The 72,089-nt window shown below is 42.5% G+C and overlaps 3 protein-coding genes across 3 annotated transcripts; 1 reads left to right on the forward strand and 2 right to left on the reverse strand.

Annotated features, from left to right (window-relative positions):
• Nucleotides 1–21,573: 21,573 nt before the first annotated feature.
• Nucleotides 21,574–26,011, reverse strand: LOC105902261 (NXPE family member 3-like). Its single transcript, XM_042709571.1, has 6 exons — nucleotides 25,495–26,011; nucleotides 24,367–24,782; nucleotides 23,898–23,968; nucleotides 23,557–23,760; nucleotides 22,817–23,154; nucleotides 21,574–22,063 (listed from the first exon to the last, which is right to left on the reverse strand). Exons 1-6 carry the CDS (start codon nucleotides 25,912–25,914, stop codon nucleotides 21,869–21,871), a joined length of 1,644 nt encoding a protein of 547 aa, XP_042565505.1. The 5' UTR covers nucleotides 25,915–26,011; the 3' UTR covers nucleotides 21,574–21,868.
• Nucleotides 26,012–41,468: 15,457 nt separating this feature from the next.
• Nucleotides 41,469–50,425, reverse strand: LOC116223241 (NXPE family member 3-like). Its single transcript, XM_042709572.1, has 10 exons — nucleotides 50,252–50,425; nucleotides 50,054–50,140; nucleotides 49,821–49,928; nucleotides 49,614–49,679; nucleotides 49,252–49,413; nucleotides 48,997–49,101; nucleotides 43,886–44,304; nucleotides 43,314–43,384; nucleotides 42,898–43,094; nucleotides 41,469–41,827 (listed from the first exon to the last, which is right to left on the reverse strand). Exons 1-10 carry the CDS (start codon nucleotides 50,423–50,425, stop codon nucleotides 41,471–41,473), a joined length of 1,746 nt encoding a protein of 581 aa, XP_042565506.1. The 3' UTR covers nucleotides 41,469–41,470.
• Nucleotides 50,426–52,230: 1,805 nt separating this feature from the next.
• LOC116223242 (zinc finger MYM-type protein 1-like) lies at nucleotides 52,231–55,834 on the forward strand. The gene is made up of 5 exons (XM_031579272.2): nucleotides 52,231–52,433; nucleotides 52,721–52,792; nucleotides 52,994–53,068; nucleotides 53,362–55,011; nucleotides 55,824–55,834. The coding sequence occupies exons 1-5, from the start codon at nucleotides 52,283–52,285 to the stop codon at nucleotides 55,832–55,834; spliced, it is 1,959 nt and encodes a 652-aa protein (XP_031435132.2). The 5' UTR covers nucleotides 52,231–52,282.
• Nucleotides 55,835–72,089: the final 16,255 nt, after the last annotated feature.

The following is a 72,089-nucleotide window of genomic DNA, read 5'->3' on the forward strand; positions in this document are numbered from 1 at the left end:
AAGGAATGCAGTATATGTTGTACTATGTATGTACTTTCACCATTGTATACCAACTATATTCTCTTTTATTATTATTCTCTGCACCTGCGGCCTCCCTCCAGCCATCCACCTCCTCATCACCTGCGGCCTCCCTCCAGCCATCCACCTCCTCGTCACCTGAGGCCTCCCTCCAGCCATCCACCTCCTCGTCACCCGAGGCCTCCCTCCAGCCATCAATCCCCTCACCTGAGGCCTTCTTTGAGGCAACCATGCCCTCACCCGAGGCCTTCGGCGAGGCAACCTGGACAGCTTCTCCCCGGCGCAGTTTACCGGCTGCATTCAACCCGTCCACCCCTCCAGCCTCTAGGATTCCACCATCTCCTCTGTCCCACACAGGGAAAAAGAGGAAACGGAAGGGGGAGCAGGATGACCTCAATGGGAAGATTGCTGAATTGCAGGAGCGCAGACAGGCTCTGCTGTCCCCTGAGGGCCAAGATAAATATTATAGATTTGGCCAGATGATGGAGGAGCTGGCGAGGACCGCTGTGGCAGAAAAGCAGCATTCAGCCATGGTCAAGGCCATGAGCTTTCTGCTTTCTGTCCAGGGTGTAGACGACTTGTACGATCATTAAACGGTTCTTGGACTTTTGCACTGTTATTGCACTGTTATTCCTTATTCGTTTTTTCACTTATTTTGCACATTGTTTGTTTCACTTATTTTGCACATTGTTTGTTTCACTTATTTTGCACATTATTTGTTCACTTATTTTGCACCTTTTCTTTCTTTTATTCCTTATAACTTTACTTACTTGTATTTAAATAAAACAGCAAATAAGTATTGAAACAGTTGGAATTTTTTATTCACATCCCTGAACGTTATGGTCAGTTCAATGAGGTCGTTGTCAGGCCATCTAGGTTCAATTGTGCCTGTGACCACTCGCTCGGTGGTCATAGAATTGCATCAATTCATGTCTCACACCTCTATAGCGCGTACATTCTTTGCCCTTTGTCACTAGTATTATTTAAATAGTCTAGGTTCTGCACCTCGCATCAGGTCATGAGACAAGTACATGAGGTCGTTGTCAGGCCATCTAGGTTCAATTGTGCCTGTGACCACTCGCTCGGTGGTCATAGAATTGAATCAATTCATGTCTGGACGCATGATGTTGTTATGCAAGGGGAAAGCAGCATCAGCGACAATCAGGTGTGGGGCTATGGTCGTGGTCCCTGGAAGGCGCGCTGGTGGCGGCAGGTTGATCCTATGCTCAAACAGCATTTTGCCAAAACTGCTCTCTTTGAAAACGCCGCTGTCGCTTTCCCGCCCGTATGCTCCGACGTCCACCATCGTAAAACGATATCTGGCATCGCATATTGCCATCAGCACGAAGGAGTGATTACCTTTATAGTTAAAATAATCACTCCCGGCATGAGGTGGTGCCTTAATATTTACGTGTTTCCCGTCGAGGCTTCCAACGCAGTTCGGGAAGTTCCATAGTTCCCAAAAATCCGCTGCTATGGATGCCCACTGGCTGGTCGAAGGACAGGGCAGGTAGTCTGGTTGCAGCGCTTTCCACAAAGCCTGGCAGACCTCGGAAAGAATGCCGGACACTGTGCTGGATCCCAGTTTATAGCTGGCAGCTACAGCCTGTTGGGTTCCACCCGAGGCTAAAATCCGTATTGCCACCGCCAGTCTCTGAGCGACATCGATTGGCGTGCTGTGTGTGCCCTGATGCCGTATGTGCGGTTGCACACGACGAACAAGCTCATCGAATCGGCCAGCCGACATGCGAAAGTACTTAAAGTGCATCTCTTCGTCCATATCCCTCATAGGTTGGACAAGAGATGAATATTCGCCCGTCCTCGTCCTTGGCTGATTTAGCGGCCGTACATACCACCTCCGCCTCCGTCTCCTCTTCTGTTCATGCCTCAAGATCAGAAGTTCCTCCTCAATGTCCAGCAGCTCCAACGCCCTCAACTGTCTTGCGGATAGGATTCTCCTCTCTGCCATAGTTCACTGTGTGTGAGAAAACATGACGGGGAGGAGGTATATAACCAGCCGACGACGACGTTCATGAGGTCGTTATCAGGCCATCTAGGTTCAATTGTGCCTGTGACCACTCGCTCGGTGGTCATAGAATTGCATCAATTCATGTCTCACACCTATAGTAGAGAGATACTTTATGAATCGGAGATTTAAAGATGAGACGTGAAGGGTGCCACTTATATATCTGCAAAGAAATCCACATGAATTGCAACATACTACGTTGACTGCGACTGTCTGGAGAGAACGCGCTAACGTGCTAATTCACCGAACAAATAGCCTACTTTCATATTCATTTTCCACCACTTGTTTAGTCATGTCATCCATTCATATCGATGTGAATCAATCAATACTAATACAACTTAAACTGTGATGCGTTTTTGTTTCATTTCGCAATTTATTTAGTGTATAATCCATAGCAGCTGCCTTAAAACACAACGTTTTTTTTTCCATTGTCCCGCTGCAATTAATACCCCGACGTCCGAGCCCGACCTGAGCCCTAGTATGATTTCTAAATATTTTGTCGGAGACGGCCTGGCTGGTCGGGTCCAGTTGGAAGAGGTGAGGAGATATGAACATTTATACAACCCCAATGATCTCGGTTGCCATCCTTCACTGTGTGTGTGGACAACAAGACCTGGTAAATAAATAAACCAACGACTTCCACACACAAAGACGTCATTCTCTAGAAATCCACGTGAATTGCAACATACTAGTTGACTGCGACTGTCTGGAGAGAACGCGCTAATTCACCGAACAAATACTTTCATATTCATTTTCCACCACTTGTTAGTCATGTCAACCATTCATATCGATGTGAATCAATCAATACTAATACAACTTAAACTGTGATGCGTTTTTGTTTCATTTCGCAATTTATTTAGTGTATAATCCATAGCAGCTGCCTTAAAACACAACTTTTTTTTTTCCATTGTCCCACTGCAATTAATACCCCGACCTGAGCCCTTGTATGATTTCTAAATATTTGTCGAACATGGCCCGGCTGGTCGTTGGGAGAGGTGAGGAGATATGGACATTTAAGGCTATACAACCCCAATGATCAACAACTCCATCATCTGTCAGTTGCCATTCTTCACTGTGTGTGTGGACAACAAGACCTGGTACATAAACAAACCAACGACTTCCACACACAAAGACGTCATTCTCTATGTCGTCTTCGACAAAAAACGTTACTCCACCTATTGTTCTGGCGGTGAATTGCTTTGCAACACGCGCAACCCTTTTAGGAACTATGAATTGAAACGAGCAATTTACACAAACAATTACACAACGATTTACGCTGTTGTAGAAGTATGTGGCGCGCTTTAGAAGCATGATAGTGTGTTGTGTACAACATGAGTCACAGGCTCATTCATGTGTTTTAGCCCATGAAGATGGAGCCATGTCTGGCCAAGTGGAGTGTGCAGAGAGTCCCGGGGGCAGTGAAATGTCCACTCCTAGTGAGTAATTGATTTTCACCTCGCACCAACCATCATTGTCATTGTCCATTCAAGACGAGTAGTTTCTCACTGCTTGTGAATGAAGCGTAGTTATGACTCAAGTATTTCATTATTAATTTAGTATATGCGAGATGACCGTACTTACAGGCTGACTCATGTGTTTCAGACTCCGTAAGTCAAACCTTGTATGGCCTTGTGGAAGCCTTCTCTGGCCCAGAGAAATGTGCTGCCAGATCTCAGCGCAAGGAAATGTCAAGTGAGTATTCACTTAATCCATTGCACCAACCAAAGGTCTATTCAGGACAAAGTGTTACTCACTGCTTGAGAATCAAATTTGGTAATTATTTATTTTACAGGCTTAATGAAATGTTTCAGACTTGTCTAGCTTAGAAGAGCGGAGGGCCAATTATTTTTGTTTCATTTCAATAATTGTAAATCTTTGAATATTCTTTGTTTTCTTTGCTCTCAAGATGCAAGCACAGCACCTCGGAGCAGGGACCTGTCGACACCCAGTGAGTATTCATTGCATCAGACTTGAAACAGTCACTTTTGTATTTTGTCAGGCGTTGTGAAATGTAAAAATATTCTGTGTTTTTCAGGATCTCGTCATGCAGCAAGAGGTCATGCGAGGGATGGCTATCGCTCCAGGTAAAGTAGCAGGACAGGGCATCGCATCAGTAGTGGCTGGCTTCTATTGGTTGGACTCCAGCCCTTATTTTTGGTCAACCAGTAGGGTTAGACTGTTTCAGTGTTAAAATATGGCATGTTATGGCCAAGTGGCCAAGTGAATCTATTTAAATGTTAGTAGGTTCAGCAGTGGATCCAGTATCAGGTCCTGGCACAGTGAATTTTCGAGGCACAGCTTCAGGTCCAGACATGATGCCCGATCCCGGGAGGCCCCCAGTCCCCAGGCCAGGTCCAGACATGAGGCTCCCAGTCCCCAGGCCAGGTCCAGACATGAGGCTCCCAGTCCCCAGGCCAGGTCCAGACATGAGGCCCGATCCCAGGAGGCCCCCAGTCCCCAGGCCAGGTACAGACATGAGGCCCCCAGTCCCCAGGCCAGGTACAGACATGAGGCCCCCAGTCCCCAGGCCAGGTACAGACATGATGCCCGATCCCGGGAGGCTCCCATCACCATCTGCCCGATCACGGCACAGTGATCTCAGCAGCCCCCCTTATCACAGGCATGGTGAGTTGTTGGCTGTGTTCACACTACGCTTAATTTGGATTATTTTGCTATTCAGGTGGTGATCCTATCACCATGGCTGCCTGTTCACATTACACAGTGCACACATTGCTTTGAACAAGAAACCAAGTAATTTAAAATACCTTATTGCAGCAGGTGGTTCACACATTATAACTTCCAAAACATATTTTTTGTGATGCAGAGACTGGGAGATGGGCCTTCCCATTGCCTTGTGGTGGTAAGTATTGATCTATTGGCAGTGGAGATTTTTTTTTTAATAGTACCACCTTCTCTCTTCCTGTACTTTTCTCTCTGTCTGCAGAAACTGCTTTTCAATTATAGCGTTGGCATGTCAGATGATGACATTTCTTTGGACTTTTGTTTCTTTCTCCAACACTGCTGTACTAATAACAAACACTGAAGCTGATTACAAAACCAATTGTAAGCTAGCTAACCTTGCTATTCTAATTGGAGCATTGTAATCATCAACAAATGTGTTTATTTCAGTGTTCCAGAAAAAGATCCTGAGCTTACTGGTCGACATCCGCCATCGCCTGAAGGAAACGCAGCCTGCCTCTTCAGCTGTCCATATAGAGAGGATTGAGACTATGGAGGACTTTGAGTTAAAGGAGCAACACCTCTCTGATGCACAGGCCTTTGATACTCTGGTAGGTTTTACAAGTCTGGAAGTAATGGATAGCACGGGGCAACACCACCAACCTAATTCGGCCCTGAAAGCCATGTACGATGCATAGCTAAAAAGCTGAACACCGGTGTGTCAAATAAGCCCCGACAGGATCACTGATCGAAATGTTTCAAAGCCTAACTAAATAATCATGTACGAAATTACTCAAACAGTATTACTGTGCACCGTGCAGGCTACTGACACTGGATCAGAAATCCGCCCATGCATCCTAGGTACCAAATACATCCCATAGGGGGCGACACACACAATGTATGTCAATGCAAACCAAACAATGTATGGTTTCAACCTAAAACAAATGAAACGAAGGAAGGCAGCATAGAAGGCAAGATTATATATATATATTCATAACAAATCATATAATAATCGCATATTAAATCGCAATTGCAATATTAGTCAAAATAATTGAAATTATATTATTTTCCAATAATCGTTCAGCCCTAGTGTCAGTCAACTTTATTATGGACTTATTCCAACAGGTGCTGCAAATTTCAAGAGTTGGTGGGCGGAACATCAAGGACTGTGTCCACAAAGTGTTGGACAGGTATCTACAACATTTTCAGCATGTTCTCGTTAGCATGTCAGAATAGGTTGGAATTCAATTAAAATACAAGTTCACAACCAAATGCATTGTGAGATTATAGACCAGCAGGAGATAAGTAAAGAGATGAAAGGAGGACCACCCTAGGGGACACTGAACAACTAGTGTAAAGGGTTTATTGCATGTGTAATGTTGTTCCTACATATATCCTTCACATTAATTTATTGTAATTTATTTTTCGTTAGGCTCTTCACCAACAGCCTCATGTCCAAATTTAATTTGAAGGGCAAGGGGAAAAGGGGGAAACGCCCTTTAGAGGGAACAAAGTTTTATAGAGCAATACAAGGTAAGCAGAATACTTAACTTTTTTGTTGTTGTTGCAAAACTCTTCTCAATAGTAATTTTTATGTAATAGTCCTGTGTGTCTCCAAGCACAGAGCCAGCTTTTGTAAATAGCACTAAGCACAACAGGCTGATAAAACACAACATTCTAATGCACACATTAAAGGATCTAAGGTTTCTCAAAAAGGACTGCTCATTATTAGGTCTCGAGAGATTTTGCGAGATTTCTTGTGTTAACAGTCGGGACACTGGTTGGAAATCTGTTTGTGTGTGGTGTGCTGTCTTTGTCAAATCATGGCACACCACACACTGTAGGAGCAAAACGGCTAAATCTAGGATTTTTTGTCCTCATGTTTGTGGTCTATCACAGTTTGAAAATCTTACAAGATTAAAAAAATCGTTTTGTGTCCCCAGCATGCTTAGTCCCTTTTTGTAGACAGCCTAAGTGTTACAGTTAACAACTGCTGAGATGGCTTTGTATTAATCCAGTATTATTCTAAATAATTTCTCTTTTTGTGCTTGTGTAGAAGGGCTCATGAAATTCAATTCTGCGGCCACTGAGGAATACGTAAAAGTGCATGTATCCGAGCACCTAAAGCACGCGCCGCAAAGACGTGGAGGTGGAGGATTTGCCTAGATGAGCCCTACAAGAATTTGTGAATTTGTAATATATTGTATTTTTGAATAAAAATCGATACGGTGGTATTGAATTGTGATTTATTGGTATGTGAATAACTTGAATGTTTCCAGAGGGTGGAGGACATGTTTTCTGTACCATGTGTTAATTTTCTGTAGCTTTGTTTGAGCTCAGCAGCTAGTTTGAACTAGAAATTCATTACACATTTTAAAGCGTCTCTATCTGCTACTGAGACTATCAAATTGAGTTTATGGAAAATGATCTAGTTCCATTTCAGAAGGTGGCCTACTGTTCCAGATAATTTCCCTAAAACTCCATTTGATTGGCAGCAGCTGATAACTTTAACAGCATACAAAGGTGAAATTGAAAGTGAAACATGAGATTACATTTATAGAAGTAGTATAAAAATGACGTCTGAAATTAGTCTAAATTCGATGTTGAAAAGACGTCCAAATAGACGTCCTATAAATAGCCTTTATACTGAGGTCCCAATGGCGTCAACATTAGACGTGCGGTAGACGTCCAAAAAATCACGTCGCCTGGCGTTACAAAACAACCCCTTCAGTGGACCAAAATTAGACGTCCAAAAATTACATAGAAAAGACGTCACTCCGACGTCACATTGCGCAGTGGGAAGGGGGCAGGCTTCTCACCACCCATTTGCCAAAATTATTTTGATATCAGCCCATGCTCCGTTGATTTTAGATTATTTCTCCGAGGATTGTTTAATGTCCATGTGAAGCCATTTAACATCATACAAGAGGTTGTGATCACTTTGAACCCAACACTGCTTTTTATTGGTGAGCTGATTTTGAGAAATTAAACTTTGCAGCTAAGGTTGGGTTTCCTGTTTGCTATAGTTATATAGTTGCTATGCTAGCTAGGATAACTAGCTAGCTAAGGGAACTTGAAATAATTTGCAACAGAGAAAAAAGGTCCATATGATTAAAAAAAATGCTCTCCCTGGCTGGAAATATCGACACTATTTTGTCCTCAAAGCGGGAAGAACATAACAGTGCAGTTCACCATGCGGTGAAAACACTGTCGTTGTCCAAGGACTCCACGTCACATTTCATGAAGCATTTACAGGCAAGACCAGCAATGCTAACGTCTACACTATCCAGTTAGCTTAAGGTTAAAGTTATTAACGTAATAAAAAAGGGGACTTTGGATAAAACTCAAGCCCCTGACCGAAATATATTCGTGGCAGTTTAATTGAAGTTTCAGCGGTATGTGTGACTGAGTAACATCTGTTTATTAACAAAGCAAGTTTGACTATATGTGAGTTAAATCAGCACCGTTACCGCGACTTTCAATCAAATAACATTCAAACAGCATATTTAAGCTATAGTCCATGGGCCCAAACCTGAAATTTGACATATCGGTACCATATGGGTGGGCAAATTCTAGTTGCCATTTTTCAATTGTTATACATCCCTAGATTATGTTTTGATGTGATAACCCTTTCAGAGTGGCAGCTTATTAGTCGTTTTCACCTCTCGAACAGAGACGCCTATTAGTCCAGGCAAAGTAGCGTTTTACGACAGACTAATTGTAAAATAATTTTTTTCAGCATAGATCATTTCTATGAGGTGTCCAGAACAACATACTAAAATCCTAGTTGAGGAAATATGTTTAATTCTCATCAATCTGAGATGTGTGCTAATAATGCCAGGCAACTATACACCCCAAAAATGTATTTCCCCCCCCCTTTACTCCTATTAAAATGAAACTTTACACAATGAAAGTACCCATGAAAAGTACATTTTTTTGTATTAAAAGTTTCTTTGAAAATGAATTTGAATATGCAAATGAGCTATACACTAATTGAATATGCCCAAAATACACCCAAATGGGCTTAATTTTTTCCTTTACTCCTACCACAATAACACTTTACATAGTAAAAGTATACATGAAAAGTAACTTTTTGAAATTAATTTGAATATGCACATGAGCTCCACACTTATTGAATATGTCCTAATATGCATAGGCAGAAACACCATTCATATGTATGACAAATACATCGGCCCAATCTGTATCCAATCATCCTACTGCCAATGGGTGATGGCAATGTTGCTTTTAGACTGGCCTCTAACCTGAAAACTGCCTGGCTTATGGTGTTTCTGCCTATGCAAATTAGGACATATTCAATAAGTTACCTCCTCCAATTGTTCTTTGTCGAGTTTGTAGCAGACTTCCTCACATGTGACATACAACGTCTTGTTTTGGAGTTTTTCTCTGTGTTTGGGTCCCTTCCATTCATCGACCAATAATTTAATTAGACTTACTTTGTTGGATGAACTGCAGAGCAGTTTCCTCCATTGTTGGATGATGTGACCGTTGAAAATTATTTATTATTATTATTATTATTACGGCTCTTCAGAATGTTCAAAAAAGTTCCGTTGATTTGAATGGGCCACCCCAACGTTAGCAGGTCTGTAATTTCTTAATATTCACCACCTCGAAAAGTTAATGACCGCATTTATGTTTATATACATATAATATACACACAATATATATACAGTGTATATGTTTATTAATTATGTATAAGCATATAAAAAGAAAAAATTAATATGTTATTAGATATTATATGTAAATTATGTATGGTTATATGATTTACATGTTGGATTTACATGTTGGATTTACAAGCTTGTGTTGTGTTATTTTCCACCACCAGCATGCACCATACAGGAGCTTCATTGAGAAGAAGCCCGTTGGTATGAACACTAAGAGTATCGCCTCAGGGTTAGCTCCCCCGTTTGCAGGTAAACGATATAAATCATAATCTTAAATCTGTTGTTAGTAAAGATCTGTAATCTGACAGATTTACCTATCGAGGTCCTTCACAATCTGACTGCACTGTTCATAACCTGACTGCACTGTTCATAACCTGACTGCACTGTTTATAACCTGACTGCAGTGTTCATAATCTGACGGCCAAGCAAGGATCCCAATCTGTTTATATTTTCTACAGCTGTAATCCTATATATCTGTAATTTTAGTAGTTTATAACAAACGTATTATTATGCTAGTGTGCATCCCTGTCCTATTGTAGATGTCAAAATTTTTACATCAATATGTAGCATTTGCTTTACTTTAGTATTGTATTCAAACATATTCTTGCTTTCAACAAATATTCATAGATTTTGTATAGACATGCATATTTATTCAAACAAAATAAATGCCAATAGGCCAACAGTTACACATTGAAGCTCATATTGTTGCTTATACATGTAAATATCACAAAATGCTCAAAATTAGCACAATAATATATATCTATTATGAAGTCACACTCATCCTCATATTCACCAGTCATGTCTCAGAACATAACTCACACCCTATCAGTGTACAGCCGCCACATTCACAAACTATAGTTCCTTGCATTCACTCAGAATGAGATATACAACAAATCTTTATAGTCTTTTGTGGCCAGACACATAATCATTCAGGATAACAGTTTTCTTGGAACAGAGAGCCTCTTATTTCACTTAATTCTTGCTCATTCTCTCACTTTCTGTGGTGGTCATTTTAGAATGCACAGCTAGTTTTCTTTTTAACACGCATTACAGAAAAAGTTGTTTGAATGCAGATTTTAAATGTTTAAACATATTTTCTCTGTTTTATATGTATTTCTTTTATTGCCTTAATATTTCCAAGGTATTTAAATTATATATATAAACACACACACATCTGTGTATATGATCTTTTCTTATTACTTGGCAGTTGTAGTTACTTTTAATGGATTTTATTGTGCCCTCCTGCACAGCACTTTAGTGAACATGAGTTGTGATGTAGTTCTGATAATAAGTTTGCCTTGACTTGACCTTGAAGATGCACAATAACAGCTTTACTGATAGCAGATGCCGGAGTGCCTCATAGCTACTTGGCATCCTCCTCTGTTTGTGTTTCACAGGCGCCTTGCCCTATGAGTTGTGCCAGCGCTATGTCGAGGACGTCGTCTTGGTAACTGATGAGGAAATCATGCGTGTGGTTTCCACTCTGTACCAGGCCGGCCTGCTGGTGGAGGCCTCAGGATGGGCAGCGCTCGCAACCGTCGCCAACGGCCGCATCCCTGACATCCATGGGAAGACCGTCATTATCATCTTGAGTGGACGAAACATCGGCAAAGACGAGCGGGCTAACTTCCCTGACCGAGGCTTACCAATCAATTCTGATCATTAACATAATGTGATCAATAGGCCCACAGGGTATCGTCTTTCTTTCCTCATCAACAAACCCTCAGGCCCATTAAATTCGGAGCAGTGGCGGCTGGTGAATTTTTTTGGGGGGGGGGGGGGGGCAGTTGGGCGGCGCGGTTAAAATAGCACTCCACAATGAGAAGAAAAGAGTTTGAGTAGAATATTAAAAAAAAACAAAGCTTTATTTCAAGAACACACAGTGCTCAACACTATCCAATAAGAACCATCAACAAACTGTAACTTTGGGCATGAGAAGTTCAGAGCAGAATGGTTTCAGAGGTTTACAGAATAAAACAGGTGCCCACACCCTCACATGAAAGAGGTTTAGAGCAGGGGTTCTCAAACTTTTTGGGGCCAGGGACCCCTCAAAGGGTAGAACATTTTCCGAGGACCCCCTCATAATCGCATCCCAAATTAAACCATATAGGCTTATAGCTATTTGTAAAGTTTTATGCTTTTGCACTCTTTTACTCTAAAATCATATAGTACTAATATTATAAGAGTTTTAGATAATCATTGTATTACATTTGGCATTACTTGACAGTATGTAGGATAGATTTGTAAATTATCTTTTGGAAAATGTGCTGAGAAGCTAAATAATGTTTACCTTACATAAAAACCAAATATTTATGGAATAATTTTTTTTTTATCAAAGCAGATTGTAGGGTTTTCCAATACAACTCAGATTGTAGGGTTTTCCAACGGAGATGATTCTGAAGATTTATTTTTAACAAAGACATTAACAAACATGAAATATCCACCTAATGTTATCAAAAACTGGTATCCCCATTTTGTACAAATCTCTGTACAAAAAATATGATAAACTCTTTTCAGTGGTGGTGTTGTGTGTGTGTGTGTGTGTGTCTTCAATGAGAAGGGTGTTCCTGTCTCTCAGCACATAGTTTGTCCAGTGCAGTTTATTTACTCGGTCTTGTTGTCACTGAACGATGGCAACCTTTGGAAGCCAGATATCTGCAGTTGTTTTATGGCTGATGTGATGAGCACTTGTCTGTATTAGCGTTGTCACGAACACTTAACAAATGGCATTCATATTAGTATTAGCCTCCAGCAAGATACTAATGAAAACAACATGGTGACATCACTGCATTGATTATACACGTATAGCGTTTTCTTTCTAGAGGTTAATTTTGACAATGAACTGGGCTACGTTCTTGCAGCCAAATTGAAAGCTGGATCAACGTCTTAAACGAGAATAGCTACATGCAACCATCCGATATGCCTTCGGCGGCTAACCTATCTTTAAAAAAGGGCCTTCTGCAACGATAAACACGACCCGTACTGATGGAGGATGAAATGCATCACTTGCAGATTATGGCAGTTAACATTACTAGCGTGAAAAGTGCGGTTTAGTTACGTTAACCACACGGCATTATGATCATTGTACTACGCATAGTCAAAATTCTGTGATGGGGAAAATCGCTTGTCGCTAAACTAGGCTAAGGCTACTCGTGTTAGGCTGTATATGGGTGACCTTGGGGGTGTTCATGTTTATAATCACATTTGCTAACCTGTCGTTCTTTGAACTCTCTGAAAAGTTCGCGGTGTCTGTCTGAGAGGTCCTTAGCCATATTTGACGTGTTACCTCACTTTGCCTGAGTGGCTTTGAAGCATGTTTTACAGATCTCACTTATTTTTTTAAAACAAGCCGAAGACGGTCGGCCAGAGCTCCTGCACATGAGGCCATGTCTCCCCTGAGATCACTCGCTGTGAGTGAAGGCTGTCTGTTGCATGTTGGGCAGCCCCGCCCTTGCAGTCAATGCGTGCAGGCAGCCTGACACGGAGCGGAACAGTGAGTGCGCTCTGATTGCGTGCTATTTTAATGAAGTAACTATACTTATACCTTTCAAAACTTTTCTAGTATCGGTACACCGTGTAACATTAGTCTACATGTTTTGTATACTGTATTGCAATAAATAAAAAATAAAAAATAAAAAATAATAATAAAAAAAAACCTTTGGAAGCCAGACTTTTTCGCGGACCCCAGTTTGAGAAGCGCTGGTTTAGAGCACAAGAGATTCAGAAAGAGAGATCACATTTTACATTGGGTGTTTGACAAGAGGAGGCCCCACTACTTGTAAAGAAATGTAGCCCTCCTCTCTTTCAAGTTGGCAAATCTCTCAATAACTTTTCCCTCACAACAGCCAGCATACAGTCAAGAAGTTCATTCTGGACTGTTTTGGATGTTCCCGTAAACACAGTCGCGCTCTCGAGATGCTCTTTCAGTGCACTGTCAAGTGAGGCAACGACGTCCACCAAGCCACGGAATATCCCTGGGTTATCAGAGTTCTCGCTCTCATCATGACCACGCAGGGCCAACTCAAATGCACCACAGAACTTCACACAGTCTATTATTCTTGAGAGAATGTGTCTGTTTTTCCTTACTTTTTCATTGTGTTTTCGAATGCCAATTCGGTACCCTTCGTCGAGCTGCTTTGCTACTCAGTCTTCCAAAGAGGCTTAGTTTCAGGCTGTTAGTTAGATGGCTGCGGCAAGATTCGTGCTTCTTACATTTATCGTTGAAGTGCTTTAGATCCCTCATCCCCGTTGCAGTCCAGATTGTTTCAGTCCCAGGACTTTAGAACAACAGGCAGGGGGAACAAAAAAAAACGCATCATTCACTGAACAACCAGCTAACCAGCTCCGGTTAGCATACAGGCTTGAGGAGAAGCTACGGGTGTACGTCCTCCCGCGGTCGATGCTCTGCTGCTGCATTTTTAAATCCGGACGTTCGGGTCCCATGTCTTTCAGTCTCTTCTTATCGACATCTGATCGTCGATTGAAAGGTGTTTCACGAAGAGCTACGTCAAAGTTTTCAGTCGCCATACTCACAGAATCAAAGTCTCTGCTAGCTATGTTGCTCAAGTAGATACGTGAGATTTATATGGGATGTGAGGGAATGATAAAGGTCTCTGATTCGACGAATAGTCCAGTCGCGTTGAAATAAGAAATTATGTCATTGGTTAGGGCGCAAAATTTTGCGCCCCAGGATCGAACTTTCATCCGCCAATGAGAAGCTGTCCTTGCTCAAATGTTTCAGAAAAGTATGAGAGCTCCCATTGACTTCCATTTGGCCGGCGCCCCTCCAGGGAGGAGGGGCTTATCTCAGTGATAAGTATGGGCTTTCCATTAGTGAAACCGGGTAAGATAAAGGCAAAGTTGTCTCCATTTATCTTTATAAGCTCCGTTGTCAACTTTCCTCTTCAGCCCTTTTGACAAAGACATCGTATGCTTATTTCTCTCTGCACGCTATTTTCCTCAAACAATAAACAATGTAACATTGTAAGGAGGCGCATCAACCAACTATTTCGAAATAAAAGTAGCCTAAGATAGACGCTAAGTAGTAGCCTAGGTCTAATTAGGAGGCTCAATGTTGAAAAAACTCTATCATTGCTATTCACAATAGGCGAGACTATATTGACAGAGGGGCATACGAGAGAGTTCGTTAAAATAATTAAAATATTCAAACAGACAACCAATGGGCTCATTCACATGGTTTATTATCATTAGTTATTTGTAGTAGACCTATCCATTCTCCATGTAGGCCTAGTTGTTGCGAGTGCAGGTAAGGGGCACCTATCGCAGTGTCTAAATAGGCAGTCATTTGTTCTACAAAACATTTAAGTCATGACATGCAAATGGTTTAAACCAGCTTTATGTGTCTACCATATGCTTCATCAGTTTCAGTGACAATGTGTTTTTGGTAGGTACAGATTGGCATTTTTTTTTATGTTTGTTAAATTAATTATTGTGTGTTTGTTTTTCCCCTCAGGTTTACCTACAGAGAGGCACACCTAGGAACCAAAGCAACATCCATGCACCCACACCTGGCATACTAAGCTGAAGAGCCAACACAAAGCCGATCAGGACATGCCCCCCACTTTACTCCGCTCTTCCCCCTCACTATGGCTCCCTTGAAGTTTACCTTAGAACAGGCATGCAATTGTTAACACATTTAATACCCATTTGTTTACATATTTACTACAAACATGTTCCTACTTAAACTGACATGTAAAAGAAGGGATCCTTGGAACTGGGGTACTCTTCTTTTTGCTGGACCACTGGTCAGGAACTACCATGCTTACTGTTTCAGCAATAGTGAGGTTATGGCTGCAATATCAGTGGTACACTGCTCTACGGTGTCCTCGACATCGCCCACACGGAGGAGTGTAAATGGCAGAAACTATGCTGCTGAGGTAAATGTCCCTGTGATCCTGATTTTCATTACAATATTATGTCTGGTCCACTGTTTTAATATTGTCGCTCGGCCAACCTGTGCTTTTATGGATCCTGGGGTTAGGGCTGGCCCTGATAGTGTTGTTGCCCTAGCCAAGACTTTACATTGCCCCCCCCAAACTATGACACACTATACTCTACCTCCAAATGATTACTGATCTCACTTCTATTGAATACTAAGATACTAATTTATATTAATTGATGTTTGCATGCTCGTCCATGAAACATGACCTGTTGTATTTCATTTGATAGCTATATCAATGTTCAGAAAGGGTATGGGGTGGTAGTAGAGTAGTTCAGTAAGAGGATGACGGTAGTGCCAAGTATCCCTTCCTTTTCACATTTGAATTTCAGGAGGACATAAAAATGTTTTTAGACGATTGTGTGTTTGCACAAGGCCTCACAGCTGCGAGCAGATTTTTTAAATCAACCCATGGTAAGGAGGAGTGCAGTGATGCAAGGGATCCTGAGTAATTATTGGTTCATGACCTCAGTATACAGAGACCCTCCACCTGAAGACCTAACTTCCTGCAATCACCCGACACTAAATGTCTTACATTGAAATAAAAGATAAAACAACTCTGTACACTGTCATAGTTCTGCAATGTTTATATGTGTATTTTTTTTTCCAAATGTAATGTAAGCCAAGTTGCATTGAAACAGAGGTGGTGACATGGTTCTGTGCAAAAGTTTTAGGCAGGTGTGAAAAAATGCTGTAAATCATCGAGTCTGTCTAGGATTACATGAAGAGACAGAAGGATTTGAGGAAGCCTACATCCAAGAAGATCTGTGGTTAGTTCTCCAAGATGTTTGGAACAACGTACCAGCTAAGTTCCTTCAAAAACTGTGTGCTAGTGTACCTAGAAGAATCACACCAAATATTGATTTGATATAGATTTCTCTTCTGTTCATTCACTGCATTTTATTAATTGATGAAAAAATTAACTGTTAACACTTCCATTTTGAAAGCATTCTTAGTTTACAGCATTTGTTTCACACCTGCCTGAAACTTTTGCACAGTACTGTATATCAGAGACAGTTTAATTATCAAAGAAAATTAATTGATATTGGAGAAAGTATTGATGGCATACGTGTTGTAAATAAACCAAGTGTTTCGACATTCAGAGCTAATTCTTGGCCAAGCCTCATATTCAGACTCACGTAAAAACACGTTAGTTACATTTTCTTGTGAATTATACCGCTGTATTTAAAATCAGGTTTGGTAAAAGGTAAATATCGTAGCTACAGCCGCTAGCTAGGTAGCTAGCTAGCATCAGGTAAGTCTCGTAGCTACAGTCGCTAGCTAACTAGCATCAGGTGAATAAGCTAAACTTTATTTTTGTATTGCAACGGATGATTCGTTTGTATCGTTGTGTCGTTGATTACAAAAAAAACGAGTAAAAAAACAAGTGTTTCATGACGGGAATCACCACTTTTCTGAATAGCTGGATCACTTAGCTATTAGCATGCTAAGTAGCTACTGTACAGTTCGCGATTGGTACTGTATTACTCGATACTGGTAATTAATTGTTTACGGGGTCCTACCGGCAAAATAATCGGGCAGCAAATAAATTCTGACCAATGAAGTAGCGGAATGTAATACAAATAAGCAGTCGAGACGTCACAATCGCGACAGACTATATGACGTACCCTAGTAGATATGAGCACCCTAGCAGGTATAAAACCCACTAGTGATGTGTCGTTCGTGAACGATTCGTTCATTTTGAACGAATCCTTACAAGGACTCGAGAGTAACGAGTCCATTCAAAAAAAGATTCGTTCATTTTCTCGTGGCCAGGCATTGGGACTTGCATAGGCTCAGCCAAGGAAACAGAAATGATTCGTTGAAAGCAGGTCACGTGGGAAATGATCCTTCTGCCAACCAAGTGGTACCAGTGCTGAGCCTATGCAGGTCACGTGAAAAATGAACGATGAACGAATCATTGATCTACTCGTTACCAGTGCTGAGCCTATGCAGGTCACGTGAAAAATGAACGATGAACGAAAGATTTACCCGAAGACTCGGTTGGCAGATGAACGAAACATTGACCCGAAGACACGGTCGGGAGGTGAACAATTCGTTCATCTGCCGGATACAGATCTTTAGATCATTTTTCACGTGACCTGCATTGGTTTAGTAGAGGAAACAGTTACCTTATTCTCTTTCGCGTGACCGCTGTTTTTAGTATAGAAACGTGAATTATATTCGTTCACAAGTCATAATGACTGGTTTTGTTATTTTCACTTTACATTTACACTTACAGTTTAGTGCAGTGTAATTGTTTGCCGTGATAATTAAATGCCAGTGTGATAATAAATCACAATTTAAAACCATACAAACTGTCATGTTGTACTGTATAGATCTGCCACACAAATGTGCAATTCAAGTAAAATGGTCTTATATTATATGGAACATTCTGTGTAAGACACACTTGATTTAAGTCTGTGAACTTTGAGTGACATTGTCCATAGTAGGGGGGAATGCAGTAAGTTCACAGTTCACACCAATTGAAAAAGATCAGGTTACACATGTAGGGCCTATTGCACTTCATGTTGGTGCCAAATAAGGGTGGAGCCGGTGTTGAAGTAGAGCTGTCTCCAAGGGGACTGTGGCCCTTCCCTCCCCTCCCCACAGTTTTGCACTAGGTCATACTGACTGGTTTTGTTATTTTCATTTTACATTTACACTTACAGTTTAGTGCAGTGTAATTGTCTGCTGTGATAATTAAACGTCAGTGTGATAATAAATGGCAATTTAAAACCATACAAACATCGGTCACGCGAAAGGGAATAAGGTAACTGTTTCCTCTACTAAACCAATGCAGGTCACGTGAAAAATTATCCAAAGATCCGTATCCGAAGACCCAGCCAAAATGAACGAATCATTTCTGTTTTCTCTACCAGTGCTGAGCCTATGCAGGTCACGTGAAAAAATGATCTAAAGATCTGTATCCGGCAGATGAACGAATCGTTCACCTCCCGACCGTGTCTTCGGGTCAATGTTTCGTTCATCTGCCAACCGAGTCTTCGGGTAAATCTTTCGTTCATCGTTCATTGTTCATTTTTCACGTGACCTGCATAGGCTCAGCACTGGTAGCGAGTAGATCAATGATTCGTTCATCGTTCATTTTTCACGTGACCTGCATAGGCTCAGCACTGGTAGCGAGTAGATCAATGATTCGTTCATCGTTCATCGTTCATTTTTCACGTGACCTGCATAGGCTCAGCACTGGTAGAGAAAACAGAAATGATTCGTTCATTTTGACTGGGTCTTCGGATACGGATCTTAGGATAATTTTTCACGTGACCTGCGCTCAGAAGAGGAAACAGAAAGGATTTGTTTACCTCGTTCACTTTCGCGTGGCTAGGTTTAGTAAGACGTGAATGATATTCCTTCACAGGTAATAATTACAGGTTTCGTTATTTTAACTTTTTAGTACTTTACTTAGAGTTCAGCGTAATAGTTATGCCGTGATAATTGAATGCTAGTGTGAAAATAAATGATCACTTTAAATCATCCAGACTGTCATGATACATTATTTTAATGCAGGAATTTATCTTCTTTATAATTCTAGTCAGAATATGAGTCTGATACCGCTCCGTTGGGCTGTGATTATGGGGCGTGTTTCAACCAAACCAGGGAAAAAAATGCCTCTTCGCTCAATTGGATATATCTAGAACCAATCAGAGCAACGTAGTATGACCATTACGTAGACCATGGGGCAAGCTGATACATTGATTGAACTTTTACCGGATCCCGTAGGAAGGACGGCAAAAACATCTTTTCGATCGACAAATGCCTTGATCACGTTTCTCTGTTCCTCTTTCAAAATGAATGTGCTGTCAATGTCTTTTAAAACAGACTCAAATCTCCACATTTTAGCTCTCCAACGGCAGCCATGTTTGTTGAAAACGAATTCACTCCAAAAGCTCTTTGGTGACGTGGTTGATTACGTTACGGTTGATCATCTGTCCATCATCGTATAAAGCCCGCCCTGACAATTTGATTGGTCTATCTATCTCCTCACAGATTTTTGTGAGGAGATAGTTTCTCCCCAACGGAGCGACACCAGACCGAACTTCCCGACCAAAAATGTTGTGGGCGGGGCTAAGTTCGTCTGGCATCCAGGCTACCAGAAACCATCCAGACTCCCCCCGAATACAAGTGCAAATACATGTAATATTCCCACAGAATTGAACTACAAAATTAAAAGTTTCTGTTTCATATTGAGAACGGATTATTTATCTTCTATGTGAGTAATCCAGAAATTGTGGACTTTTAAATATCTTCACATGATATCCTGTACATTATGGTGAAGAAGGTTAAAGACTCACTCCCAGTCCAAATATTCCACACACTTCAATTCTCAAACTATTTTTCCATTTATTTAGAATTACATTTAGTCATTTGGTAGACGCTTTCATCCAAAGTAATTTACAAGTGAGGTACAACACACGCATGTAGCCTGTCAGGTGCTGTAGAACATTCATCAGATTCAGCTTCACCGGATTCAAGTGTCAGGTGGCTTTTTGTTTTGACAACAGGAACTACACACCGCACCACAGGACAGTAAATAGTATATCTAGCAGGAATAGTCAATAGCACAGTGATGCATCACGCTTAGAGATTGAACAGGATCCAGCTGATGTTTGTGTTCCAGGGCTCTCAAGTGTCACTCATTTCGGTCTTTAGTCACGCACTCCCGCCACACATCGTATTTCTCACGCTGAAAAAAAACTCTAGGCTATTTAATGTGTCGCAGCGCGCAAACATGACCTGGCCGCGCTGCCCTCACCATGGAGGAATCAAGCAAGTCTCCCCGAATCCCCTGGGGTTCTGCCGTGAGGTGCCACTTATCAGCCAATCAAAAGAAAAAATGGGCTACACAATAGCCAATCCGAAAAATACATCTTTTGTATCTGGGTAAGATTTAATCCAGCAACCAATTAAAATAAAGCATCCTAGAATTGCGCGCGATTGATCTTCCGGAGCTCCAAGCATCAGTCTTCTACAAAGAGTAAGTCGTCTCCTGTTTTAATGTTACAACACATTTACAATGGTTTGACACAATCAATGACAACTTGACTGCAGTTAGAGAATATTTCCCAGATGATTAGCATCAGTTTTTAATGAGTGTTTGTAGCCAACACAGCCTGCCTTTACACTATAGCTTTGACTCCGAACTTCGTTAATAGGCTATAATAAATTCGAGTAGGCCTATTAAAAATATATATAGCCTATAATTCGAACGAATATTAGGCAGCCCTTAATATTCAATGATGTTATGGGCATTATTTTTGGTAAATGTGTTTGCTTGAACATTCTATTCAGATTCCGAGGTTTCTTCACGCCTGGTGAAGTTGTGAATCGCGAGCTCATTAGGCATACTAGCATGTTATAAATATCCTGGCCATGGATGCATTAATCATTGCATCTGTCTTTCAAAGATGTCAGGTAAAAAACAAATAAGCATCCCGTCCTTCGCCCAAAGAGGAAAGCCCACTAAAAAGGCCAGATTAGGCCCAGAGAAGGTTGTAAACACATTAGAGGAGGAGATGGTGGAAGAGGAAGAGACAGTACAGGTTGAAGAGGAAGAGACAGTACAGGTGGAAGAGGAAGAGACAGTGCAGGTGGAGGAGGAGGAGACGGTGGAAGAGATGGTGGAAGAAACAGTGGAGGAGATGGCTAGAACAAAAGAGAGAAAAGTCCCAGGAGCAGCCCTACAAGACCTCTTTTAATAGTGAATGGACCTCTAAATGGCCATTTATTACTGTAGGAAGCACCAGCTCATATTACTGGTGCTCTATCTGCCGCCAAGAGACCTTGTGTGCCCATCCAGGTGTGCGGGATGTGACAAGGCACATAGGCAGTAAGGGGCATCAGCCCAAACAGCAGGCACTGAAGTCAACCAGCACAATTAATACATCCAATTCTATGACTATGGCATATATAATGGGAACCAACACCAAAAATGATAAAAGAGTCCAAAAAAGCAACAAACACCTACAATAAACATAATTCTCTTTCTCTCTCTCTCTCTCTCTCTCCCAAATTGAATACATACTTTGTAATTGGTTGAATTGTCAGTGCCATGTGTCAAATCTTTTCTGCAAGTCTGAGCAATTATTAACAACAAAACACTAAAAATAATATGGGGGGGGGGGGGGGCTGGTCTGTGGGCATACGGCAGGGTCGGGGCGGGCGGAATGGGGGTGGGCCGGGGGGGGGGGGATGTCACTCTTGCCTGTCTTCAAAACTTGAGAGCCCTGGTGTTCTGTGTTCAGTTAGTTCAGGCTGTTGTGTCGTGACTGACAGGCATTTATGGCTCACTGGGTTCAGAGTTGCAGTCTCTCATGGCCTTTGTGTTTTACGTCAGGGTGTCACAGGCCTGTAGTAGTACCTCAGCCTGCATGCTCCTATGTCCAGCTGTGCGTTGGGTGTTTTGGAGACGGGACTGCTGAGTGGACCATAGAGACAAACTGGAATCAGGGGGCAGTAGTGGGGGTAAGAGGAAGGGTAGTGTCCTTACTTGGGGCAGATAAAGGAGAGAAGTATGTCAATTTCATTTTTAATGATCACTGGGGCAGGATGGATGTAATCTGAGTTGTAGTGACAGGAGGTCATCTGCCACACGTCCAGGATGTAAACTCCTACGCCACGGAACCCTTCTCGCAGGATTCGATCCAGCTGCAAGGAGAACCAATCACTGCTAAAGATATCCTGCAAAATACACACACACACACACACACACACACACATTATAAGATGAGCGTACAGCGGCCCGAGGCTCTTCTAGAGAGCCCTGAACTGTTCCATCCGTATGTCACATCAGGTTTGTGTGTGTGTGTGTGTTCATGAGTGAATGGGTGTGAGTGATATGTACTTATTTATCAAATCCAAATAAAGAAGTAAAATGTTCCCAGAGTGAGTGGGTGTGAGTGAAGGTTGCATATATTTTTGTATGGGTGTGTATGTTTTTAGTACCACTGTCAGATACACACACACACACTCACACATGCACAAGCAAATAGGCGCACATGTTCTCACACCTATTCATGCACGCACATCATCAGGGAATTTGGTAATAATCCATGAGCAGCAAAGATACGGACAGAGGAGGAGGACTTCAGAGGCAGACGTCCATTTTCTATCCCAGTAGCAAGTAGCCTAGGTGTGCTTTATGCTGATGCTGGGTACTCACCAAGGTTATGGACATTTGAGTTCAACAGCCCAGACACACTAGGAGACACACTCACATGTGAGCCTAAACTGCCAGGTCCAGTGCATGTGGTAAGAGAAGACTGCTCACAGTGCAGTACATACACAAACACACAAGGATGCACACACTTCCACTGACTCATACAAGGATACACACACAGACACATAAGGAAACACACACTTACTTGTGAGTCTAAACTGCCCACTGTGGTATTCCAATGCATGTGGTAGGAGAACGCTGCTCCCAGTGCTCACCTTGATCCCCGTGTTGGCGGACTTAATGATGACCTTGGTCTCCGGTGCCCGCCTCAGCAGCTCCACGACCGCGCGGCGGACCAGCGACACCCGGTAGGCGAAGTAGGATAGCGGGTAGTTGGTGAAGTGCGCCCACATGTTGAGGACAACGACGGTGTGCGAGCCACCGGCCAAGCCATCGATCTCGTTGCTCATGTAGTGCAGCGACACCACTGGGGCCTTGACGCAGCGCAGAGGGAGGCCGTGTGAGCGGAAGTGCAGGTCAATGTTGTTCTGCACGTCCACGGCCATGTGGGGCCCCACATGGTACACGGAGTGGAGGTTCATAGGCTTCAGAGCTGTGAGAAACAACAATAGTGTGATAACCACGCCTTTGCTTGATGGACAAACAGCTAGTATATATATATGTGTGTGAGTTCTATGAGAAAAAACAACAGCGAGTTGGTCAAAGATTTAAGATGCATTTATTTACTGATTTCAAAATATAATTTAGACAGTTATATGATCATATAATAATGATGTAACCATGATGATGATAATAATATTTATATATAATATGAAGATAAAAATAATATAAAACAGGTTGGCCCATACTCCAGTGCATTCTACTCAATCTCATTCTGTTTTAGGTGTTTTTTAGTTTTCATTTACACAGTTCAGTCCCTGAAATGTAAACATCTACAAAGAGAGAACTAAATCTTCTCCTGTGAGCAGCACCGTGTGATATTTGTGTGTCTTACTTGGCACGGCCAGGATGAGGTACTCAAACCACTGTCTGGTGGTGGAGTCTCCCATCATGTAGATGTGCTTGTCCTTCAGACACTGGGTCATGTCATCCTTTGCAAAATTACGGGCGGCACACACAAACGATGTCCAGACGTCGTTCATGTAGAACCCTGATGGTATTGGTGTGGGCAGCCCAGGTTTACACGACTCTCTCACCCCTAAAGGAGAGACAGTATGGGAGCATGACGTGAGGGTTTTCATGTGTGTGTGTGTGTGTGTGTGTATGCGTCCGTGTGCGTGTGTTTTGCACCAGGGTGGCTCTGCAGTCAGTTCCAAAGAAAGTGGAAAAACATACCAATGGTTGTATTGGAGGCCATGACTCTAATTAAGCGTGAATCCCCCTTGAGCCACCGGTTCACATGTTGCCTGTGGAGAAACAAAGCACTCAGCATTCTGCAGCTTAACTCTCACATCACCAAGGTCAAAGGTTCAATACTTAGGGAGCGACAGAGCATGCATACCTGCGTGAGCATGCATACCTGTGAGCATGCATACCTGTGAGCACGCATACCTGTGGACACGCATACCTGTTGCTCTTGTGTCTACTGAATGAATACATTGAAGTTGAAATGTTTTACTTTTAAACTGTAACAAAATAAACAACAGAAGCAAAGCATGCATAACAATTCCTGCCTCTATTTCTACCAACCTGGCAACATAAAGTTGAGCATCATAAACAACAGAGTTATAAAATATGCACATGAAGAACTGTATACCTCAATGATGGATAGCATCTCAATAAATACCAAACCCCTCTTGCTCACCTGTCAAAGAGTACCTTCTCGAGGGCTGTCATGTTAAAGCGGTAGCCACCCATGGAGTGGTACACGCGGGCGCTGCATGGCAGAATTTGGGGTTTGAGGCACTGCCACGTCAGCCCGACGTGGGCATCCTGGTACTCACAGCAGCAGTCCTTCTTGGAGCTCAGCACCACCCCCTCCCACTTGATGCTGCACTCCACCTTCTCTTCCACTCGAACACCCTGTGGGTCATTGCCCACGTAGTAGCCATGGAAGAAGACACGTTTGGAATCTGTGCTCCGGTGCCGCCCGAGGGCCTGCACGGCCTCGCTAGAGTGAATCAGGCGGACTGCCACCGACGCCAGGCCGACCCAGGGCAGGGTGAACCGGGCCGAGTAGGTACCGTTCTGGTGGTCCAGCACCTCTCCAAACACACTGGCCTAACATCCAGGGGGGAAAAAGTAAAGTAAACAATCACTCATCTATCAAGAACTGTGTGCTCCCTGGGCATTGGTCCCTCGGGTGTCATTTATGGTGGGGGCGATGGGGAGATATCCCAGGGAGGACTGAGGGAGGAGGCTGCTTTATGGAAATATGGAGTGTCGAGAGATGAGTCCCTGGTCATGCTGCTAAGGAGGGTACTCGCAGATGGGTGTTAAAGGAAGAGTCATAACATTAGCCAGTGCCATTGAGGCATGGCGATCAGCAGAGCTGAGTGATTGGCAGTTGAGATTCATGCAGGAGGAGAGAGCTCATTCGGACAATGTCAATGTCATAGGGAAACAAAGCGGTTCCATCATCATCTGTATGGACGAGATAATATCACAGCGGAGACAGATCCCAAGCCCCTCATAGAGACCCTCAGCGAGGCTATCTTTAACGCTCCCAAGTACTTGCAGAGCTTGCTACTGGCTGGAGTAGGCTACTGACCTATACTATTACATGCAGTTTTCTCTATGTTTTTGCAATAAGGAAGGATATGGCGCTAGCTTGTATATCGTGGACCAGATGAGTGCTCAAGTGATTCTTGAATATATAGGCCTTTGCTCCTCATGCTGTTATCAACCCATTAACAGATCTGTGGAAACTAAATAAAACAAAATAATGAAATGAGCTGAACTGCATAGATGCCAAATAAATAAATAAAATTACCTTTAATTTGTCTGAATAAACCTTTGCCTGAAACAAATCCCCTCCGTAGCTTTTTGGAGTTTTGGTAAAGTCCTTGGCAACGATTGTGACGTGGATCTCCTCCCCCACATAGTAACTGCCCTTGAGGTCATTAATAAAGAAGGCTGAGTGGTTCGGACTGGTGCTCATGTTTGCAGTGGTAATCTGGCGGTCTGGTCCGGCCCAGTGGACCAGCTTCAGCATCCGGTCCCACTCATCCGCACTGAAGCCCGGGTCATTAATGGCGGAGACTGGAGAGACCTTTGGGTTGTTGACCTTTGGTGTTTGGTCAGTGAGTCCATCGGAGCTGGGCATGTGCAGCTGCGGGACGGGCCTGGGAAGAGGCAGCCCATCACCTTTCCTGTCTCCACAAGGGTATGACCACATCACCTGAACAGACATAAACAATCAAACAAACAAACAGTAATCTCTCTCCCCAACATGCCCTGCAAAACCATGTCTGCTATTCTGCAGCAGAGCAATATCTAGGTGGACACCATCATTTGGGCCAGTGGTTGCACAATTAACAGACAGAGTTCTTATATACTACTTACTGAAATACAGTGTCACATATAGATTATAATGTATATTTTGTTAGCAAAATTATAGTTGATAGAAACCCGGGCCACTCATACCAAAATCAACCAGTGTATAACCCATGTCATACCCAGTTTGAGAGCTGACAAGCTAAACATGGAAGGGGTATCTGTGGCTGGGGTTTCTGTTAGAGCAGAGTTGTACGACAATGTCTCTCCTAGGGCAGAACAGTCTCTCCTAGGGCAGAACAGTTTCTTCTTCATACTATTCAGTGCAGTCCTTAACACTACTGAGTCCGAGCCTGTTTTTCACTCTCTTAGGTAGTCTGCCATGCCTTGATATTTTAGTTTATTTCACCTAACTAAAAACATTGAGGCAAAAGTGGCATGTATGATTATATTCTAGAATACCTCAGCAATAATAACATGGGAATGAAAGGAATGTAGTAAAAAAAGATTGAATTTAAATCAAATCTAAACAAACCCTTCCAAAAACATACTTTCAGAGGTGCTCAGACTTTGTACAAAAAATACATTGTAAAGATTTTGGAGCAAGGCTTTTGAACTCTGAACTTTGTAAACATAAGTGTTAGTTTTACAAAGGTGAGTTTAGCATTTAGAAAGTGTGTGTGGTTTCACTACTATATATTTATAATTTTAGAGTGACCTGTACCTTTTCAAAGTCTAGTCCTATTCTCCTTACAAAGTGCTTATTTATATATTTGTTTCAAACTGTGTAAATTTGAAAAGAAAAGGGTTCAAGGTTTCTGGGGGTGTAATTTCTATGTCTCTCCGACAAAAACTGGCTGAGCTTTAAAAGCAATTCCCCATAAAAACCACCATATCCCTGCACAGGGAGCGTGGACTTCAGAGGGTTAAAGGCATCCAAAAGCTGAGCAAGCCTATGGCAGTTCAGATAGACGAACGAACGAACGAACGAACGAACGAAATAGCCTGCTGAGGAGAGTCACGATGAAGACACATACTGGTGATGTTCTGTAATCAGTAACGTTCTCAGTGAATCAGGGAGTAGACAAACACAGCCATGTCCTTGGCTTAGCACACATAGCATTGAACAAATAGACTCATTATCACCAGCCTCTATCGGTCTACATGGGCTATCCATCTACATTCTACACTATGCTATCAGCCCCTTCCTTAAAGGCACTGTCCACGATTCTGACGAAAGGTTGTTTGAGCTCCACAGCCAATCACAGTACATTCTTCCCTTCCCTGCTCCTGAAGCAATGTGTTGATTGGCTGGAATTGTTTATGTTTCCCATTTGCAAAGCCAGACTGTGTCAGAAGAGTTTTTGTGAGCACACACACTGAATGGAGAGGTAGAGTAGCAATTAGTGGAATTTGATACTTTTGTGATTTTGTCATTCTGTCACACTCTGATATAGTCTGACAATTCAAGAAACCTAGAGTTGTCAGGGTGCACTGGCTACAATCTGAAAGTGAATATTGCCAAACAGGTCCATGTTTACTACATGATTGCATAGCTAATGACAAATTAAACATCATAATAAAACAACAAAGGTAACAGACAAATGATTCAACTCTGAACTGGCATAATAACATTATGTTTTGCGATCGACAATTTGTATTTGCTTTTAAAACATTTGTACAGATTACATGTCACAGGTCAAAGCATGCTCATGGTATAACCATCACACACATATAAACAAACATAGGGTAAGTTATGTACAGTGCCCTCCGCAATTATTGGCACCCCTAGTGAATATGAGCAAAACAGGCTATAAAAAAATATGTCTTTGCTGTTTATCCTCTTGGTCTTTCACTCAAAATATTCACAAAAATCTTACCTTTTCATTGAAGTAAAATTATTGAAAGAAAAAAAAACTGTTGATATTAAATAAATATTTTTCCCCAAAACATGTGTGCCACAATTATTGGAAAGAAAGAATATACTGTGTGCATGCAGGGATGGATTTCCGAACGGGCCTACCAGGCCCAGGCCCATGAGCTCAGGGGGGCCCTAAACCAGAGCCTCTGCATGAAGTCGCTGTTATTAACTTTTTTTTTTATATATATTTTTAATATTTTTTTTATATTTTTTTTTATTTTTTTTATATATTTTTATTTTTATATGTTATTAACTTTGCTTGCTGTCAATTGTTTTTAGACTTTGTATTTGTTAATTTCAGAGGTGGCTTAAATGTATCTCCCATCTGTGGTTGGAAGCAGTGTATTTTGTTACACGTCCTGACCCATGGTTTCATAATACGTCCATGTGTGCGTGTCCATAACAACAATACACTACAACATGAAACATGAAATCACCCCAAGCAATATACATTTGCTGACCTAAATAAGATGCTATTTGTTATTACTTGAGGTTATTTCAATAATTGACAATTTTAAGCTTGAACTACCATTTTATGGGAGCGATGAGGGACAGGTGGGGCTTGAAAAGGCCCCCTTGTTCAAAGTGGGGAATGACAGAAAAAGAGAACCACTGCATTAACCTGTGGTGAGTGTGTGTTTGTGTTTTAGGGGGGTAGAGCCCGTTCTGGGGGGAGATACCACTGTGCCAGGTGTCGTAGGCAAAATGCGTAATGATATAGCAGTAGGTTTGGAATACCTAAACCTTCCTGACCAACCCTTTGTTGAAGTTTTTTTAAGGTGGATTCTTGCTCGCTTGCCATTCCATAGAAAATGAATACATAATTGATCAAACCTTCTAAACCTTCTATTGAATGACTGAAGGGGGACGGGACTGTAAAAAGTTTGGGAAACACTGACCTATTTGAACCTATTTATTTGAACATTATTTGAACCCATTTGTTTGCATGTCTGAAGCATCACCTATTTTAATCAGGCCTAGCTGAGTGGTCTTGTTTGCATGTTTCATCACTTGTTTTGAGTGCATGCTTTTTTTGGGTCTATTCTGGTTTTATTTCCTTGCTTGTTTGCTGTGCACAAATAGGCCTTGTGCGTTCCCGTGCGTTGCGTTTCATGCTTTGCTTGCAGCAAGAGTTGAAGAATGTTCAACTTTTCGAGAGGCAATGCATGCGTCAGCCAATCAAATTGCCTTTCATGCATAACTGACAGCACAGGCGCTAGAAAGCGGCAAGCTCAAAAAAAAAAAAGATGGCGACCAAACTCCGTAGATGGTCGTATTTGTACCCAAAAGTTGTTTGTTTGATTTTTTTTTGCTTAGATTTTTTTAAAGTTACCGAGAAATAATGCTAAAATTGAGTGCGCAGACGAAATTTCATGCTTGCGAAAACGGGAGCGTGCCTATGTTCCCACAGCCCTATATTCCCACAGCCCAATGTTCCCACAGCCCTATGTTCCCACATTTCTAATATTCATTTCAAAATTAGGCCCTATGTTCCTACAGTTCCCACATTTCTACCCCTGCCTGGTAGTTAAGGGTTCACCATTCCGTAGCTGGCGATTTGAAGGAGCTAGCTAGCTTCCAAACTCTAACCCTAACCTTAACCCTAACCCTAGAACATAGGACTGTGGGAACATCGGGACTAATTTTTCAAAATAAATCTGGGAACATAGGGCTGTGGGAACATAGGGCCTAATTTTCAAAATTGTCAGAGAAAAAAAAATCCTTAGAAATGTGGGAACATAGGGCTGACCCTGCGAAAACCTGAAAATTGCTTGAATGGACGTTTATCGCACGTGTGAGTTTTGGCACTAAACTGACGCCATAACCTAAGCAGCTCCCTTGTGCAACCCTACCATAACCATAGCAGCTTTCATGTTTCTCAGACATATCCAGTGGTTCTCAACCCTTTGGTCGCGGGAGTTTCTGAAAGGGTAGCGAGACGAATTCTAAATCTAAAACTTTTTTTTCAAGCCATGCTCCCTCTGTCCATTAGGGAATCCCTGCCCCCAGTTCTGACATTAAACTACATAAGCCAGCACTAGTTCTGCACGTAGGCCTATCTAACAATAACATGTTCGAACATTCAGCCAATCAAATTTGCATATCAGATATTTCAAATGTATCAACATGTAAAACGTCACTGTACTGCGCGATGATATACTCTGACATGACCGGAGAATGTCTGAAGTAGACTAGTGTAGGCTAAAAAAAAGTTATACATTTCTTAACGTCAACAGAAAATCTTTGTGTAAAACGAGTACCAGCTCAGATATGTCTTCTTCCGAAGAACCAAAGAGGAAATATTTACGGCCGTACGAACCGGTATTTCTGAAATATGGATTTACGTATTGCGTGAAGAATGGTGAGCACCAACCGTTGTGTGTGCTATGCAACGAAATACTAGCTAATGAAAGCCCTAAAGCGTTCGAAATTGCAGATCCAGTTAGAAACAAAGCATGCCAACTATAAAGATAAAGACTTTTTTTAACGTATGAGCCAAAACCTCGAGGCATCCCAAAAGACATTTTAACCTGCCATCACTATTCACGAGCAGGCACTGCGTGCATCCTATCTGGTCTCCTACCGGCTAGCTAAAAGCAAAAAGGCCCATACGGTTGCAGAAGTTGCCATAGGTATGTGCACTGCACTCATAGGTGAAAAAGAAGCAGCGAAATGAAAGACAATTCCCCTGTCAAATGAGACTGATCATATGAGGATATGTGACATGTCCAATGATGTTGAGCAGCAGCTCACTAAACGTCTCTGCTCTTGTAGGTGGTGGGCCGAAGCCTCGTATCTGTTCAACTTTGCATTTTAATTTAGGAGGACCTGAATTTCTAAAGTTGGGATGATTATATAATTTCTAACGATAAACCAGTTGTTGCCAGGACAGTTTCCCGTGGAGTTTGTCCAACCCATAGTGTAAAAGTTTGTTAAACTCGCCGGCTAACACAGTTGCCTACTAAATCAGTCGAACCAATAACACGATGTTATACTGGTGTAAGAAAATTATTAACCAATCAGATGCAGCCTTATTGACACCCGTTTCACCGATTACTCATGTTGACATCTTTCACTGCTGCCGCGACAGCTCCAACACATTGAAACGGAGACGTGTTGTAAGTAATAATTTGATCAGTATCAGGCCGTTTTAAAACATGTTTGTTTTCTAAACCGTCTTTTTCATACGTGAGTGATGGTGTAAATAGTTTTAGTTCGCTAACGAGCCGTAGTTTGTACTATATAGCCTTGCTTACGGTTAGCTATGCTATTTGTTAATACCTCATTTACCTTGTCTCTGTCAAGTTTAATCAACGTTATTCACATTGTATGGAGTCGATGGTAGACTCATAAACCACGCAACACAAAACGTTATAGTCTAAGAAATATTTAATCATCAAGGGGGAAAAGGAAAGGTAAGGGGGAAATGTGGATTTCCTGAGCACTGGGACCAGAGCCACAAGGCTAAGGTCGGTTAGTCCACAAAGAGCCACCCCTCCCTGGCAGTACTGCCATACCAGGGTAATGCCAAGGGGTGAGATCTCTCCCTAGTCCTATTCTAAGGTGTTATTATCACAATTTGTGCACTTGCACAGGTTGGTACATGGCAGCTCATACACTTTGCATGTACGTTTTCCCCTGACACAGTTTTTTTTTTTGCAGGAGCAGTGAACAAGCTCAAGGATTGCCTCTGGAGCTGGTGGAAGTGACATCCAGTCCACCTCATAGAGCTCCCCAGCCATCTTCCAGCCATGATTGATTGGAGGAGGAATGTCTGGGTAACACTCCAGGCTTCTCCTGTGCACTGCAGCCTGGGTGCTTGCCCGCTGAATATGTTTGTGCAAAGAGTCCTGGTTTGGAGGCAAGTCTCGCTCAGAATATCTGCCCGACTTGAACAATGTAGCCCTGGCCTTATTCATTTCCTGAGAGGGCAGTCCATAGAGGTCATAGGTCAATGTATTCTTTTTCTTAATTTAGTTTTTTGTATGCTTTAATTTTCCAACACCATACAGAGCACTGACTATCACACCCGGAAAATGGATGGAGACCTACAAGGGCGTCACACTTCTCCTGTCCAAGATGGCTGTGCAGTTTTGATAGATCTGTTATTTGGGACTCTCTCCCCTTTACAGTGTGGAAATACAGGTTGGCATTGATGTGGCTACAAAAAGACAGTGCCAGTACAAAGACATCTGTGTCTTCATCCAGATGGCATGGCATTTGCTGCCTGGTGCCATGATGACTGTCACATTGCCAATTAGTCTTTGCAGACGTTTTCCATTGTTTTGGTGTTTTTTGTACATGTCCATGAATCCTTATTTTTTTGTTATCCCTGTTCTGCACATGTAATTTGTAATTTGACCATGTAATTGGGAATGTGACAGTCATCATGGCACATGGCAGCCAATGCCATGCCATCCGGATGAATACAACCGTAGAAATTCAAGAGCTCAAGGAGCTTAAAACTATCCAAGAAGAGGCAGGCACCAGGATGCTGTTGCATGCCGCTCATGCCTCAAAAACCTGGACCAATATTGTGATGAGCCCAGACACAGATGTCTTTGTTCTGGCACTGTCTTTCTGTAGCCACATCAATGCAAACCTGTATTTCAACACTGCAAAGGGGAGAGAGTCCCAAATAACAGATCTATCAAAACTGCACAGCCATTTTGGACAGGAGAAGTGTGACGCCCTTGTAGGTCTCCATCCATTTTCCGGGTGTGATAGTCAGGCTACATTGTTCAAGTCGGGCAGATGTTCTGAACGAGACTTGCCTCCAAACCAGGACTCTCTGCACATACATATTCAGCGGGCAAGCAACCTGGCTGCAGTGCACAGGAGGAGCCTGGAGTGTTACCAAGACATTCCTCCTCCAATCAATCATGGCTGGAAGATGGCTGTGAGGTGGACTGGATGTCACTTCCACCAGCTCCAGAGGCGATCCTTGAGCTTGTTCACTGCTCCTGCAAAAAAAAAAAAAACTGTCAGGGGAAAATGTACATGCAAAGTGTATGAGCTGCCATGTACCAACCTGTGCAAGTGCACACATTGTGATAATAACATCTTAGAAGAGGCCTAGGGAGAGATCTCACCCCTTGGCATTACCCTGGTATGGCAGTACTGCCAGGGAGGGGTGGCTCTTTGTGGACTAACCGACCTTAACCTTGTGGCTCTGGTCCCAGTGCTCAGGAAATCCACATGTTCCCCTTACCTTTCCTTTTCCCCCTTGATGATTAAATATTTCTTAGACTATAACGTTTTGTGTTGCGTGGTTTATGAGTCTACCATCGACTCCATACAATGTGAATAACGTTGATTAAACTTGACAGAGACAAGGTAAATGAGGTATTAACAAATAGCAGCTCTATCCGTAAGCAAGGCTATATAGTACAAACTACGGCTCGTTAGCGAACTAAAACTATTTACACCATCACTCACGTATGAAAAAGACGGTTTAGAAAACAAACATGTTTTAAAACGGCCTGATACTGATCAAATTATTACTTACAACACGTCTCCGTTTCAATGTGTTGGAGCTGTCGCGGCAGCAGTGAAAGATGTCAACATGAGTACTCGGTGAAACGGGTGTCAATAAGGCTGCATCTGATTGGTTAATAATTTTCTTACACCAGTATAACATCGTGTTATTGGTTCGACTGATTTAGTAGGCAACTGTGTTAGCCGGCGAGTTTAACAAACTTTTACACTATGGGTTGGACAAACTCCACGGGAAACTGTCCTGGCAACAACTGGTTTATCGTTAGAAATTATATAATCATCCCAACTTTAGAAATTCAGGTCCTCCTAAATTAAAATGCAAAGTTGAACAGATACGAGGCTTCGGCCCACCACCTATTGTGACTATTTCGCCTTACAACTCGATGACAGACGTGGCTAGCCGTGCCATTCTCTTGGTTTACGTGCCGTATGTGCGGAATGATGACTTTGAAGAGCAGTTCTTAATTAATGCAGATTTGCAAACATCTACCACTGCAGCAGAGATTTTTTTCTGAAATGGACACATACTTTAACTCAGTCAGCTCTCCTGGTCAAAGTGTGTTGGTGTGACAACTGATGGGGCAGCCTCGATGACAGGAAAAAGGGTCTCATTTACTATTTGAACATGTAAGTCCATTTCTCATTAAGAAGTGGAGCATGTAAGTAAGGATTTCTCATTTAGAAAATGAACATAAGTCCTGTGATAAGTGGAACATGTAAGTCCATCTCTGACTAAAAAGGTGAACATGTAACTCCATGGATTCTTCTCAAGAAGTTGAACATGTAAGTTCATCATTTCCTTGAAAAAGTTGAAAATGTATGGCTTAAGTCCATGATTTCTCAAAGAAGTTGAACATATAGGCCTAAGTCCATGAGATGACGTATTTAAGAAGGGGTCAAAATTAAGGATTTTTGCAGTTTTCCTCCAGACCCCCCTAAGGCATGACAGAACCGGATGATCCTGCGCAGCAGGGGGAAGTGAAGCGGAGAGATATGCAGCCAATGGGAGATCAGGGCAATAATGAGCCTCTGCAGCAGAGGTGTCAAGTAACGAAGTACAAATACTTCGGTACTGTACTTAAGTAGAATTTTTAGGTATCTTTACTTTACTCAAGTATTTATTTTTCTGGCAACTTTTTACTTCTACAATTTAATTGAATGCATTTCAAAATACATGTTCTCCTCATGTTGGCTAATTTCATGGCTGTTTGCAATAAAAAAAAAAGAAGTTTCAGCCTACAAGGCGAATTTGTTATTATACAGTTACTTGCCTAAACGATAGAAGACATTCCTCCAAAATACCTATTTTTAATGATTTTGTTGCCGTTTCTGATTTCCGCTAAGAAAAAGATGTTCTTCAGGCTAATAGAACTTTAACGTTCCAAGTGTTGCGTAGCAACCCATTACTTGCTGACTTCAAATTACAATGACTTACCGCTACGTTAAATGACCGGACTTCTTGCGGAATGATATGAAAGATGTGAATTAGAATTGCCAATGACAGCGGTCATTAACTTTTCGCAGTGGTGAATATCAAGAAATTACAGAACTGCTAACGTTGGGGTGCCCCATTCAAATCAACGGAACTTTTTTGAACATTCTGAAGAGCCGTAAGAAATAAAGGCCTGCCCCTAATACGAGCCTGCCCCAAATACAGGCCGGTGCGCTGTGCAGCCTAAGTAAATAAAAGCCCCGGCCACTATTTGAGGATTTACGGTATTTAACATTCAGTTTATGTATCAGTGTTTCCAACAGGAAATGTGTTAGTTAGGCTTGTGATTGTCCTGGGAGATAACTGAAAAATGTATCACGCCAAAATAATTCATGTAGTCCTTAGTGTCACATTTGTTTTGAGCTGTCCTGTTGGTTTGAATGTGACTAAAAATACCCATGTATGTACCTGCCCTTTTTAATTTTTAAAGCTGAACTATATCTATATAGAATATAGATATAGTTTGAATTGAAAAGCTATAAAACACAATATATACAGTATATTTACTAACCCTCAGCACAGATGATTAGCATTACATAATTGGTTTGTTATTGAATTGAAGGTGTTCCATGAAAAAAATGACATTTTGAGTTTTTCATTTGTTATTTTAACAGGTGTACTCCTGTCGAGCTTGCATTTCTGGCAGAATATGCAAAGACTATGAACCTAGTTGCAAAGGCCCTTGATGAGAGACGAATGTGCAAATGGGGTGGAGGTCTACTTGAATTACAATAAAGTTTGAGAAAAACATGCTCTTCGAGTTTGTTGTCTTTGACAGCATTATTATATTTTTGTATGACATTTTTTTTACCATGTCTTGGGCTCCATGTAGCACTCATCAGCTATTAAATTAAGCTTCTATTTCTTACAGTCGTGTCAATTATATTAAGTCCAACTAGTTTAGCTTTAAATGTTTTTAAAAAAAAAAAAATTATTAAGGTTACTTTTTACTTTTATACTTTAAGTAAATGTTAGAGCCTGTACTTTTTTACTTTTACTTGAGTAAAGAGGTTAAGTCGATACTTCAACTTTCACCAGAGTATTTTTAAACTCCAGTATCAATACTTCTACTTGAGTAACGAATGTGTTTACTTTTGACACCACTGCTCTGCAGTGAACCATGGTAGAGCCCGTTCTGGGGGGAGATACCACTGTGCCAGGTGTCGTAGGCAAAATGCGTAATGATATAGCAGTAGGTTTGGAATACCTAAACCTTCCTGACCAACCCTTTGTTGAAGTTTTTTTAAGGTGGATTCTTGCTCGCTTGCCATTCCATAGAAAATGAATACATAATTGATCAAACCTTCTAAAGAGATTCACTGGAACATTCATTGGGAGGGACTGCAAGACATCATTTAATTTAGGGGCTACAGTCATCTTTAAAACATTAGCACTAGCCCGCATGGACAGGTGAAGGGGTAATCACCTTTCTACATCAAGTAGTGGTTCTATATTTGCTTTCATAATATCTGACAGGTTGGAGGGAAACATTATCCCAAGGTACCTAATGCCTTGATCTGGCCACCTAAAGTTGCCTGACAGGAATAATGTTTTTGGACAGTATGTCGAACTGGTCTCTGTGCTTCAACAGTATTAAAATAGAACAAAATAAAACATTATTAAAACAAACAAATATCAACCTACCCAGGAAAACAGAAGTCCGAGTGACAAAATCCAAAAGCCATGCTGCAGGATGTGACCATAACCTAGTGCTAAAACAAGAAAGTTAAGTCAGTTAATCTTCATCAAAACTACAGTTATTACTCAATTCGTCTTCATCAAAACTACACTTGTAACTCAGTTCAAAAACTATAGTTGTATTTAATGACATTTAACTGGCTACATTTAGTCTACTGCAGAATGAATAATTTGACAACAACTACTCACGCCTGCGAAGTATGGGTGTCCGTGTGTGGGTCGTTGAGGCCATTCCACTTCTGATTGCTTTGCGTGGTGCCGCAAACTTCTCTTCAGTGTTTGCTCTCAGTGCCTTAATAAGAAGTGCTGAAAGTACTGGATGGCCTGTGTGTCTGTCCTGTATTGTCAATCGTAAGAATTCATAAACATCATTCTATCTAATGATTCTCATTCTATTATAAATGTGCAAGTTCCCATGCATTTGATGCAGTCAGGTGTTTGTGTTTTTCTCATAAATTACTATGCAGCTTGAAAGTCTTCAATAAAACTTCGAATTCATACTTCTGAATTTGGGAAGCAATTTTTTTGCTACTGTTAGGTGGGACACTGTTTAGTGACTAGCTGGCTACCAAGCTGGCATTGTGAAATTTTAATGTTAATTAGCTAAGTCAAACTGGCTAGACTTAATCTTTGTGTATCATGCTAATTCTATTGGCTGCCGACAGGGATAGCATCAGTTTATGTGTTTTTGCCTAAAACCGGCTCAACTGTGCAGGCACGTGCAGATAGACCCCTAGTGGTGCTCAAGCACCTGCCCTTTTGCCCTGGATGAGAAAAGTGCCCCTTCTGCTGGAGCCAATTTTTTTCTTCATTCATCAATATTTAAGAATAAAAATTACTCTCTCTGTCATCAATTCCCTCCAAATGTGTTTTGATATATGACGGGGCATTTATTTCGCCCCGACATGCTCCGCGGCGCTCACAAGCCCCACGCGCCCCTCCCTCCTCCTCCACCTCCACGCAGTGCTGAGCGCCAGGCCAGACGGCTGCAGCCTACTTTTTCTCTGACCCGCAGCATCAGACAAACAGGTAATGACGGTATTTGTGCAATCCCCCGACGTTGTTTGGTGATAAATTAACCACATCATTAGCGCCGCTGAAAACATTACGTAAATGAAAGGTAGGTCTTAAGTTGAGCTACATGACAGTCTGGTGAGGTATATTGTGGTATATTATTAGTGTAATGCTGCTTATGCTTCAACTCAAGTCAGAAAACAGTAAAAAAAAACATGTGTGTTTACTGTGTTGTCAGCTTTACAGAGATAACGTAAGTCACTCTTGATCATTATGCACAACATTTATTTATCTCATTTACAAAATGTGCAGCATAATGCCAAGAAAATAGAGACTCCAAAAGCAGAAGGACAGGGAACTGCAGCAAGCAGCTCAGGGTAGCAGCTCTCTTTTATCTTGGATCATCAGGCCATCAACTAGTAAAACAAATAAGGGAGAATCAGTAACCCTACCTGGTTCAGAGGAGCCCATCATGGATGAAGGACAGACAGAGTGTAGGACTGAGTTATGTTCAGGAGTTTAATTTATTATTATTATTTTTAATTTCATTAATAATTTTGGCGATGGGTGCCCTTTTTTTGGTTTGAGCACCTGCCCCCCAAAATGTCTGTGCACGTGCCTGCAACTGTGCTTCCCCTGTGTGTAAAAGCACCAGCCGCCACTGATACACACAGTTGGGAAAGTTCACTTTCTACATGAACTAGTTCAGTTCATAGTTCACTCATTTTTAAAATGAACTAGTTCAGCTCATAGTTCATAATTCAAAATTTTGCACTAAGTTCACAGCCCAAAAAAATGAACTAGTTCAGTTCTTTTTTTCAATATGTTGCGAGCTATAATTTTTCAAAATCTCTATCTGTCTGCAATACCGCTACACTTGGCAGGCATAGACAGTAGAAGAAAGCACACTTGACTGACTGGTTTGGCAACCCTGGATACAGGACTGTTAACGGTGTGTTTTTCGCCTGGAAGTCTCTAGAAATCTGGCACCTTATTGAACAAAATTAAAAAGAGTGAACGTGCCGTTCACAGACACCAGAATGAACGCGTTTACAGTATCGTTCATCAGGCAGTAATACAGTACGTTCAGTTCACTTTCACCAAAATCATGAATGAGTTCATGAGGTACAACACTGGATACACGTCGGGTCAGCAAGGTCTGAACCTGTTTAACACACTTTCTGTGCTAAACCGCGCCACTACGCTCACTGAAAACCTAATTTGTTTCTCCAGAACACTTTTTACTCTTTTGTCTTGTTGCTGTCATGCGCAGAGGCTTGAGCTTCATAATGGCACTCAGATTGATTTCTTAGACAGCTGCAAATATGCTCAAAAGTAATTCATGTGTAAAACAGAGTACATGTACACAAATTCAAACATGAGAACACATTAGTATACTTTATACTGTTTCATACAGTTGTAAAAAAAAATAAGGCTTTCAGCTGTTCTGGGTATATTAGAGACACACAAAATGTAACACAGACCAATTTCCAAGCCTTCTCATCAGTCAGTCACAAATTAAGGGCAGTGTTAGCCTTTTAGGTTAGCTATATTCATACTCCACACACACACTTATACTTTGCATCCCTCATTGTCAAAGTATACTTACAGAGTTTTTTTGTCCATTTATTTTGAAGCCTGTACTAGGGTACAATAAAAGAGAGAGAGTTCAGAGTAATGTCTTCTGATGTCGCACCTACACACTGCCATGCCCTCTACACACCTCCTGTTCCTGACACACACAACCAGATGTTCGGCTTCATTAACGTGCTGCTCAGGCTAGTAGTGTGTTTGCAGCATTAGGGCTGAAACACACCAAACGAGTTTCTTAAAACGTGACGCTAGCAAAACAATTGTTTCCTATGGTACGCCCATAGGCGGAGATTCCGCCCCCCCCTCGAATAAAGTTGTCCCCCCCAACGGTCATTGTAAATATAATTCTACACGGACATGTCCTCTTTTCGAAACCTAAAGAAGTGCGTCCGGCAGGGATTCCAAAAGTGCGTCCGGCAGGGATTCCAAAATCGGCCGGGGATTTTGCCTTGCCGGACATTTGTGTTCCTCTGTGATATTACGTCCCTGCATGTGAAAAAGATGGCAAGACTACGTTGCAGGGGGAGGGGGCGGGGTCATCTGCATGTGAAAAAGATGGCCAAACTTCTTCGCGGGGGGAGGGGGCGGGGTCATCCACATGTGAAAAAGATGGCAAAACTTCGTCGCGGGGGGAGGGGGCGGGGTCATCTGCAATTTTCCTGTGTTCCCTCCCCCCCCCCCCCCCCCCCCAGGAATTACTCTCTGAAATGTTACCGTATTTGTCCCCCCCTACAACGAAATGGGATCTCCACCCCTGGGTATGGCGCGCCTTTCGTGTGCGCCTCTTATCTGTCGCGTGTCGCGTCTTTCTATCGTTTTTTAGGTGCACTTCAAAGTTGAGCACACCGCTCATCAATGTCACATTCGGCCAAGGCAGGTTGGAGTTTGTTCATGATATTTGGTTGACACTCACCCTCTTTTGCAAAAGAAAAGCGCTGTAATTCTGATTGCTGGTCTCTTTCTCATTAATATTAATGTCTTGATATTAATTTATCTAACAGGGAGACACTAAGAGATGCCCTGACATCTGAGGTGTTTGTTTGTCATGACCTGTACGTTCTCTCTCAGGAGACTCAGGTGACAGTAGAGCAGGGGTCTCAAACTCAAAGTACCTGGGGGCCGATTAGCGTCCAGTCTGGTCAGTGGGGGGCCCGATTTTTTTTATCTGTTGGCTTACCTCTCACAATACTGTAGATACCACTTTTGAGCGTGGCAAAATTACACTGTGTGATCAGTGGTGCAATGTGTTCAAAGTGAATCTGTCAACCCTGACGGATCAACGCATTCCAATGCAAAGGTGTGACTCCCTTTTTGTGTCCTTCTGAATGCTGGGCGTTCACAGTATGTGTGTGTGGGTGGGGATCTGCATTTTTGCATGGGTGTGTCTGTTTTTAGTCCCACTGTTATCTACAGACAAACACATACACACTCACACAGAGCTGCAGAAGCACATAGGCACACCGGTGCACATGCATTGCTCACACACACAAACTCACACACCTATGCACGCACGCATGCACACGCACGTCATTCGGAAATTTGGTAATAATCCATAAAACATTTTGTGCTGTACTCCGTTGGCCTTGCTAGACTTATTGTACTCTCAGCTCACAAGCTAGAAAATATTTGTGTGGGAGTGAGCAGCAAAGATACGGACAGAGGAGGAAGACTTCAGAGAGGCAGACGTCCATTTTCACGACCCCAGTAGCAAGTAGCCTAGGTGTACTTTATGCTGATGCTGGGCTCACACTATATCTGTTTCGGAAAAAAAACCAGCAGGGAGGAGATTCTTTGTGTTAAGGTAGAATCTGTGATTCTGGTGAAAGGTTATGGATATTTGAGCTCAACGTCCTTGCACCTGAAGTAAAGTGTTGATTGGCTGGAATGGCTCAGTCCAAGCCACTATGTTTGCTTCGTAGTTAGAGAGTATGAACACAGTCGGATAGAATTGCAGACTGCACCTTTAAACTGAGAAAGCTGAGGTTAAACAATGGAAAGGGTCACAAATCCAGTGCTTGGTATTTTATCCATCTGAAAACTCATTCTCTCTCTCTCTCTCACACACACACACACACACACACACAAACACAGAATGATGCAGTTCCACACTCACTCACACAATGACACACACAGACAAACAAGGAGACACACACTCACATGTGAATCTAAACTGCCAGTTCCAGTGAATGTGGTAAGAGAAGGCTGCTCCCAGTGCAGTACACACACTTCCACACAAGGATGAACACACTTCCACACTCATTCACACAAGGATATACACACAGAGACAGACACATAAGGAAACACACACTTACATGTGAGTCTAAACTGCCCCCTGTGGTATTCCAGTGAATGTGGTAAGAGAAGGGTGCTAACCTGGCACCCCGTGTTGGCGGACTTGATGATGACCTTAGTCTCCGGCGCCCGCCTCAGCAGCGACACGACCGCGCGGCGGACCCGCGCCACCCGGTAGGCGTAGTAGGAGATCGGGAAGTTGGTGAAGTGCACCCCAATGTTGAAGACGATGACGGTGTGCAGGCCGCCGGCCAAGTTGTCGATCTCATTGCTCATGTAGTTTGACGATAACCATGCTGAGCAGTCCTTTACGGTGCCAGTATGGTAAGTACGTTATTGCCATTTATTTACAGTTTTTTACGATTGGATAAACACTAAAATCTAAAGTATTACACAATTATCAAAACCTTTACTCAAGGAGCAAAACAACGGCTCAGATTTGCACCACTATAAGCTCATGTCAACATCACACTTTTTGGGAAACAATACACACAAGTGATTTGCAAAACACTAAACACACTTGATTGCTTTAGACACAGAAGTATATCAAGAGGTCACTTCCTTGCAATTCCAAAACACTGACTGTCAAATTACCACACCTATGAGCCTGTCAAATAAACACAGCCATCAAGTGCGCAAACACATGATTCCTTAATTGTAGACACACCAAACAGGTTTAGGCACTATAGAAATGCAGCAGATGAGTTCATCTGTCTTCAACCAAAATGGAAAAAGTCAGAAAAAGAAGAGTGAGGGTGAGAGGGGGAATCCACAGAGGACGAGAAGGAGGAAGAGGAAGAGGCGGAGGCCATGCCAGAGGCTGAGGTCGAGGTGGAGGTAGAGGAAGAAGAAGACCTGAAGCAGGAGGAAAACGTGCTCAAAGAAGAAGAAGACCAAATTTATCAAATAAACTTGAAAGGAGGACGGGGGCCCATATTCACGCAAGAACAAGAGAGAGAGAGAGAGATCATAAACATGGTTTTGGCCAATAATGCTATCAGGCTCAGAGACATTTAAGCCAACATTAGCGTGACCATGCCATTTTCAATACAGTAATGTTCATCAGGTCTCTCAGTCAACACTGGCACACATCCTAAAAAGACATTAGGGTAAAATGAAACAACTTTATTTGTACTGTATTTTCAGTACATGCAATGTGTGTGTTTCATATGGTAACAAAATATGGTTTTGTTAAATTAGTGTATAGTTTTTACAAGAGTGTTTCATTTTGCAATGGATCTGAGGTGTTTTGCTCATTGGGTGGTGGTTGTGCTAATTGTGTGAGGTGTATTGAAAAACAAAACAAAGCAGTCAAAATTGTGTTTAAGCAATCGAGAAAAACTGTATCTCTGGAAAATCTGTGTTTTTTTTTGTTTTTAGTATTCATTTACACAGTTCAGTCCCTGAAATGTAAACATCTTTAAAGAGAGAACTAAATCTTCTCCTGTGAACAGCCCTGTGTGATATTTGTGTATCTTACTAGGCACAGCCAGGATGAGGTAGTCAAACCACTGTCTGCTGGTGGAGTCTCCCATCATGTAGATGTGCTTGTCCTTCAGACACTGGGTCGCGTCATCCTTTGCTAAATGTCCAGACGTTGTTTATGTAGAACCCTGATGGTATTGGTGTGGGCAGCCCAGATTTACACGAATCTCTCGACCCTAAAGGAGAGACCGTATGGAAGTACTGTATGACGTTAGGGTTTTCATGTGTGTGTGTGTGTGTGTGTGTGTGTATGTATCCGTATATGTGTGTTTTGCGCCAGGGTGGCTCTGCATTCAGTTCTAAAGAAAGTGGAAAAACATACCAATGGTTGCATTGGAGGCCATCACTCTAATCAGGCGTGAATCCCCCTTGAGCCACCGGTTCACATGTTGACTGTGGAGAGACAAAGCACTCGGCATCCTGCAGCTAAACTCTCACATCACCAAGGTCAAAGGTTCAATACTTAGGGAGCGACAGAGCATGCATACCTGTGAGCATGCATACCGCTGAACATGCATACTGATACCTGTGAGCATGCATACCGCTGAACATGCATACTGATACCTCTGAGCATGCATGCCTATGAACATGCATACCTGTGAGCACGCATTCCTGTGAGCACGCATTCCTGTTGCTAGTGTGATTTGCCTTGAACAACAGTGCCTACTGAATTAATTTTTTTGAAATTGAAATGTTTTACTTTTAAACTCTAACAAAATAAACAACAGAAGCAAATCATGCATGACAATCTCTGCCTCTATTAGTACCAACCTGGCATCATAAAGTTGAGCATCATAAACAACAGAGTTATAAAATATGTACATGATTACATGAAGAACTGTATACCCAAATGATGCAAAGCATCTCCATAAATACAAAACCCATCTTGCTCACCTGTCCATGAGTACCTTTTCGAGGGCTGTCATGTGATTTGTGTAGCCACCTATGGAGTGGTACACCAGGGTGCTGCATGGCAGAGTTTGGGGTTTGCGGCACTTCCACGTCACCCTGATGTGGGCATCCTGGTACTCACAGCAGCAGTCCTTCTGTTCCGACCTCAGCACCACCCCCTCCCACTTGATGTTGCACACCACCCTCTCCTCCACTTGAGCACCCTGGGGGTCACTGCCCACATAGTAGCCATGGAAGAAGACACGGTCGGAATCTGTGCTCCTGTGCCGCCTGAGGGCCTGCACGGCCTCGCTAGAGTGAATCAGGCGGACTGCCACCGACGCCAGGCCGACCCAGGGCAGGGTGAACCGGACTGAGTAGGTACTATTCTGGTGGTCCAGCACCTCTCCAAACACACTGGCCTAACATCCAGGGGGGAAAGGAAAGCAAACATGCACTCATCAGACTGGAGTGACCTCTTGTATAGTAAAGATAAAGATGTTATTCATTAACTGTGCTCCCTGGGCAAAGCTCCCTCAGGTGTCATTTGTGGTGGGGGTGATGGGGAGATATCCCAGAGAGGACTCAGGGAGGAAGCTGCTTTATGGAAATATGGAGTGTCAAGAGATGAGTCCCTGGTCATGCTGCTATTGAGGGCGCTCGCAGATGGGTGTTAAAGGAAGAGGGCATAACATTAGCCAGTGCCATCGAGGCATGGCGAGCAGCAGAGCTGAGTAGTTGAGATTTATCCAGGAGGACAGAGCTCATTCGGACAATGTCAATGACATAGGGAAACAAAGCGGTTCCAATATCATCTGTATGGACAAGATAATATCACACAGACAGATCCCAAGCCCCTCATAGCGACCTTCAGCGAGCCTCTCCTAAAGGCTCCCAAGTACTTGCAGAGCTTGCTACTGGCTTTCCAGAATTACAACCTGTGAGTTAACTACAAACCAGGACCAGAAATGTTGGTGAATGACACACTGAGCAGGGTTGTCACTTCCAGCGCCCTCCCCAACCCTGCACAGGCAGAGCACTGGCCTCCTCAATCCATGCTTCTCTGAGAAGTGTGTTAACTGTTTTGAAAAGTGTGTTAAAACTCAAAGAAATTTGTGTGAAAGCAATAAGAAATAGTTAACCCATTCGCCAGAGAAGACTCTTGCTGTGCAAAGAAGATGTGAGCATTAGATTAAGTTGACCCATGATTCGCTAAATGTGTAAGCAATTGAGAAAAACTGTATTATCAATACTATGTTCGTCGCCCAGAAGAGTGAAAAATACTTTTCCAATGCGCCCTCGAGCCTGCGAGACAAGATGCTGTCATTTAATTGGCTGAAATGACAGAGTCAGAAACACATGAATCGTGACTTGCAGAAAGAGAGCTGGCAGTAGTCTGACACGGTAAGCTACTAAATACGCAAGGAAATAATAAAGCCGCATATTAGTATTTCGTTTGGTCTCAGCATTGATATTTTTGACCCTTTTGTGCTTTGTAGATAGGAAAATGCCACCCAAAAAGAAAAGAGATTTTTTTTTACCACCCAGAGAGTAAGTAGCTATCAAGCAGCCCAGGTCGTTGTTAGTTGGCTAGTAGGAAAACTACCCACACAGTGCAAACCTGCTAGCCTTATATTGCCACCCATTCTACAATGGAAACAAGTTTTGAAAGTTGTTAGTGTGTAGAGCATGTAACTTTTGCTTTATCCTTCTGGCTTCAACAAGACCCGCTGCTGCTAACACACTGGTCGAAAGATTGCAGACGCTAGGGATATATATAGCGTCTGCAATCTTTCGACCAGTGTGTTAGCAGCAGCGGGTCTTGTTGAAACCAGAAGGATAAAGCTAACCTACCCACACAATGGGACCATGTTAGTTTAGCCTAGTACCAGCAGGCTAGCAACTCAAAAGTGATATTAACTGGAAATAAGTAGGCCTATATGATCCCTTGGGTAGTAATACGGCTATCTAGGTAATTTTGTTCATTAAGGCATTATTTTGAAATGCATTCAGGTAACTTAAAATGCATTCTAATTATGCATGCACAGCCATGTTGAAATGCACCTTGATTGATTAAGAGAAGCAGCGAAAATGTATTTGGCCCCTCTGTAGCACATATAACTGTGTTTGGTTATTGCTGTAGCAACTTCTGTCAGGTAAATATCGCTCAGATGGGTGTAACACATTGGTTGGGGATTAGGTGAGCTTCCCCTTGGGATGGTATTTATGACACCTTGCACCTATGACACCTTGCATACAGGGAAATTAATGGGTCACACAAGCCAGAGCAAAAGAAGTTGCTGAAGATAACATTCAATTCAATTCAATTCAATTCAATTCAATTCAATTCAATTCAATTCAACTTTATTCGCCATGTATACAGATACTAGGAATTGTTTTTGGTTTTCTCCATGCAGGCTATAGTATCACAGATAGAACAACAAGACAACACAGAACAACAATACAAGGACAGATAGTACCAGACAGTATGAGCAAAATAATAAATAAGAATGGAGGTAGTGCAACAATAATAATGTTAAATAAAGTTAAATAAAGTGCGATAAAGTTCGTGTGTGAGAGCTATTTAGGAGGGCTATTGCTTGGGGGAAAAAACTGTTGAGGTGACGTGATGTTTTGGTCATGATGGCCCTGTATCGCTGTCCAGAGGGGAGACGGTTAAAGAGACTGTTAGCAGGATGTGAGGGGTCTGCCGTGATCTTCATTACTTTCCTGAGGGATCTGGAGCTGTGAAGGTCCTTGATGGAGGGAAGGGGGCAGCCGATGATGCGCTCTGCTGCCCGTACGACTCTTTGGAGCCTGGCCTTAGAGCGGGCAGAGGCAGAGTCATACCAGACCGAGTGAGAGGATGTAAGCACACTCTCAATGATAGCCCTGTAAAACTGCACCATGATGGGGGGGCTGACCTGTAGTCCTCTCAGCTGCCGGAGGAAGAACAGGCGCTGCTGACCTTTCTTCACTAATTGAGTGATGTTATTGTCCCATTTTAGTGTGTTGGTGATGGTTGTGCCTAGGAACTTGAAATGCTCTACTACAGTGACAGATGAGTTGTTGATGACAAGTGGAAGATGTGTCGGAACCTTTTTTCGGAAGTCCACAATCACCTCCACTGTCTTGTTGACGTTGAGCTCTAGGTTGCTGACTGCACACCAGGACTCTAGATGGCCGACCTCCCTCCGGTAGGCAGACTCGTTGTTGTTGCTGATGAGACCTATCATGGTGGTGTCGTCTGCATACTTGATGGTCTTGACAGACGGGTCACCAGAGGAGCAGTCGTTGGTGTACAGGGAGAAGAGCAGGGGGGACAGCACACAACCCTGGGGGGCACCGGTGTTAACTGTGCGGGGCTGTGACAGATGCGGGCCCAGCCTGACATACTGTCTCCTGTTGGTGAGAAAATCTGTAATCCATAAGCAGGTAAGGGGGTGGATGTTCAGATGGGTCAGTTTGCTATGGAGGAGGTCGGGAATGATGGTGTTAAAGGCAGAACTATAATCCACAAACAGGACCCTTGCATAGGTGTTCCGATTGTCCAGGTGTTGTAGAATATAGTGAAGGGCTATGTTGATTGCATCGTCTACTGAGCGGTTGGGTCTGTATGCAAATTGGAGGGGGTCCATGAGGTGGTCAGTGGATGCTTTGAGATAGGAGAGGACCAAGCGTTCAAATACTTTCATGACTACAGAGGTGAGGGCGACCGGTCTGTAATCATTTAAGCAGGTGATCTTGGGCTTTTTCGGCACTGGAATGATGACAGCAGATTTGAAGCATACAGGGACACGGCATAAATTGAGAGACTGATTAAAAATGTCCGTAAACACTGGAGCCAGCTCGCTGGCACAGTGCTTGAGGGTAGCAGGTGACACCATGTCCGGCCCACACGCTTTCCTGGTGTTCTGACCTTTGAAGAGCCTCCGAACCTCATGCTCAGTGATGACCAGTGGAGCAGGTGAGGTGGTGGCAGGGGGAGGGGAGGCGGGGGGGATGGAGGGGGTGGACCCACGCGGTGCTTCAAACCTTGTGCAGAACACATTGAACTGGTCTGGTAGATTTGGGTCGTTAGAGGTGGGGGGGGGCTTCTTCTTGTAGCCCGTGGCAGATTGTAGGCCCCTCCAGACAGCTCTGATGTTCTTATCCCCGACCTGTTGTTCAATTCTAGTCTTATACACCCCTTTAGCATGCTGGATGGCTTTGCTGAGGGCATATTTGGCTTTGGTGTACGCGTCCTTATCTCCGCTCCTGTGGGCCGCCTCCTTCCCTCTCCTCAGTAGCCTCACCTCCTTGTTGAACCACGGTTTATTATTACTATAAATGACAATGGATTGTCTGGGGATGCAGAGTTCCTCACAGAAGTAGACGTAGGATGAGCATGTGTCTGCATACTCATCAATGTCATTGCATGCCAGCTTAATAGCTGCCCAGTCTGTAATGTCAAAACAGGCTTGCAGTGATTCAGTTGCATCAGGTGTTCGTATCTGGACAGACCTCTTGACCGGTTTTTGTTTCCTGAGTAGGGACTGGTATGTGGGGATGAGTTTAATCACAGAATGATCGCTATTGCCTAGTGGTGCGCACGCGCACGCGCGATATGCCTCTCTGATGGTAGAATAGCACTGATCAAGAGTCCGTTCTCCCCTGGTGGCGCAGCGCACCAGCTGATGGTATTTTGGAAGTTCAGATCTCAGATCAGTGTGGTTAAAGTCACCCATGACAAATAAAGTGGAGTTAGGGAACTTGTTCTCCAACTCCGTGATCTGATCTGCTAAAAGTTGCTGTGCGGTGTCAGCGTGCGCCTGAGGCTGGACGTAGACACACGCAAGGATAATGGATGATATTTCTCTAGGTGAGTAGAAGGGTTTGCAGTGTATCACCAGTAATTCCAGATCGGGGGAACATAATTCAGCGATGACTGTTAAATCGCTGCACCACTCGTTACTCACATAAAAGCAGACACCTCCGCCTTTTGTTTTCCCGGTGGCTGTCGCATCGCGGTCCGCTCTAAAGAGCTGATAGCCGGGCAGGTCCATCGCCGTGTCAACATTTTGATTAACTACTAAGAACTGCTAAATGTTCACATTGAATTGCATTATCTTTACCTTGTCAAAAACCTCCTCATCTGTCTCAGCCCTGACCAGGAGGTAGTCTGCAACGGTGCCCTCATCATCCCTATCAACCTCCACAAGAGGAAGGTCTCCTGTGATCTGAAATGACATTGTGAATAGAGAAAAGGCAATATACAAACATAATCAAATGAAGTTAGATGACAACCGTGGCTCCCGGCAATACATCAGGTGATAGGGAGAGTACTTAGTGGAGGCCTGGACACTGCTGTTGTGTGCAAAAAGAGTTACCTTAAGGTTATCCTCCCACCGTTCCTGGTGCCCATCCAGAGACTTGCCAATGGCCCTCTTCAGCGTCTGGTTGGTCCGCTCATCCAGTCTGTTGGTCTGGGGATGGTAGGCTGAGGTGAGTCGGTGCTTGGTCCCGTACTTCTCGGACAAGATCTGGTTGACCTAAAAAAGAAAGATGTGTCAGTCATTAGATTTGTCCATTAAAATGATCTGTCACAGTTTAACCTACCACCCTCCTTCAAATCAAAGATAACTTTGGTGAATAACTGCCAAGTATATATAAATCAGTTGTGAAAAGAGACAAGTTTCAGCAAGTACTTAACCTCGTTCTAGAACTCTCTGCCCCTGTCTGTCTGGATGACCTCAGGTGCACCATGGGCGTGGAAGATGTCCATCATGGCCTGGGATGTTGCCACTGCCTTCTTGTCCTAGCATTGTATTTAACAAAAGAAAGTGTAGGATCCTATAATTTGTCGTCTGGACAAAGGTCGAGAGCATCATTGAAAAGCATGATGATGATGATGATCAGTTCATATCTTTGTGAAACCAAACACATTGATATACCACACCTTGATAGGAATGGCCTCCACCCACTGAGTGAAGAAAATCAGTTGCGGTAAGACAGTGCCGATTCCCATACCTTGATGAGACCTTGAACGGTCAGATGAGGTCCACACCTTGCATACAGGGAAATGAATGGGTCACACAAGCCAGAGCAAAAGAAGTTGCTGAAGATAACATTTTGATTAACTACTAAGAACTGCTAAATGTTCACATTGATCTCAAAAGTGTTAAAACTCACGATCTTGTACCAAGGTGACACAAGCTTCAGCTCTGGTGCCACGGTCTTCACCTTCTCGAACTTCTGGCAAGGCACGCAGGTACGGACCTTGAAACACACAGATCAGAGCAGGTTGAAATAATGGGTGCTCTCAAACTGTGTGTCAACTAGAACCACAAGGTGTTTTAGATGAACTGATAAACAAAAGTCTTGCTTAACCCAGTCTTCCACGTCCTTAACAATGCCATGCCAGAAGAAGCGCTGATAGATCTTGCCCATTAGGCGCTTCCCTCCAAAGTGACCGGCGTGGACCTCCGTCAGCACAGCATCCCTTTCCTTGTCCGACAAGATGACCCTCCTTGGCGGCTCTCCATCCTTGGGCCTCAGATACATGCAACTCCCTACATCAGACAACATTTGAAACTAAGGACACTGCAGGCATCTCAAAATATGAAGCAGGATATTAGTTAATTGCATACATTGGATGCGTAAGACTAGTGGTTGTTTGATCTCTTGTCAACATCATGGGTTTGGTTACAACAACCCTAACGTATTACAACCTTACCCTGCAGCGTGAATTTTTGTGCTCCTCTCCGAATGGTACGCTTCTTCATCTCAGAGGTACCTTCTTGTTACTTTTCATCACTAGAGAGATAGAAAAATATCTCGTTGAGGGATGCCATATCTTCTCAATTAAAATACTAGTAACCTAACCTCAAGTCTCTCTCTCGTCTGTCAATCAGTCAGTCTCTCCCAATCAATCAAACTATCTAGCTAGTGTTAGCTATTTCACGTTCTCTTTCACTCACTCTCTATCCGTCACCTAATGTTATCTATCTAGATAGCTCTATTCAATAAATGGTTGGCTAACTGGCTCGCTAACAAGATTACACTACAATAAAATACTTTTGTTAATTAGCACAAAGTTAAACTAGTACAGAGTAATTGTAAATAATATATACATAAAGGATATTGATAAAGTGGTTGTCAGTTGATGTTTTCGAGCTCCAGGTGGTTGTTTTGCTAGGCTTCTTGCAGGTAAAATACAGGGCAAGCCGGTCTCAGGTAGCGAGGTATAATGTGAGATGCTCTGCGGTAAATTGCGTTATGAGGTAATTTAATGCCGCGCGAGTCTGTGCATAGCAGTAATGCTGCGCGAGTCTTTGCATAGCAACCAACATAGTAACGAACGCTATGTCAGGAATGTCAATCATGTACTGACCCGGACAGTTTTTGGCAAACAAACGTTCTACTCAGCGTTGGTATAGCAACAGACGCTCAAGAGTCGTTCAAAAGCTAGTATGATGTCACCCGGACGTTATTTGGCTGACGGACACTTTTTGGCATGGCAGTTCCACTCTTGCAATTGTGAAAGGGTCCTCTTTTTAAAAATAATGTTATATTTTTTTTATTAATTTTGCCTCAGGCATGACTACAGCAGCTACGCCCCTGAACCCCACGAGCAGTGGTTATCACCTCTTATGAGGAGTCAATATGGCAAAAAACGTGATTGCAAGTTTAATGCTCTAGCAGGTTTGATACCCACAATGTCATGTAAGTGTGGGTATACAACTTGCTAGAGACAGTCATTGGCACATACGCTGTCACACATTTGATATAACACACTGTTGCAATTGTTCATCTCTTCACTGCAACTCTCTGAGTTGAAACTTCCGGTTACCACCCAATGTCTGCTTACCACCCATTGTCTACCGACAAATGTATTACTCGATAGACGTGATAAACTGTTTATGGGGTCCTACTGGCAAATAAACAGCCAGCAACTAGTAGCGGACTATAACGCTCTGTAGACAAATGAGGAGTCCACGGCCACCCCCCGTAGAATCTCGGCCACCCCATTGGCCACCCCAAGCACCACATCAGAGCGGTTAAAAGTTTTGACGGCTGTGGAAAAATGCGGAACCTTTCTCGCACCGCTAGTACACTGTCGGACCCTTTAGCCACGCGCAGCGCGCACACATCCTGTATTTGAATTAAACGGCTCAAGCATGGCCTGAGAATGCCTGTTACCACCTGACGCTTCGACCGGCACCTGCGGCTAAGTGAAGAAACCCAAAACAGAAAGGTATGATATCATAATGGATGTTGTTTTTGTCTTCTAATAACTGTGACTATCCCACCCATGACTATCTATTTTGCGAAGTTTAGAAGCAAGCTATATCGTGTTATGATTGTGTCAGGTATATACAGTATGCATTTTGGATAGGTGTCATTAAAGAGGGAAAAATAATGAAGAGGAAGAAGGCAGACATAGCGTCCTTCTTCAGGGCAAGTGGAAAGAAGACAGCTAAGGCAAAGAATGAGGATGAGATGGAGAAAAAACAGGCAGAGAGCGAGGATGAGGAGCCCCCAGAGAGCAGCAACTTAAATGGACCTCCAGGTATACAGTATAGAGACTCACATATAGTACAGCTTGGTATGAGGTTATCTTATTTACAATTGGCTTAAAGTGTGTCTATTCATATACAGGTCAGGTTGAAAGTGCATTGTAAAACATATCAGTTAGTTTTTTCATTACATTAAAGTATGGCATATTTGTATTTGCTACCCAGAGACACTTTCACTAATATTATACTTTAGCTTATAGTGTGTTTGTTAAACACTATATAGCATGCATTATAAAACCTTTAGGAAAATTACCTGTACACCTTATTGTAATTATTTTAGATGTTTCTGAAAGATTGATTGAGAGCAGGACAGAAGAGTCCTCCCTGAGGAGTGGCCCCAGTGGATCCCCAGGTAAATTGTCAATCTTACATTGTATGTTGTACTCTTCTGCTAACTTTTCCATCGATATTGTCCACAAGTTTATATTGAATATGTTTAATGCTGTAGAAAATTAATTTTAATCTTTTGTATCTGTGAAATTGGATAGTGGATCATTACACCTTGTGGAAAATACTTTAAACACCTATTAATGTTTTTAATATATATATTTAGATTCCCACAGAGAAGATTCAGACAGCGAGAGAGAGGAGCCTCCAACAACGAGTGGCGGCCCAAGTGGACCTCCAGGTATACTCACTCTTTCACACATACTGGACACTTTAATTCCACTTCAGTTTTGCCCAATCTGATACAGTGGCCTGATAATTCATAAACAGGTATGAGTCATACCACTCACCTCAACTTGAGTAGAGTTGGATGAATGGCCTCAAATCTATAACGTTTTTAAGAAGATTATAGTGTTCAGATAATCCATTAGATGTAACATGGGATAGTACACTCCAATGTATGAGTTTATCTTGATTATTAATCTCTGCTGTAATTTAATAATTGAATATGCCTTTTTTTCCATTTTTAAACAGACATTTCCAAATCAAGAACTGATAGTCCAATCCAGCCACGTCTGAAACTCTATCCGAGGACACTCCAGGGCGACAGGCGCAGACACTTTCAGGCATCGTGGTACTCTATCCACACATGGCTTGAATATTCACTGTCACAAGACTCAGCATACTGTTATGCATGCAGGCATTTTGGCCTCCCACACACAGAGTCAGTGTTTACGTCAGCCTTGGGTTTTAAAAACTGGAAAAAGGCAACATTCAGAGATGGAGGGTTTTGTGGACATGCAAAGGGAGAGGGTCACACAAATGCAATGATTGCTTGGAAAGAATATGAGAGAGCAGATAAAGCTGATGCCTTGTTAATGAGTACTTTAAGTAAAGAACATCATAAGCAGATAGAGGAAAATCGTGCCTACATAAAAAGTTTAGCAGAAGTCCTACTGTTAACTGCAACCCAGAATATTTCACAGAGGGGACACAAGGAGACAGTAGATGCAGACAACAGGGGAAACTTCTTGGCTATATTGGACATGATTGCTAAACATGACCCAGTTGTTAAAAAGAAAATGACAGGGCCTCGCAATGCAAAATACACGAGCCACCAAATTCAAAATGAAATTTTGGATACATTAGCTGAAATGGTACGCGCTTCCATCATAAACGAAGTCAAGGAGAGTGAAGTCTTTTCCCTTATGGCAGATGAAACTAAAGACCTTAAAAAAAAGGAGCAGATCTCTTTAGTGTTAAGATATTATTATGCAGGAGCCGTAAAAGAGAGCTTTTTGCACTTTGAATCTGCAGACCGCCTAGATGCTGCAGGCCTGACGCATAAAATAATACAGGTACTTGAGAGATGTGGCTTGGAATACAAAAGTAACCTGATCGGGCAATCATATGATGGGGCTTCTGTCATGAGTGGCAAGCACTCAGGCGTTCAGGCTCGTATTAAAGAGGTGGCAAAACAGGCCTTTTATGTACATTGTAATGCCCATTGTCTTAATCTTGTTCTTGTGGACACAGTTAAGGCAGTACCACAAGCTGAATGTTTTTTCGCATTGTTGCAGAGACTCTATGTATTTGTGTCTGGCTCGTACATTCACAACAAGTGGCTGAACATACAGAAAGAAATGTATCCTGGAGCACCCAGAGAACTTCAGCGATTGAGTGAAACAAGGTGGGCTTGCCGGCATATAGCTTGCCACACTGTTCTTGATAGACTACCTGCCATCATGCGTCTCCTTGTAGAAGTGGCTTCAGAAAACAGTGGCGATAGAAGCATTGATGCACGAGGCCTGCTCGCTCAATTTGACCTGCAGTTCATTGGACTTTTGGTGATATGCAATAAGGTTTTTGGTGATGCAAGGTGTCTCTCTGACATGCTACAGTCTCCCTCTCTTGATTTGTGTTCAGCTGTGGATCTAGTTCAAGCCCTTGTGCAAAATGTTCAAGCTTACAGGGATGAATCCTACTTTGAAGGACTCTGGAGAGAAATCTTAAATACTGCTGAAAAATGTGATGTAGAGGTGGAACCTACTTCAAAAAGAAAGACAAAACAGAGCCGGTGGCTAGATGGACATGCTGTCATGTCCTCAACGGGTGAGCGTTCAGAGCAGAGTATGGACACTTTCCGTACTAGCATATTTTACCCTGTGCTGGATAACATGCTCAGTGAGCTAAACAGACGATTTGCTAAACCAAATTGTGAAATAATGTTGGGAATCCAAGCCTTAAATCCGTCAAGTAATACATTTTGCCAAGAGCAAGCTCTATTTGCATTTGCTTCTATTTATGAATGTAACACAGATGACCTCAAACACGAGTTACACCAAATGAAAAGAATCCTAGAGAGAAAAGTCAAATCTGGCATACAGAAGCCCTCTAGCCTAGTAGAACTCACTAAATTCGTTGAACCCTTTAAAGAGGTATTCCATGAGCTCTTCAGGTTATGCAAAATTGCTATTGCCATACCAGTCAGTACTGCCTCCTGTGAACGCAGCTTTTCCACACTCAAGTTAATAAAGACACACTTGAGATCCACTATGGATGATGATCGACTGAGCAGTCTGGGTATTTTAAGTGTGGAGTCCAGACGAGCAAAGTCCCTGGACTTGGATGAATTTGTTAATCGATTTGCTGCTAATCACAATAACCGCAGAATACGTCTGAAATGAGTGTGTAAACAATGATATGATGAAGTGATGATGTAAATAGTTTCAATAATGCAGTTAGAAGTTCTGCATTGGAAGATTCCATGTAAATAATCCCCAAGGGCTTCGAGGCAATTGTTTTTTTTAAGAGGCACTATTTTTTATAACACAAAGGAAAGTATCAAAGTGTTCAATGCCTCTGTTATATACAGGAGGCTAATCTTTAGATCTTTAAGGACAGTCATTGAAGTGTTCAGTTTTCATGAGATGTCACTGTTTGGATTCTCTGTCTGATATGTGTAAATGTGGCTCAAACTTGAATCATTCTTGCAGACTCCGCCTAATACCCATTGTGAATATGATGTTTGTTATTATGTGTTTGATAGATGTTTATGGATCGAATTGAAGAAAAATTGACACTGCTTATTTAAACAGGCTGTTAATGCTTGTCATATTTACATTTGTTGTAATTCAGCAAATTGTATTCAGGATGTTATTTTATTTATTTTCATATTTCTATACATTAGCTCAGTATTTTATACTTTTTGTTATTTAAAGATAAATCCATATTGTGATCAGACTTGATTAAAAAAACATTGCACTTCTAATTTTGCATCCTTGTTTTGTATTCCTGATGATACACTGAGAGAATTGACTTGGCTTGTCGCCATAAACTGAGGACATCTCTACTATAAAATAGAGTACCTTACTGTCATTGCATATCTCTACAACCATTGTTCGACTCAGTCGTACAATACAAAAAAAAACACAAATAGCAATCGGTAAATCAACACAGTTTAAAACCAAGTATGAATACAGAATAAGTGTATTCTTTTTTTTCACCTGAATTCCGAATAATGTTGAGATGTTTCCTATATGTGTCTTAAATAGCTCTGCATCGCCTGGTGAGACACATGCTTGCCACCCAAAAATTATCACTGGCCCCATCCTGGCCACCCCAATGTAAATTCCCTGGCTCCGCCACTGGTCACCACGTCACAAACGCTACACGTTTTATGACGTACTCTAGCAATTAGTATACTCTAGCAAGATGTATACCCCCATAACCATGGCGTCACACTGTACTGGTCAGACCCTTGCTTTTCTCTAATAGTTACCCAAAGCTACTCCGAACGAGTTCAATATGGTTTAGGTCTAACTTGGTTGACGGTAATGCTAAAGTTATTGTAGTCCCAGCCTCATTTAATTTGGAAAAACATAAACACAATATATACCCACTGTACTGTGAAAAAAATCAGAATATGCCCCAGGCAGGGCAGTTTGGGATGGAAATTTAGGCCTATAGTTGGATGTTTGATCAACTCTCCTTTTGCACGTCTCTTCCTAACACAAGCATTGGCGGCATTGCAGGGGGTCCGCGACATGAGCCTATGTTGATCAGTTCACCATTGAATTTTTTAATTTTTATAAATTCGCTTTGATATTTCAACACATTTCAAGATGGAAGGTGTTTAGTGATCTACCCTGATAACTGCACATATCTAAGACCACATTTACACATAGCCGGGTATTTACAGAAACGAATATTTCTGCCCCTCCGTTTTCAAAAATAACGTCGTACACACAACATCGTTTTCAAAAAAGTTTCTGTTTACATGAGCCCGCATAAATACGCCCTTCTATGGAGGGATGCAGTAACTCCGAAAGAGACAGTAGTGATGAGCGCGACATTCGGAAGTTCTCATGCCATTCGTCCGGGAGGACGACTTCTTTCTCAAAGTTTTCCCACCAGACAGCAGTTCGCCCTGGTCGGATCCAAAACCGTCGGTGGCGACGTTGGCAGGCAATGTAGCCTACGTCTTGGGAGTGAAAGCAATAGAAAGACTGCTGACCTCCGTGCAGTTCTTCGCCTCTGCTCCTTCATATAGAAAAGCCGTTGTGTTTGTAAATACAAACAGGCGTTTGCATTAACGTATAAATGAGCACTACCTTAACAGCATCCATGATCAGTAAGCAAACTAACTGTAAACAATAGGACGCTCACATGATGTGATGCATTTTTTGTCGCATACTGTGACGTTTGAGAACCTAAAACTCTGTTTGACCTAGTTCACACGCAAACACAAAAACGGAGTTTTCAGAAATCTCCACTTTGGCCGGAGTTTTTAGAAATGATCGTTTTCCGTGATAAAACCTCCGTTTTCGTGTAAATGAAAGGCCAAAACGCATGAAAATATATGCGTTTTCCCATCGTGTTAACGGGGTATAAGTGTTATGGGCAGAATATCTGTGCAGGGGGAGGGGGCGTGGTGGCGGCTAGCGATGTACCCTGATAATTTCACATATTTAAGTGTTATAGGCAGAATATCTCTGCAGGGGGAAGGGGCGTGGCGGTGGCTAGCGATGTACCCTGATAATTTCACGTTATAGGCAGAATATCTGAGGGGGAGGGGGTGTGGCTGCGGCTAGCGATATACCCTGATAATTTCACATATTTAAGTGTTATAGGCAGAATATCTGTGCGGGGGGAGGGGGCGTGGCGGTGGCGGTTACAAACATGCACACGCGTGCAGGGCCGCAAATTACTTTCTAGTCAGAATGGTGGTCCCTGGGACTAAACCAGTTGACAACCCCTGTTCTATGCTGTGTACAGGGTTCGTACGGTCATGAAAAACCTGGAAAAGTCATGGAATTTTAAAATGGTTATTTCCAGGCCTGGAAAAGTACTTGAAAAAAATAAAATTCAAAAAGTTTTGGAAAAGTCATGGAAATTTGTTATATTCATATTTCCAAGGTTATTAACGCTGCGTTTTAAATAATTAATATGCCTTTAAAAGAAATACGTTCAAAATATAAGCAGGCATATGCTCTCATACTAACTGAAAAGTTTGGTGGCCATGGCAACAGTAACTCAGGGAAGCGGACGGGATTATGCCAAGGAAGTGTAGATTTAACCATGCTTGGCTACAAATGGAAAAGTACATGTCATGGGTTAAAACAGACGAAGACCCGAGACGAGCAAAATGTAGATTGTGTGGTGGCAAAACATTCGGCGGCATTAACCATTAACGAGCCATGCCAAAGGAAGCAAACAGAGCGCTGCTGCTAGCGAAGCTACAGCAACCCCTATCACCACAGCGAGGGCAACTGCTGCGCCAAGCAGCACGTCTCTCTCGTCGGCTACCAAGCAGGCGTCAATAACGGATTCTGTAACGAAAAATGAAGTCCTAACTGCGGAGGTAATGTGGGCACTGAAAGTGGCCAATTCGCATTATTCTTTTAAATCATCCGAAGATGCCAGCCTGCTCTTTCGACGAATGTTCCCCGATAGCCAGATTGCAACACAATTGACCGATCGCGAAACTCCTCCCTGGAACGGCCCTCGTCCAATCATACCTTAGCAACCGCTACTAAGAGAAGAAGGTCCGACAACTTTGAGGTCGCACTATATTATGCCCTCCTGCGTTCAGCAATAGATTATGGTAGCTTTGTCTATGGATCTGCGTCTGATTCTCGACTCATGAAGCTGGAGAGAATACAGTCACGAGCGCTGAGGCTTTGTTGTGGAGCACTTCAATCCTCCCCAATAGTGAGTTTACATGTTGAGCTGGGGGAAATGCCTTTAGCAATCAGAAGGAAAAAGCTGTCCCTAGCATACTGGTCAAACCTGGAAGGCCACAATCAAGGGAATCCTGCAAAAAGAGTGATAGAGCCATGCTGGGAGTACGAGGCCAAAAAAGGCAAGGGGTTTGGGTGGAGGGTGAGGGAATGGGTACAGGAAGCGGGGTTGAAAGAGGGAATGGTTAGTCCGACAGTAGCCATGTCACCAGTGCCACCATGGTTGTTCCCCATGCCTATAGTGGACATGAGCATATTGAAGTATGCCCAGGAAGAACAGGAGAAGCAGTACGTGGCTGGGTACGCACTACACCACATTGGGTGTACATATGCTAGACCTGTCCAGATATATACTGATGGATCAAAGGACCCAGAATCTGGGAAAACTGCAGCTGCCATGGTTGTGAAGGGGATGGGTGTCTGTGCCTCCTGGAGGCTGACAGATGAGGTGTCTGTGTACACCACGGAGCTAATTGCCATCATTAAAGCACTAGAGTGGGTTGAGGAGACTGGGCAAGAGGAGGGGCTTATTTGCTCTGACTCTGCAGCAGTGTTGGGCAGTATACAGTCATTTAGATCCTGTAGAATGGATTTACTGAATGAAGTGTACCTATGCCTATATAGGCTGGAGCAGAGAGGGGCCTCTGTGACTTTCCTGTGGATCCCAGCCCATGTGGGGATATGGGGCAATGAGAAGGCGGATGGCCTAGCCAAGAAGGCGCTAGAAAATCCAGAGCCACAGGTCAACACTAAGCTTGGGAGGGGGAGGTAAAAGTTTTTATAAGGAGGGCTCTGACAAAGCAGTGGCAGATCCAGTGGAATACAAGTCCTAAAGGCAGGCATATGTATGCAATACACAGAGAGGTTGGGAGAGAAGCCAGAGTTAGAGGTTGCAGGAAGGATGAAATAGTGGTCGCCAGGCTGAGGATTGGCCATACCCGGCTGAATAGCACCCAATACAGGGTAGGTGGGACAGACACAGGAAATTGCATGTGGTGTCCAGGCCAAGAGGAAACTGTGGAGCATGTATTGCTCGTCTGTCCCACCTACCAGGGTGACAGGGAGCATTGGAGGGAACAACTGCAGGGAGCTGGATGCTCGGGATTCGGTCTGGCTGAGGTTCTGGGGGAGGGAATAAGGCCAGGGGAACTGGTCAAGTTCCTCAAAATAGCAGGGCTATACAAGAGAATATGAATATCCCTTTTGGTATTATTATTGTTATTTCTTTCTTTGTTTTGTGTTACTGAGATGCCCAAAACTGCAATGTTTACAGTGATCTGTAGGTGGCAGCATGCACCACTACGTGTAACCTGCCATTAAAGTGAAAGAAGAAGAAGAACTTTGAGGTCTGAGCAGCATGGTGAAACAGTGTACCTACGGGACTTGTAGATCTGATACAGAGATTAGAGGGATGCGTCGTTTCCCCCCCGCATTTCCAAAGCCCAAAACACAGGAGGCAAGGTGCCGGCGGTGGATTAAACAGTGTGGGAGACCCCACTCCCAACTCAATATATCGAAAAACACACATACTGTATGTCTGCTCAAAAGTAAATGAAGCTGCTTGCAGCTAGCTATCGATCTAGGGAACTACGCTATCGCTAGGTATGATAATAACTAACTATCTAGTTGAGAGAAAATCCCCAAACAGTTATGGTTCATGACAACTTGTATTATTACCACTACAAGTACATAACTAGTCTCTCCAACTAAAGTGTTAATGTTAAAACAAAAATGTTAATGTTACCGTCAAAATGGTAATGTTACCGTCTGTAAAATTGCACGCTGAGCTATCCTAGCTAGCGATAGCAAACGCCAGCATTGAACAGAACTTTTAATGAACACTTTGTATTTATGCTTGATACAACATTGAACAGAACTTTTAACGACTTTGTATTTATGCTTGATACAACATTGAACAGAACTTTTAACGAACACTTTGTATTTATGCTGCTGGCGTTTGCTACCGCTAGCTAGGATAGCTCAGCGTGCAACTTTATAGACGTAACATTAACATCGCTAGCTCGGATATTCAGCGTGCAATTTTACAAATGGTAACATTAACATTTTGATTTTAACATTAACACTTTAGTTGGAGAGACTAGCTCGAGCTTAACATACTGTATCAATGTTGAACAAAAGGCCATTATGAAGTTTTTTATATTTTAATCTTTGTTGCATTTTGTGAATGGGCAACCTACTCCTGAGTATCCCAAGGTATGCATAAGGCACAACCTGAGAGCAATAACCTGGCGATCTGATACAAAGCCATAGCATTACATCAGGATCATCATTTTACAAGCAAGTTATCACTACAGTGACTGTGAAATACTTTCAGCAACATGCACACACGTCCCTTGAACAATAACGTTACTAGCAGCTATCTTGATCCACACTGGTACGTTACTGTACTGTTCTCTAGATTGTCACCATCCTAACTAGCTAGATCGATAGATACCTCCAGAGTCTCTCGCCAGAGACGGAATAAATAATAAGAATAAAGAATCTTTGTAGGTTATTAGCTAGCTTGAAATATTATATACAGATCTTACCCAGTGGTGAAATAACATGACTAGTCTACAAGGTTTGTGCTGGTTGCATTTAATGAAGAGGTCGTGGGGTTTCTCATTTTTTTTTATTGAGACCTGTATCCTTTTGCTTCGATTATTGTTGTGTCCACTTCGTTGTTGATCTTAATATTTTGGTTATATCCTTCCACTGCATATTGCAGTCCCTTTTGCCTTGATCTGGAGGATATCGTGGAGGTATTACTCCAAAAATCATCACTCACACTGACAGTTAAAGCGCTTGTCCCCGTACTCGCCATGGCTTTTGGCTTGACAGTTCCGGGAATTGTGTTGGACGTAGCAACAGTAACTAAGGGGGCGGGGCCCTGGCGATCGGTCAATTAGGGAATTCCAAGCCAAACGTCCGAATAAAAAGAAAATCTCCCCACTCGACCATCTCAGATTTGGCTGAAAAAAATTCAAGGATGTTCATACACTTCTTAATAGGTATAGTCCCAAATACTTAGCCTGGATACCAGACCGAACTTAGCCCCGCCCACACATTTTTTGGTTGGGAAGTTCGGTCTGGCATTACTCCATTGAGGAGAAATTATCTGCGGACAGTGATGGTAATTAGTTTTATACCATATATTGAAGATTCAGTCTTAGGTTTGATCAGTCAGGATTCAGGTTTATTCTTGAAGAATGGCGGCCGACCATTTATGAGACAGAGACTGATCCATCCTCCCTCACAGAACTTCACCTCAGTATATCTGATTATCCCTTGAGGGACAGTCTGTTAAATACACTGACATCTAAGGGGTGTTACCGTCTATTCAAATGGGCCATGCATGCAGGGTTCTTTGTCTCGACCTGGGGGGGGAAGGTGAGAGTCTAGTATCACACCTCACTACCCAGGTCAGCCCAAAGTATATTCACCAAGGAAAGTCCACTCATGGCTAGTTAAATCCAAATAAAAGTAACAATTATAACTAGGTATAATATCATTGACTTATTGACTATGGCATATTCTTATGACCTATGCCGGTCCCTTCAACAGACATTGCCGTACCAATCAAATTGTCAAGGCGGGCTTTATACAATGATGGACAGATGATCAACCGTAACGTAATCAACCACGTCACCAAAGAGCTTTTGGGGTGAATTCGTTTTCAACAAACATGGCTGCCGTTGGAGAGCTGAAATGTGGTGATTCGAGTCTGTTTTAGAAGACATTGACAGCACATTAATTTTGAAAGAGGAACAGAGAAACGCGATCAAGGCATTTGTCGATCGAATTTGCGCGCAAGTTTTACTCTACGCTCTGTGGCAGCATCTTTGAAGGCCTGTGGAAAGCTCAATGTTAAAGCTAAAGACTTGATATTATAAACAGACCTTCCTATGTATGCTCTGTAAGATATTAAAGCTTGAAAATGGATGAAAACCCATTTTGTGCAATTTTTGGCATGCTATAGCAAACAAATGACATCATCTACCAACATGAAACTAACTGTTTTGGAAAGATTAGATATTTGTTCTGCCTCATTTTCTCAAAATTAATTTTTGAAAATGTGGGATTTTTGTACACGCCCAGCATTCAATGGCCTATGGAAGCATATTCAAATGCTAACACAATGCACTAAGTTTGACACAGAGCTTAAACTGCATAATTTTGTATACTGTATGCTTTGGAATTCTCATTGTTAGTTTAAATACTACATTTTATCACTTTTTCATGTATACACCGAGATTTCACAAAATGTTTGGTCATGGAAATCCATTGGTCAAAATGGGTATGAACCCTGTGTGTAGTTTTATAGTTTAAAGATCCCCTATTGATGTGGTATATTATGATCAATCAAAAAAAATCTTAATGTCTCAACTGAAGTCATGTTCTAGTTACTACATTCAGCACTACTTTTGTAGATACGATTTGTATGTTTGTGTACATACACCCACCAGTTTTTTATTTATTTTATTGAACCCAGATACAAATACAAAACATTATTCATTAATACATTTTCAAAGTCTCTTTACATTCACAGATAAATTACAAAACTTTACCACATTGAAAAGTAAACAAGGGATTAACTAGTCACAACAAATGTCTCCTTCAATCAAAATTGTTTTCAATTGCCTGGCTTTATTCCCAGCCATTCTATCAAGGGATTTCATAAAAATATTAAACTCTTTTTTTAAAGACACTGAAGTGGGGATACATATCTTACCTTATGAATGAAACATTTTCCCAAAATAATAACAACATTCACCAGAAAAACATCATCAGAGCTTCCCCTTAAAGGCCCCGTCACACCATGACGTTTTGGTCAACGTTCTCTGAACTTTCTAATCGTTCAATTTCGAGCGTTCTAGGGCGATGTGGACACATCTGGCGTGTTACTAACAAAAGAATAGCGTAGGACTGACACATGACTAGCGTGGGACTGACGCATGAGGAGTGTGTAACACCGACCAAGTGACGTGTCACTGGTCCGCGACAAACGTGTGCTAACGTGTCACTCCAGCGCGACAAACGATAAGTCAACATTAGAAGAGCGTGTTAAAGGTGTAATTAACGTGTGAATAATGACAGAAAAGCGTTTTGCGGCGTGTGGGTTTTATGGTCAAACGGGTATAAAACGCTGGAAAATCATAGTGGATTCAGTTGATCTGAACAGTGAACATCATGCCTCCAAGACCACGAAAAGGTGTGAGGGGGGCTTCTGCTACTAGCGCTGCTGAAAGTAAGAAGAATACAAAGCCTCTTTCACTAGCAATGTCTTCGGACGAAGATTTACTGTTATTATTACTGTGATTTACGAAATAACGGGCGTTATTCCTGGGGTTTTATGTTATTAAAATAAATGATTTAAATTTGACACTGAATTTGTGTTTCTCAATGTTTATTATTAGAAAACATCAACACATCCACACACATTGTCCATGTCACAAGAGTCTTCATATCATATCCATCTGCCATGGAACAGCACCAGCTATAACAGTGCTCAGCTATGTTCAAGTTCAGTACATCTACTTCATGCTGGCTCAAGCAAGCAAATACCCTCCACTCCGCTTTTCGCCAGATTATGCAATGACCTTGCATGGCATGATAGCATTGGATATGTAGATGTATAGTGCACAGAATAACGTTTGCAATGATGTAAGTTGCGTTTGTTGATCACGTATGGTTAATAACATATTAATTGTATGTAAGATCTTCCCTTGGTGAAAAAACTTTCGCCAATATCTTCCTACGAGAGATGGGTTAGGTGCTCAAATTTCCCTCGATCAAAGAGGACGTTAGTAGGCATGTCCAAACTAAAAATCACGTCTCAGGATTGCTGCGCACATAAGTTATTCCGGGTGCATCAACTGTAGGTACTCAGTCTACCCTACCCAACGACTGACTACGATAGCCAAACGCGTGCAAAGTTAATAAAACGTTCCACGAAAGTTCTCCAGCGTTTAAATTAAACGTTGATGAACGCTGATCTCCATGAGAACTTTTGTGCATGTTCCAAACTTTTTTTTTGGACCAGCGTTCACCTCCGATCACCGACAATTACAGCGTTCACCAGCTTTCACACAAAGCTCTTCTGGCGCAATACCAGCGACCATGGACGATTACCAACGTTTCCTCTAACATCATAGAACGTTAACCAGAACGTCATGGTGTGACGGGGCCTTAAGGAACCATACTAAATATCTCATCTGCTGAAAGGGCTGGCCCAGAAAAAGCAAACCAGTTTTTCACTGCAAACCAAAAACTTTGAGTCACAAAACAGTTTCTGATGGATGGTTGTTTCAATGTATCTTGCAAAATCGCCATACTTCTAACTCCATATTAAAACATTTACATCAGACATCATTAAATGGATATGTATTACTCATTACTTTAAAATGGACCTCCTTTTCCTTAGGTGGAACAGGGAATTTAAAATACTTAGTTAGGAGCAACACCATCTCACTAGCTGTTAATGAGGTTTCTAGAGTTGTTGTTCTCACTGAGTGGACCTCCACATAGACCCAACAGTTCGTAGGCCTTTGTCGGGATCGTTCTGCTATTTCTCCTCGTGTACTTTTTTTTTTTTTCTTGTCAGGTACATATCCTTTATCAAAATAGCTAGTTAGCTGCCGATTTAAGCAAGCTAGCAGACGCTATTAACTGCCAATGACTACTAGAAACGTTTGCTGATGTTTAGCCTAGCCGTGCGCTACTAGCTCCAAGCTCCTCCTGTGGGATTACGGAGGGTTATGTATTCTGGTGCTGGACCCACCGTAGAACCAGGATCTGAATTTGCCATCGGAGACCTGCGGCTGTCTGCTCTCACCGCCATTTGTATTGCTGGTAGGTTGTTCTTCAATCAAGCTAGCCCAGAGGAAACTAAACAGCAAGGCAACGTTCCCGCCCTGGCTCCTAGAATGAGCGAAAATCTGGTACAACTGCCGAACACTGTTGTGTGCCTTTATGCCAGAACTCAAGTAAGTACAACGGTGTGCTTATTTTTTTTTTTACCTTTCCTGTGGATGAGGAGCTCAGACGTAAATGGGTAGTCGCCATCCGCAGGGATCACTTCGTTATTACACCTCACACCCGGGTGTGTAGTCTACTGTTGTGGCGAGATTGAAAAGAAAGGTGTAGGGAGATTCAATCAGAAGACCGGAGACTGCTTGCTGGAATCTGGAAGTTTATTATTGTAATCAATAAGCTACAACAAGGAGAGATCCATGGATTGTCTCAAAGTGTGAACGCTCTGCAGGCTCTTTTATACCCTTATTCTAGGTGTGTCTTGTGGTTATTCCTGTATGGCTGTTTACCTGAACTACCTATCTAATATTAGCCTATATGTTTCCTTATATGAGCTCTTTTGTGAGCGTTATCCCCCCACGAGGGTTCTGTCTCTAAGGGCGCCTGGTGGGGCCTCTGCAAAGTCAATTATCTAGTTTGTATATCTTTCTCAGCTGTTCAGCCTATGTAATGGTTAAACAAGGCCTTTCCATACTGCTGAATCAATCCATGTATCTCTTAGTTTAAGAAAATATCCTACACCACCCAACTCATCAGCTGACAATAGAACACAGAATGCAGGGCCACTCAGCACCATCAACACATCAGATTTGACACACACACCTGTCGAGGGCATGGGGCAGTTTTCATTTACTCAAGCCCTTTTCAAGGAAGCTTAGTGAATTTACCTCTGATGGTTGATGTCTTGAAATACATTTTGTGTGTTATATACCATACTGGCAAGTATCAATTACTTGTATTGTTTTTTTTGGGGGGGGGGGTATTAGTTTTTGGGGGTGTTTAGTGTGAAATGTTACCCCTAGCAGTTCCAATATTTTTGTTAACAAAGTTTACAAATGGATACTATGTACAAACTATGTGCACCACTTGTGTCAATTTAGTTAATACAATAGTACAATAACATTCATATCTGGACTGTACGCCGGGTCAATCAGCGACTAGCAGATCACACGTGAATGTGGTGTGCTTAAACTCCTGAAACCTGGGATGGCCGCCATGGTAGACAGACGTTCTCTCATTGATGACATTGCACCGTGCAAAGTTTACAGGCCAGCATTCCTGTCCGGCAGGTCTCATATGTCAGCTTGTGATGTTAGGGAGACCCAGGCCATTGCACGTCTCAGGGTCCATGTTGAGCGTTTAATTCGGTGGGTAAAGGAGCACAAATTCTTTGACTCAGTAATCCCCCTCCGGCTTTTTAGAAGCATTAATCAAATTTACGCCGTGTCCTGTCTCCTCACAAATTATGAGAACGGGCCTCTTGTAAAAGCATGGGCTAAGTAAGTGCTTATATTGGCTTTTATTGCAAATATCTTTGTATAGTGTGCTGATATTCCAAGGAGTTAATTTTATTTTATTTAATTTCCTTCATTTCATTCATTCATTCATTCATTCATTCATTCATACATACATACATACATACATACATACATACATACACACACACACACACACACACACACACACACACACACACACATACCGTATTTTCCGCACTATAAGGCGCACTTAAAAGCCTTTAGTTTTCTCGCCTTATATATGGATTAATTATTGTTGTGCTTACTGAGCTCGAAGCGATTTTGTGTGGTACACAGCGCTATGTCAAAATGTTTTAGTACGACTTGGGTAAACTACAAAGCCGCACCGCTTGCAGCATTTCGGCTACCGTAGTCAGGAGCGTCGCGGAGTAATACATACTGTGCTTCACCATAATATTACAGTGTGTGTGTATAAGGACCCCAAAATGGCACCTGTCAAGAGACACGCTTACGACGCGGACTTCAAACTCAAGGCTCAGTCACGCAATAGAACATGGGAATAGAGCAGCTGCGTACGGAAGTGGAGGAAGCAGGAAGATGACCTGCGCCAAGTAAAGAAGACCACACAGAGTTTCCGAGGGAACAAAGCGAGATGGCCACAAAAATTGAACAGTGGGTTATTGAACAGAGAGCAGCAGGTAGAAGCGTCTCTTCAGTCTCTATTCGACTGAAGGCAACAGCGTTAGCACGGGACATGAATCTCAATGACTTTCGAGGCGTTCCTTCTTGGTGCTTTCGTTTTATTTAAAGACGTAATCTCTCCATCCGCACACGAACTACCGTCTCGCAGCAACAGCCGGCGTCAAGGGATGGTGATCGAGATTCTTGTTGAGAACCGGTTCCCAGTGGGCCGATTCCTTGGAATCGTTAGCCAAAGTCCTTTTCGATTCCGCTATCAATTCTTTAAAATAAAATAATAATAATAATAATTTTGAGATTTTTTTTCCCGATTCCGCTATATATACACATTTTTTTTTTGGATTCCGGTATCGATGTAACTGCTGTTTAGGTATGTCACGTGCATGCAGCTTTTTTGCAGCCAACATGGCGTCTAGGCAGAGGTGTTCAAAAGTGTGGTTTTCACGCAAAAAGATGACCACAGGGCCACTTGCAATGCTTGCAAAACGTCTCTTTCGTCAGAGGGGGGAAAAACTACCATTACTCCGAAACATTTGTCCATACTGCATGCAATAACTTTGCAGGAATGTCGCGTTTTTGAGAGCTACGGAGTGAAGATAACGTTAATGAATCTCAACCAAGCAACAGCAGCGCAGCTAACGTTAGCGCTTCATCTGTTAATGTCGAAGGTAAACTCTAACAGTCTATTGTGTTAGTGCCATTTGTTTCATTGTGTAAACCAGCTTTCACTATTTGTTTATTTAATTTTTATTTTTAGTTCAAGGTGAATTCATGTTAAAAAAAAAAACAGCACTGTAATTAGCATGTTCAAATATGATTTAGCACAGCGGTTCTCAAACTCTGGTATATCAAGGACCTAGCCTGGATACCAGACCGAACTTAGCCCCGCCCACACATTTTTTGGTTGGGAAGTTCAGTCTGGCATTACTCCATTGAGGAGAAATTATCTGCGGACAGACATTGCCGTACCAATCAAATTGTCAAGGCGGGCTTTATACGATGATGGACAGATGATCAACAGTAACGTAACCAACCACGTCACAAAAAGGCGCTTGGTTTGAATTTGTTTACAACAAACATGGCTGTCGCTGGAGAGCTGAAATGTATAGATTCGAGTCCATTTAGACATTGACAGTGCATTCATTTTGAAAGAGGAACAAAGAAACGCGATCAAGGCATTTGTCAATCGAAAAGATGTTTTTGCCTTCCTTCCTACGGGATCCGGTAAAAGTTTAATTTATCAGCTGGCCCTGGTCACGTACTACATTGTTCTGATTGGTTGTAGGTAACCAATTGAGCGAAGAGGCATTTTTTCTCCTGGTTCGGTTGAAACACGCCCCATAATCACAGCCCAATGGAGCGATATCAGACTCATATTCTGACTAGAATTATGAGTATGACATCGTCAGGCTATCAAGGACCACTAAACTGCCACAAATTAGACCAGGGAGGGATCCCTATTTGATAAGATTATTTTCCAGGCTCCCCCATCTGATGAGATCTTTGAGTTTAGAAGTTTTATTACAACAATTGTATGAAACCCAATACCAAATCAGTCATACATTCTGTTACTTATGGTTGGAATTATAGTCTAAACCAGAGGTTTTCAACTGGTTTTGTCACAGGAACCACCATTCTGACTAGAAAGTAATACGCGGCCCACTGATGTGAGTGTGTGTGCGTGTGTGTGTGGAGAGAGGGGAGACCTGTCAGTGTGATATCTGGGCATGGTGAAGTCCACACAGCCTGTCTATTCGTGGCGAAATGGTAGACAGCGACAGTCTCATATAATTCTCTGGTTCAAGCCTTGCCCTATTCTTCAAGTATACGCCAGTGTAGAAAAAACCCTCTCACACAGGTAGGTAGTTGAAAGGGCAAAATACACCTCATTGCTTTTGCAGCAAGCTCTGGAAATTATGTCTGGCAACTTATCCAGAACTTAAGTCATATGAAAATCACGCAACATCTGTTACATGTACTCAATAGGCTTGGCATTCAAGAAAACGTGATGCGTCTCCATATGCCGCAATAGCTTCGACGGCTTCATTTGACAGTAGCCTAATGTTGAACTCACTCAACTAATGTTAAAACACAGTGACACCTACTCTCCTGTCTGTCGTCACTGTAAATCCGTATTTGATGTATTCCTCATTGTATATTATTTTTCTTTTTGGACTCTGTTTCCCTGTATCCTGTGAAGGTGTAGATTTGTTGTTGGAAGCCTGTCCTTGTCCCCCTATTGTGGCAGCCTGTCCCTCTGTCGTGGCAGTCTGTCCCTCTGTCACTCTCCTCACTAAAAAACGATCCATTGGTGCTTCTGACCAGCTAACTCGACGTTAGAATGAAATGTTAGCTAAGGACAGTAGATAACTTCAGTTGTTCACCAAAAGTATTACTTTTTCGACTAAACTTCAAAAGTACACGTAGGCTATGCTTTACTGCAGATTCTTGTCAACTTCGCGCACGAGTCTGTACATTATGAATAATATGCGTATAGCGTGACGTTAGGGACGCAATGCATTCACATTGGCAAAGCACAGGCTACCATAGACTGGATAGATAGGTTCAAGGTTACATTCTGTCAGCGTGAATCTCCTTTATATTATTTTAGACATATTTTTCTTATTTTAGATATATATATAATCTGGAAATGTGTTGAAATATCAAAGCGAATTTATATTAAAAAAAAAAAAATCAATGGTGAACTGATCAACATAGGCTCATGTCGCGGACCCCCTGCAATGCCATCGCGGACCCCCTGTTGAAACAAATACTTGAAACTGGTCTAAACAAATACTTTTTATTCTTTGTTGGGACCCCCTGGCACCCCATCAAAGGAAAAGGATCCCTAGGCTATGGGTCTCTGGACCCTACTTTGAGAGTTTGTTGACCTATTCTTAGGTTTGTTTTTGGTTATTTAAAACATGGAAATGTATACATACATACATACTGTACATGCTGTGCATCATCTATTCAGAGAATATTATATGAAAGAAAATTAATGTAAATAAACTCGTTTGTACTCTTTTTTTTGTCCTTGCCCAAAAAGAATTGATAAGAGAATCGATAAGGAATCGAATCGATAAGCAAGAATCATTATGGAATCGGAATCGTTAAAATCTTATCAATTCTCATCCCTACCGGCGTCATCATCAAAGCTAACCCGAAGGGCTGGATGGACGAGGAAAAGATGAGTGAGTGGCTGAGAGAAACTTGCGTCAAGAGACCGGATGGCTTTTTCCACAAATCTCCCTCCCTATTGATCTGCGACTCCATGCGCGCCCATCTCATCGATGCTGTCAAAAAAAAGTGAAGCAAACTAATTTGGAGCTTGCCATCATTCTGGGTGGATTAACTAAAGAACTCCACCCGCTAGATATTGGTGTCAACAGGGCGTTCAAAGTTAAACTGCGAGCTGCGTGGGAGCAGTGGATGACAGAAGGCAAACACACATTTACCAAGACAGGGAGACAGCGCCGGGCGACTTACGCTACTATCTGCCAAAGGATCGTGGATTCCTGGGCTAAGGTATCAGTCTCAACTGTGGTCTGAGCTTTCACGAAGGCCGTAATCATCACTGAACTGCCAGGTAACAGCAACGACACAAATCAATCGGACACGCCCCCCTTTTACAATAGCGTGCAGCCAATTAACCAGCCGCGGGTCTTTTAAAAAAGATACCTGCCTTTGGTATTCAAAGTAGTGATGGCAGCCTGACACTGAAGCGCCGGAACGTGCTTCATACCTTAAACTACACCAACCATAAAACCACTGCTTTGAAGGTTGCTTTGGTACGGAAAAATCACGTGACATATTACGTGCGAAACAGCAACTGCTTCTTTCCCTGAATGAACCAGCTGAGTGGTTTGCAGCGCCACGCACGAAACAGTCAGTTGCCTCGTTTTGAGTCTGAATTGTAGCGCCTTCAAAGCATAAAAACTTCCGCGCACAACATTGCGTTTGGTTCGTAGTAGCCTATCTCATTCTGTGACAGTCATTACGTTCGTATTGATTTATCATCATTATGAAA

The sequence above is a fragment of the Clupea harengus genome, chromosome 13 (assembly GCF_900700415.2).
Source record: "Clupea harengus chromosome 13, Ch_v2.0.2, whole genome shotgun sequence".
In the NCBI taxonomy this organism is placed as follows: domain Eukaryota; kingdom Metazoa; phylum Chordata; class Actinopteri; order Clupeiformes; family Clupeidae; genus Clupea; species Clupea harengus.

What these genes read in the sequence shown, in the direction of transcription:
- LOC105902261 (XM_042709571.1), bottom strand. Translation starts at nt 25,914, where the DNA reads ATGTCTGTTCAGGTGATGTGGTCATACCCTTGTGGAGACAGGAAAGGT. An exon ending in TTTATTCAGACAAATTAAAG is followed by an intron (nt 24,783 to 25,494) that starts GTAATTTTATTT and finishes CCTGGATGTTAG; the next exon opens with GCCAGTGTGTTTGGAGAGGT. An exon ending in CCGCCAACACGGGGATCAAG is followed by an intron (nt 22,064 to 22,816) that starts GTGAGCACTGGG and finishes TGTATTTTGCAG; the next exon opens with GATATCTTTAGCAGTGATTG.
- LOC116223241 (XM_042709572.1), bottom strand. Translation starts at nt 50,425, where the DNA reads ATGTATCTGAGGCCCAAGGATGGAGAGCCGCCAAGGAGGGTCATCTTG. An exon ending in TGTCACCTTGGTACAAGATC is followed by an intron (nt 49,929 to 50,053) that starts GTGAGTTTTAAC and finishes CCTGTATGCAAG; the next exon opens with GTGTGGACCTCATCTGACCG. An exon ending in TGGAGGCCATTCCTATCAAG is followed by an intron (nt 49,680 to 49,820) that starts GTGTGGTATATC and finishes ATACAATGCTAG; the next exon opens with GACAAGAAGGCAGTGGCAAC.
- LOC116223242 (XM_031579272.2), top strand. Translation starts at nt 52,283, where the DNA reads ATGAAGAGGAAGAAGGCAGACATAGCGTCCTTCTTCAGGGCAAGTGGA. An exon ending in CAACTTAAATGGACCTCCAG is followed by an intron (nt 52,434 to 52,720) that starts GTATACAGTATA and finishes TAATTATTTTAG; the next exon opens with ATGTTTCTGAAAGATTGATT. An exon ending in CGGCCCAAGTGGACCTCCAG is followed by an intron (nt 53,069 to 53,361) that starts GTATACTCACTC and finishes ATTTTTAAACAG; the next exon opens with ACATTTCCAAATCAAGAACT.